This window comes from Coturnix japonica, unplaced genomic scaffold (assembly GCF_054131305.1).
Source record: "Coturnix japonica strain WE unplaced genomic scaffold, WE-NBRP24 Scf040, whole genome shotgun sequence".
Taxonomy (NCBI): domain Eukaryota; kingdom Metazoa; phylum Chordata; class Aves; order Galliformes; family Phasianidae; genus Coturnix; species Coturnix japonica.
The window spans coordinates 5,329,328-5,401,416 of record NW_028188943.1 but is presented as its reverse complement, the minus strand read 5'-3'; the positions used below and the strand labels follow the sequence as shown (position 1 = coordinate 5,401,416).

At 43.4% G+C, this 72,089-nt stretch overlaps 1 protein-coding gene and 1 pseudogene across 2 annotated transcripts; both read right to left on the bottom strand.

Moving 5' to 3' along the window:
• Positions 1–29,356: 29,356 nt before the first annotated feature.
• On the bottom strand, positions 29,357–32,926 carry LOC146753104 (kinesin-like protein KIF20B). Its single transcript, XM_085531092.1, has 5 exons — positions 32,681–32,926; positions 32,162–32,242; positions 31,307–31,433; positions 30,627–30,769; positions 29,357–29,616 (listed from the first exon to the last, which is right to left on the bottom strand). The coding sequence occupies exons 1-5, from the start codon at positions 32,924–32,926 to the stop codon at positions 29,536–29,538; spliced, it is 678 nt and encodes a 225-aa protein (XP_085387218.1). The 3' UTR covers positions 29,357–29,535.
• A 5,319-nt stretch (positions 32,927–38,245) lies between these two features.
• On the bottom strand, positions 38,246–56,881 carry LOC146753103 (kinesin-like protein KIF20B; annotated as a pseudogene). The gene is made up of 17 exons (XR_014940268.1): positions 56,632–56,881; positions 55,240–55,274; positions 53,569–53,655; positions 53,330–53,446; positions 52,999–53,137; positions 51,510–51,694; positions 50,074–50,122; positions 49,246–49,386; positions 48,482–48,593; positions 47,958–48,029; positions 47,355–47,501; positions 45,385–45,547; positions 43,961–44,228; positions 43,405–43,466; positions 43,107–43,178; positions 41,694–41,889; positions 38,246–39,453 (listed from the first exon to the last, which is right to left on the bottom strand). The product of XR_014940268.1 is annotated as a kinesin-like protein KIF20B (transcript).
• Between the last annotated feature and the right edge of the window lie 15,208 nt (positions 56,882–72,089).

Genomic DNA, 72,089 nt, shown 5'->3' with positions numbered 1-72,089 from the left:
CCGTGGCTTGGATGAGTACACTCTCGGCTGGGTAAGGAGCTGGCTGGAGGGCCGGGCCCAGAGAGTGGTGGTGAATGGAGTTAAATCCAGTTGGAGACCAGTCACGAGTGGTGTTCTCCAGGGGTCGGTGCTGGGACCTGTCCTCTTCAACATCTTTATTGATGACTTGGATGGGGGCATTGAGTGCACCCTCAGTAAGTTCACAGATGACACCAAATTAGCAGGGAGTGTCGATCTGCCTGAGGGTAGAGAGGCCCTGCAGAGGGATCTGGATAGGCTGGAGAGCTGGGCCAAAGCCAACGGGATGAGGTTCAACAAGACCAAATGCCGGGTTCTGCACTTTGGCCACAACAACCCCATTCAGTGCTACAGGCTTGGGGTGGAGTGACTGGAGGACTTTGTTGAGGAAACAGACCTGGGGTTACTGATGGATGCTCAGCTGAACGTGAGCCGACAGTGTGCCCGGGTGGCAAAGAAGGCCAACGGCATCCTGGCTTGCATCAAAAACAGTGTTACTAGCAGCAATAGGGAGGTAATTGTCCCCCTGTACTCGGCATTGGTGTGGCTGCACCTTGAGTACTCTGTTCAGTTTTGGGCCCCTCACTGCAAGAAAGACATTGCGGCCCTGGAACGTGTTCAGAGGAGGGCTACAAAGCTGGTGAGGGATCTGGAGCACAGGCCTTACTAGGAGCGGCTGAGGGAGCTAGTATTGTTCAGATTGGAGAAGAGGAGGCTCGGGGGAGACCTTATAGCTCTCTATAACTTCCTGAAGGGGGGTTGTAGTGAGCTGGGGGTTGGCCTCTTCTCTCGTGTAATCAGTGATAGAACTAGAGGGAATGGTTTTAAGCTGCGTCAGGGGAGATTCAGGCTGGACATTAGGAAGTATTACTTTTTGGAAAGAGTAGTCAGGCATTGGAATGCACTGCCCAGGGAGGTGGTGGGGTCACCGACCATGGGAGTGTTCAAGAAATGCTTCGATGTGGTGCTGAGGAATATGATTTAGCCAGGAAGTATTGGTAATGGTTGAACTAGATGATCTTCTAGGTCTTCTCCAACCTTGATAATTCTGTGATTCTGTGATTCTGTGATTCTGTGATTCTGTGATTCAGATCTCTCATTTCCAGTGCCCTCCTGTGCACACTCTCCCATAGTTTGATGTTTTCTATGTTCCGCTTTGCCCAGAAGTGCACCCAGTGCTCCATGTGAAGCTGCAGCAGCGCAGAGCAGAGAGGGACAATCCTTTCCCTTACCCAGCTTGCAAGAAATTGCTTTATGCACTCCAGGGGACCATTGGCTATCCTGGCTGACTGGGCACACTGCTGACTCACTTCCAATTTGACGTTGAGCAGGACCCCAATCCTTCTCATTTAGACTTCTTTCCAGTGTCCCATATCCAGTCAGTGTTTATGTCCAGTGTTACCATACCCAGGTGCACAATCAGGCACTTGCTCTTGTTATGCGTTATGCACTTGGTGCTTAGTACCAACTGGTACCCACTTCTCTGACTTGTCAACATCTCTTTGCAAGTTTTGTCCCCACTCAGTGGAGGTAACAGCACATCCTCATCTGGGCTCATCAGCAAACTTGCTGAGAACATCTTCTAGTCCTGCATGCAAGTCATCCACAAAAACATGGAAGAGAAGTGGCCCTATAATGGAGCCCTGGGGAACCCTGATAGTGACCATCTACCAGGCTGATGGAACCCATTGACTATAATCCTTTGAGCCTGACCTATTGGCCAACTGCTCACCCACCACGTTTTGTTTCTGTCTAGCCATATGAAGGACATTCTGCCCAGAAGGTTGTTGTGAGAAACAGTATCAAAAGCTCTACTGTAATCCTCAAGGATAACATCATCTGGCTTCCCTTGTAGAACTAAATGGACAACTGTGTCATAAAGGGACCTGAAGTTAAACAGGACCTTCCCCTCAGGAACTTGCGTTGGCTGCAACCAATGACAGAATTGTCCTTCAGCTGTTTGTCCATAACTCCCACCATCACTTTCTCCATAATTTTACCAGGTGCTGGAGTGAGACTGACAGGTCCATAATTGCCCCTGTCATCTTTCTTGCTCTTCCTTACAATGAGACAACATTTGCCAGATTCCCATCAGCTGGTATGACCCTAGACTTATTTAGATGCCATTGAAATGAGAGCCCAGAGAATACTAAGGTGTCATCATTGCAAGAACATAGATGTGCCATAGCTTTGCAGTGCCTTGAACTCTGGAGTATGCCACAGATGGAGCATAGAGAAAGACTGGCCTCTTCTGTTGGCAAGCAGAATAACACTGCATGATACATGGGGACTGTGTCTCTGCTCTGCTATGCTCTGCTCGCAGGGGAAAGGTGCAGGGGGTTGCTCTCATGTCAGTGCTCATATCTGAGGTGTGGAGTCAAAGGGGAGAGACCAGGCTCTTTTCAGCAGTGTGTGGAGACAAGACAAGGGGAAATGGTCAGAAAGTTGAGCATAGGAAGTTCTGCACAAATGTGTGCAAGAACATCTTTACAGTGAGGGTGACAGAGCCCTGGAACAGGCTGCCCAAGGGGTTGGGGAGTCTCCTTCTCTGGAGATATTCAAGACCCGCCTGGACGCCCACCTGTGTGCCTACCTGGTGTTCCCCAGGGGTCTGTGCTGGGGCCTGTCCTCTTCAGTATCTTTATTGATGACCTGGATGAGGGCACTGAGTGCATCCTATGTAGGTTTGCAAACTACGCCAAATTGGCTGGGAGTGTGGATGTGCCTGAAGTTAGCAAGGCCCCACTGAGGGATCTGGACAGGCTGGAGAGCTGGGCTGAAGCCAGTGGAATGAGGTTCACCAAGACCATCATCCTGAACTTTGGGACCTGGAATGGACTGCCCAGGGGGGGGTGGATTCACCGACCCTGGAGGCGTTCAAGGAATGATTGGATGTTGCGTTGAGGGACATGGATTAGTGGGACCTATTGGTGATAGGTGAACAGCTGGACTGGATGATCTTTTAGGTCTTTTCCAACCTTGGTGATTCTATGATTCTATGATATCCTGTCCTTGTATGACTGCCCTCTTTGAGCAAACACTCTCTGGGAGGACTCAGCACATGTCTGGAATTAGTCATTGACCACTAGAAATCTGGTGTTTAATTCAACAGATTTTAATGTACTGTCATGATGTTGTTGTCTTTCAGGAGCTGTTGGCCGTGAGGACCCCGGGACACCATAGGGGAGATGAGTGGGAAGGATAAAAAATGACATCATCTGTTACTGATCTGGGCTGGGCTTCTGGGACACAGGGAGCTCATAAAAGTGGAAAGTATTGTAGTTGTAGTGCTCAGCTGTGCCCAGGAGCAGCTCTTGTGCGCAGCACAGCAGGGCTGGGGCTTGAGGAACAGTTCACAAGAGGATAGAAGAGAAGGGAGAGAGAGCTCACTGTGTTTGTACAGTGTGAGCCTGCTGTGAGCTGACTGCAGGAGCATTGATAACAGATCAGCAGAATGGTAAGTGTCATGCAGTAGGCAATGCAACTGGTTTTCCTAGAGGGATCACCAAATTTGGGACATCCCATAGCAGATCTGGCTGCAAGCACCACATGTTTCTTTAATATGTTAAAAGCCTTCTGCTCCACCTGAGGGCTTCTATACTGCAAGGTCTGAGCACAGCCCTGAGGGCTGCGTGTCCCAGCACGGCTGCAGGCTGTGTTGCTGGGGTTGAAGGCAGGTGCCCAGCGCTGTCCTGCAGAGCAGGGTCCCTGCTGTGCCCCAGGGGCTGTGTGCCGGGTATGGGACTCTGCCGCCTGCCAGGCTCAGCACTCAGCCTGCCCGGGGAGCTGCCCAGGGCGCTGTGGGGAGACGGGTGGGGGGAAGGAGCCCCCTGGCAGGGCTTGTGCTGCTACATATATATATAATGTATATACATAATATATTATATATATTATACTCTGCTGACATGAACAGGAGGAAGAAAAAGACCTGTGCAGCACATCCTGTGTAGGAGATGGCCCTGGTGTCCCAGAGAGCGTTGGCCATGGCTTTGGGGAGAGTGGTGGAGATGCAGCTCAGGTCGAGGAGGGCCAGGTTGAGGAGGAAGAAGTACATGGGGGTGTGCAGGCGGCGGTCGCAGGCTACGGCTGTGCTGATGAGGCCGTTGCCCAGGAGGGCAGCCAGGTAGATGCCCAGGAAGAGCCAGAAGTGCAGGAGCTGCAGCTGCCGCGTGTCTGCCAACGGCAGCAGGAGGAACTCGCTGATGGAGCTGCTGTTGGGCATCTGCTGTTGTTGGGGTTGGAGTCCTGCTCAGAGTGCAGAAGATAATGACAAGTCCAGACCATTCTCAGAGACACTCTTCCTGATGTATTATGAAATGATGTATTATTAAATCATGAAATGAAATTCTACTATGACAATGTTTATTTAGCACCATTATTTGAATTTAATTTCATGAAGTTCAGCATTCCTTAAGTAAATAAAGCATATAGAGCCTTAACCTTCCTCTCATTTTCTGATCTTATTCCATATCCCTGGATATTTTTGTCTGTTTTATGTCTCATACCTTGGCCCGCACTTCTCTTATTGTCCCCAATCCCAACCTCTGTGCACTTTGTCTTAGAGAAATCTGCCTGTTGGCAGGATAAGTGCATTATACACATCAACAGAAAATGATGATAATTTTAACTAGAATCACCCTTCAAGAGAGGAGAAGCTGAAAGCACAGCCTGTGTGACTGTTCACAAAACAAGCGATTGATTGCAGAAAAATTCAGGAGTCTCAGAGCTGTGTTCAAAGTTGACAGCCCCTTTTAGATTTCTGCCTCCAATCCTTTTTGCCTTCCCTCAGAACAGGAAATGGAAAATCCCTGCCTTGGCTCTGCTCTTGCAAAACATACTGTTGTGCAGTGGAGCTGTGATCCCCCTGCCCCTGGCTGCAGCTGTGGCAGCACAAGCCCTGACGGGGGACTCTTTCCCCCCACACGTCTCCCCGCAGCGCCCTGGGCAGTTCCCCTGGCAGGCTGAGTGCTGAGCCTGGCAGGCGGCAGCGTCTCTGCCTCAGCACACAGCCGCTGGGGCACAGCAGGGACCCTGCTCTGCAGGACAGCCCTGAGCACCCACCTGCAGAGCCCTGGCTGCACAGCCTGCAGCCATCTTGGTCCACGCAGCCCTCAGGGCTGTGCTTTCATACTGCAGCATGGAAGCCTACTGTCAAAGCAGAAGTCTTTTTCCAAAGAAAAGTAACATGCAGTGCCTGCAACCAGATCTGCTATGGGATGTCTCAGTTTTAGTTAACACTCTATGAATAGCAGCTGCATTGTCTTCAATGAGACTTACCGTGTCATGGTCTGTGAGCAATGTTCCTGTTGCCAGCTCACAGCCTGCTCACACCTTACACATCCTGGAAACTCTCTCCCCTTTCTCTCCTCTCCTTCTGTCAGCTGCAGGCTGTGCTGTGCACAAGAGCTGCTCCTGGACACAGCTGTCTCTCTGCAGCACCATCCACTTGTATGAGCTCCCTGTGTCCCAGGAGCGTGGCACAGCTCAGCACACCAGAGGATTTGAATTTCTCTTCCTCACTGCTTCCCCTGGAGATTTCCCTGGGGCTCCAGGGCTGAAAGCTCCTGACAGACAGAAGGGTCATCTCTGCACAGGCATATGGGTGTCAGATCAAGTATTCACCAGTGGACTAACTCATTCCAGAAGCATGGTTTTGAGTTGTGGAATCAAACTCTATAATCCAGAGTTAGATTATAAAGTAGGAATACGTTTATTGGGCACTGGGTGCAAAGGGGATCACTCCTATCTTGCACAGCAGCAAGCAGAAGTGATACATATTTGAAAGCCAAGCTGATACATATCCAACAAATTTCCTGGAACTCATCTACATATTCATTGTTTCCAGTAACTCATTTACATTCTGCCCCTCCTGGGCAGATCCTGGGCTTGAAGTCCTGCTCAGAGTGCGGAAAGTAATGACAAGCCCAGACCATTCTCAGAGACACTCCTGCTATACTATAGATGTTCTCCTTTCTGCTTTCTGCTGTATTGTAAAAGATTTTCTTTCCCTTTGCAAAATGTTCATTTAACTCCAGAATTTGAAGTTATTTTCATGAGCTACACCATCCCTTAAGGAGCAGAAGATGAGGAAGCTCTTACTTGCTTCTCATTTCCTAATCATATCAAAGCCTCCTGGATATTTTCCTGTTTAGCACAACTGCTTTTCAAGACTCCAGCCCCTATCTCTGTGCACTACAACTTCTCATAGAGAAATCAGCCTTTTTGCAATATAAGCGAACTATTAATGTCTGCAGAAAAACACAAGAACTGAAAGTGACTGTATCCTTTCGGAAAGAAAGGCTGAAAGCACAACTTGTGTGACTGTTCACAAAACAAGTGATGGATTGAAGAAATACCGGGGAGTCTCAGAACTGTGTTTTAAATTTTACAGCCCTTATTAGATTCCTGCCTCCAATCCTTTTTCCTTTCCTAGGAGCAGGGCATGGAAAATCTCTGCCTTGACTCTGCTCTTGCAGAGAACCCTCAGAAACATTCAGTTGTGCAGTGGAGCTGTGATCCCCCTGCCCCAGGCAGCAGCTGTGGCAGCACAAGCCCTGCCGGGGGGCTCCTTCCCCCCACACGTCTCCCCACAGCACCTTGGGCAGCTCCCCGGGCAGGCTGAGTGCTGAGCCTGGCAGGCGGCAGAGTCCCATACCCGGCACACAGCCCCTGGGGCACAGCAGGGACCCTGCTCTGCAGGACAGCCCTGGGCATTCGCCTGCAGCCCCGGCTGCACAGCCTGCAGCCGTGCTGGGACACGCAGCCCTCAGGGCTGTGCTCTGACACTGCAGTATGGTAACCCTCAGCTGGAGCGAAAGGCTTTTTCCACAGTAAAAAACATGCAGTACCTGCAGACGGATGTACTATGGAATGACCAAGATTAAGTTAACCCTCTATGAAAAGCAGCTGCATGGTCTTCATTGAGACTTACCCTGTCATGGTCTGTGAGCAAAACTCCTGCAGTGAGCCCGAAGCCCTCTCACACCACACACATCCTGTAAGCTCTCTCCAGTTTCTCTCTTCTTTTTCTGTCACCTGCAGGCTGTGCTGTGCACGAGAGCTTCTCCTGGGCACAGCTGTCTCTCTGCAGCTCTGCCCTCATTTATGAGCTCCCTGTGTCCCAGGAGCCTGGCCCAGCTCAGCAACAGATGATATCATTTTTATCCTTTCCACTCATTTCCCCTGACATGTCCCTGGGTCCTCATGGCCAACAGCTCCTGAAAGACAACAGCATCATGACTGTGCTTTGAAATCTGCTCAATTAACCACCACATGTCCAGTGGTCAGTGACTGATTGGAGACATATAGCGAGTACTAATATAGTTTGTTTGATGAAGCACAAAGGGCAACCAGACGAGGACAAGGAGGTTTGGACTTTCCCTGTGCAGGACAGTGATCCAGCTGAGGCAGTGCAGGAGTCATCCCTTGACAGAAATCCTGGAGCTGAAATGAGATTCAGCTCCCCACAGAACCACAGGAGCTGGGATTCCTCTGATTCCGTTCAGAAGTGCACAAGGAGTTGCCTGCATGTGAGCTCCTGCTCTGAGTCCTCGGTCTTTCAGCAGGGAGGCAGCTGCTCACACACAGACACTGGGTGATGCCCAAGGTGCCTGGGCTGCTCCTGATGTGTGCCAGTGCTTGTAAACCGTGTGGTAAGTCCCTGAGACAGACACCTCCTTCCTGGGCATCAGCTGAGGGCCAGAGAGGGGATAGCACCGGCTGTCTGGTGAATTCACATGCAGCTGCAAGTGCAGCACAGGGCCTTCAGGAAAGCCATGCCCATGGTGTGTCCGTGCTGCTACGTCACCTCCAAGACCCACGATCGGTCTAATGTTTGTGTGCCACCTTCTGCACACTGATACCATAGATGAGCTATCCAGTCCGGCTATGTATAGTGATGCTTTTCAATTAGGATGTTTACTTCTGTGGTTTTGCACTAATGCAAACACCAACACACAAGAAGCTAGAAATCTTGGTAGAGCTGCTGGCCTGAGCTCCTGTTTGGACCATGGGGACACAGTTTAATGGCTTCCACAACTGCACTGTAGCACAAGGGGGATACTGAGTCTTTAGAATGGATGGGCGAGGAGACAAAGAAGAGCGACTGCCGTCTGTGAGAGTGCACTGAGCTCTGCCTGGGGATGGAAGAGCAGACAGGTCAGAACTAATGGAAATGGCCAACAGAGGAGACCATCAGTGTCTTTTCCTGTCTTCCTGATCAGGGACAGTCAATGGAAGGTGCCCTCTGCAGACAGATGGGAGTCTGATGTTGTCTGTCCCTTGTCCCATTTGGTGGCCTTTGTCACTCCATTATCTGCGGCAGGGACAGCACAGCAGGGCATGTGGCATCCAGCAGATCCATGGAGAGCACAGATGGCAGATTCTTGACCAAGCCATGGAGGAACCAATGAGGAGAGGTGCTCTGCTGGATCTCATACTCACCGGCATAATAGGACTTGTGGGAACTGTGAAGGTCAAAGGGGCATCAGGCCATGTGCAAGATGCAAATGTATCTCTTTTTATTTATTTATTTATTTTGAGGCTGTAAGCTTAATAGTTGATCATAAATGTCAATAAAACTGAAACAAATAATTGAAGACAAAGATGGAAATCAATGAAAATGTGTTAACCCTTCTCAACATGAGAAATTCTCATGAGTCTTGTTCCATTTTAAGTTGTATATATGAATCTTTGAGGTGATTTGATGTCTTTTTTTTTTTCTTTCTTTCTTTTTTTTTTCTTTTACTGAAACTACAATGTTTTCCAGAACTGTGTTTGCTGGACACAAATGTCTTCAGATTCAGAGACACAGACAGCGGTGCCAGTGCCAATGCCCTGTGACTATAGCCCGGTGCCCAGCACTACTCTTCCCTGCTGCCTATTTGATGTGTCTCATCCTCCAGGTGTGTTCAACTCTCCTAAAGAAATGGCCATGGTTAAGGGCATGTTTTCAGCAGGCCATTTGGGCACACACTACTCCCACTGCCCTCCAGATTTCTCCATCCCTTGCTCTTTGTTCAGTCAGATACCTCCCAATTATCTGTCTGATTTCTGACTTTCAGGGGGATTACTGGAATTTGTTCCATCTCCCCAAAGTCTGATGGAATGTGTTGTCAACTCCTTCACTGTGATTTGATCTATCCCTTCCTATCTCTTCTTTTTCTTTTTCTTCTTATACTTTTTCTCAATCACTGTATCTTTTTTATTAAGGCACGAAGTCTGAAAGATGTTCATTAATGTCAGTAAAAGTGAAAAACAGAGTTGGAGACAAAGATAGAAATCAATGAGAATGTGTTAACCCATCTCAATGTGTGAAATACTCACAAGTCCTGATCAGTTTTAAGTTGATACCTCTCAACTACCTGGCTGATCTATCCCAGGAAGATTACTGGAATTTGCTCCATCTCCCAGAGTCTGATGGCCTCTGTTGTCAACTACTTCACTGTGATTCAATCTCTCCTATCCTATCTCAGTCTAAATCATTTCTTTTAAAAGTATTCCATATGAAAGACAAACTTCAATAGATGCAGCTTGAACATGGCATGCAGTTGATCACTGTGTTTTACTGTTCATTCAATTGCATCACCTTTCCTTCCATTTGCTGGCCAGATAAAGAAGAGAAATCTTTCCTTTTCCATGTGCAGCTGGTTCTCTGAGGAAAGCCAGTGGGAGTTGGTGCAAAGCAGTTTTAACACTGAGTGGATGAATGCAGAGGAGAAGAGTGATGTGAAGAAAAGTGATGCAAGTCCCATAGGTCCAATGTGAGCAGAAATTGGGTGGGGAGGTTGAGAAGGACCTTTGTCAACATAGTAACAGTACAGAACTCATTGGGACATCCTGGATTGGTATCAGTTGCACAGTGCTGCTTTAAACCCAGATATAAATAAAGAGAAAATAAATTTATAATGGATTCTATCTCTTTAATCTCTCTCCAGATGAGATTAAATTCCTTTTTGAGCTAATTCCATTTTGCTGAACAAGTTCTGATAACCTGAAGAAGATAACAAGATGGCATAAGGCACAGGAGATTCTTTAGGTTATAATGGCTCCAGGGCGCATTTGATGCTGAGTTCATCAGCCTCCAGTGCAGAGAGAAGTTTGCACAAAGTGCTCAACAAGACAAAGTCAGAAGTAACAGTGAAGTTTCTTGGAGTATTAATGGGCCCACTGAGGAACATTAACAAGCAAGCTTCCCAAGGGACTTGTTAGAGAAGATAACTGGAAGCCATGACTACAGGCAGGCAAAGGCACTGGCATGCTAAGAAACCTCTCCTTTGCCTTACGAAGCAGACAGGTCAAGCCCTGATTACAAGACCAGTGGTAGAGAGGTCCTGTCTCTCATGTTGGCTCCTGGCATTTCCTGGGGCAATGGGTTGGAGGTCTGTATGATGTTAAATGAAAGACATGGGGACAGAAGATCCCAGGCTCTACATGTGGTGCAAGGACGCTGTGAGGTTCATGTCCCATATGAGACCTATGTTTCATTGCAGGATGTGAGAAGGGCCCAGTGTGAACAAGCAGTCAATCCCTGTGAAACTCTGAACTTCAAATCTCTGAGTTCCAATGCCCTCCTTTGCACATTCTCCCAGAGTTTGAAGTCCTTTATGTTCTGCGGTGCCCAGAAGTGCACCCAGTGCTGCTAGTGAGGCAGTAGCAATGCAGAGCAGAGAGGGATGATCCAGCTGGCAATAAGTTGCTTCATGCACTCCAGGGGACTGTTGGCTTTCCTGGCTGCCTTGGCACACTGCTGACTCACATTCAGTGTGAGTGAAAGTACACTTTCATATATCATTAACAATTACAGTTTCTTATACCATCAAAACAGTTTGTCAAACAGTACGGTTCTTCAGTTCACATAAACTCCCTTAATACAGTCTGTATTCTTCAGTTATAAACACTGTGCCACAGAACCAACACTGATTGAACCACCTCCCTCACACACTTCCTCGCAAGCAGTACATAGTATTACATAAATGGGTTGACACTCATTGGTGTGGAATGTACACCTCTCCTCAGGACAATCTTAGTAATCTACAGAGTACAAACTCCCATCTTCTTACATACAAGCAGAAAGTACATATGAGTGGACAGACAACACAGTCTTTCACTTTGTCCGTGTCCGGCCATTTCCCTCACAGGAGGAAGGAAACACGGGTCGGGACTCGGCACTCACCCTGCAGCTGTTCTGTGTCTCACTCACACCACACTCACTCTGACATTTAGATCAAAAACCATGGTTTATTCATACTACACAATGCTGACAACGTTTTCTAGCTGGAATCTTAATAACACTCATACTCTGGTCGACCAGTTGCAAACGTTAATGTTTTTCCCAGAGTCGGCTTGACACACGGTACCAAACACTTAAAGCAGATGATAATATTGAACATACAACCTATAAGCCCCGTGATTACAACTTGGAGAACCCAGGCTACCATTTGACAGGCTATCCACTATATCCCATACCCGTAGGAGACACCAACCTAGGTCCCTCCTATTGTCAACTACCTGGGAGAGAGTATTTGTTCTTGTTTCCATTCATATGACATACAGTTCCCTTTCATAGGAACTCACCCAAGGAGTCTTCCTACCCCAGCTGGCAACCAAAGCCATGAGCTCACCTCCCTGGGAGCAGCACGTATGGCTGTAAACTGTGTAGGATGTCTCCTCAAGACATATGGGCTCCACTTACCATACACATACCTGGTCCACCTATGGGTGGTCCTTGTCTGTCCCTGCAGTGATCAGGTGAGGAAGGGAGTCCTTCAGAGAAATCTCAGGGTGCGCCAAAAGTGTCTCCCTCTCAGCTGGTCCTGCAGCGAACAGAGCTGGTCCCACCTGGGCCGCCAAATTGACTACAGGAATTGAACTCTATAACCTCTATAAATGATACAGTCTCCCATGACATACTTATACCAAAGCTGAGGAAGTATGGGATAGGTGATTGGACAGTGAAGTGGGTCGAGAACTGGCTGACTGGCAGAGTGCAGAGGGTTGTCGTTGGCGGTGCAGTGTCTGGCTGCAGGGCTGTAACTAGCGGCGTCCCCCAGGGGTCTGTGCTGGGTACGGTCTTGTTCAACATCTTCATCAACGACCTTGATGAGGGGATAGTGACAACCCTCAGCAAGTTTGCTGATGACACGAAGTTGGGAGGATTGGCTGACACGCCTGAAGGCTGTGCTGCCATTCAGCGAGACCTGGACAGGCTGGAGAGCTGGGCAGTAAGAAACCAGATAAGGTTTAACAAAAGCAAGTGTAGAGTCTTGCACCTGGGTAGAAATAATTGCATGCACCAGTACAGGCTGGGGGAAGAGCTGCTGGAGAGGAGCTCTGCTGAGAGGGATCTGGGCGTCCTGGTGGACGACAGATTAACCATGAGCCAGCAGTGTGCCCTTGTAGCCAAAAAAGCCAATGGCATCCTGGGATGCATTAAAAAGAGCGTGTCCAGCAGGTCGAAGGAGGTGATCCTCCCCCTCTACTCTGCCCTGGTGAGGCCTCATCTGGAATATTGTCTCCAGTTCTGGGCTCCCCAGTACAAAAAAGACAGGGATCTCTTGGAAAGAGTCCAGTGGAGGACCACAAAGATGGTGAAGGGCCTGGAGCATCTCCCCTGTGAGGAGAGACTTAGGGAACTGGGTCTGTTTAGCCTTGAGAAAAGAAGGCTGAGAGGGGACTTGATCCAGGTCTATAAATATTTGAGGTGTGGGGGGCAAAGAGGTGAGGCCAGACTCTTTTCAGCAGTGTGTGGAGGAGGGACAAGGGGAAACAGACAGAAACTGCACCATAGGAAATTCTGCACTAATGTGTGCAATAACTTCTTTATGGTGAGAGTGACAGAGCACTGGAACAGGCTGCCCAGGGTGGTTGTGGAATCTCCTTCTCTGGAGATATTCAAGACCTGCCTGGATGCTGAGCTGTGCAACGTGGTGTAGGGAACCTGCTTTGGCAGGGGGCTGGACTCAGTGGTCTCTGGAGGTCCCTTCCAACCCCTACAATTCTGTGATTCTGTGAATATCATGGAGTTGTTTGGATGGGGAAAGACTACCCCTTTGAATGACCTTTTGTCAGGGCATGTCCTGGGATTCCTAGGATCCTCAAAATGCAGCACTGCTTCTGTCACTGAAAAATGGGGCCCTGTGTGGGACGGAGGGAGGGTCCATGAGTCCCTGGCCCACCTGACTGAGTATTTCCATGGTCTTAGCAAAGACATACTTACAACTTGAGAATGACAGTTAGCTGTGTTCATGGTGGCATGGCCACTTTTAATGGCCTTGAACTGTCTGAACATAACTGAAGAGGCTCAGGCTGATGCAAATCAGCTATTGAATGATAGTGTTGAAAAATTGGAAAGACAGGTGGCAGTTTTGATGGGAAAAAACCTAATTCAATCATTCTCCTATGGAAGATCAGTAACAACTGTCTGGAGGACCATGGGGGCCCTGTACAAGGGAATCTGTATAAAATGGACTCTGTAAATGAAGGCACTAAAAGGTCAGATTTTGAGGTTCCATTTGGACTAGATCTATTTGAGATCTGACTGATTGTAACCCAAAAATGAAAAAAAAAAAAAAAAAAAATGCAGGATAGGCTGGTGGGAGTGCCCTGACCAGTGTCCAACCCCCCAAACCCTGCTGCCCATAATACAGCAGCTGAACTGATGGATATAGTACAGTGGTTTAGACAGAAGAGAGCATGCCAGCATAGCTGCTCTGGTTATGGGACATGGAGGCAGAAAGTGCTATGGTGAATGGACTGGAAATTTCAAAACTGACATCCATTACTACTAACCCTGCCCTCAGGCAAAGACTTTATGCTCTTGTCTGGAGGGCTTATCGCAATAAAGACTGGCGGATTTGCTGCGTAGACCGGTCAGAACTCAGATCTGCGTTGTGCTTCCTGCGGCACCAAACGCCCAACAGTGGCAGTTCCGCTTATTGGCCAGCAGGTGGCAGCAGAGACCACGGAAAGAACGTCTGCGGGACAGACCCTGGGGATCCGTTCTGTTTTGATTATAGGGGAAGAACACAAAGATGGAAGAGGAGGGAAGGGGAAAAAAAAAAAGAAAAAAAAAAAATCAAACCACAGCAAACAAATAAAAACTTCTCCAAACATAGCAAACGTGAATGTCTGTCAATAAATTAATGAGTAATTAAATTGATATCCCTTTCCCGCCCCCCCCCCCCCCCCCCCCCCCCAACTACTGAGATGAAAAAAAAACACTTCTTTTAGAAGAAAACAGAGTAGTAACAACTTCTGTACCTACATTCACCACTCTGAGATCCTGTCTGGGTCTCCCAAGGCTTGTAAATAACCACTGGGTCGGTTCTGATGTCGCGTGATTTGTTGTCAGTTCTCTCATGGTTCTCCGGTCAGTTCTCCGGTGCCAGGATCTGCCACAGGGCATTCTGACCACGGGCATCATGTTTCTATGCTGCCGCCTGCATTTAACAGGCAATGGGACTGCCCAGCATGTGCAAGGCAGCACCTCTTTCACACCACCAGAATGTTTAAGGCTGTTGGGATTGTTGTGAGCGTCCCATTAACACTGAGGCTAGAGATACCCTTAGGATTGACATTACTATTAGCATTACTTTGATGGTGCCCTATCTGGGTCATTTCCAGGGGATGTCAGGAGTAAGGCACAGTGTCAGGAGAAAAAGAACAGACTCTGTTACTTTATAAACGTGATAATAGAGAGAGTTCATTGGAAAAAATGCAACTCTTAAATAATGCAAAGCATGCTTCTGATTGGACGCAGGCATCATCTGGGCTCTGATTAATATTACTCTTAAGGTAAAGATTATTGTTACCATAATGATTTTTTTTTTTGGATTATGATCAGGGTTAAGGTTCCTTTTGCTACAAACTTCTAGCATCATTTTTGTTGTTGCATTTGGAGTTAGGGACGATTTTAGAATCAGGGTAAGGGTTAGGATTAGAGTTACATTGCTGGTTAATGCTGTTATCTTTACAGCTCCTGTGAGGGTTGGGGTCTGGGTCAGGTGTTTAAAAATGAAATGAAAAAAGAATTAAAAAAATATATTGAAAGCTTCAGATTTCCTTAATCTTTGTGGGAATCATATAATGTGCAACTCAGATCTACCTCTTCGTGCAGTGACTGCCTGTAAATTTGCTGGAGCCTAATATAATATGGCCTTGTGCTTTCCACTAACTCACCTTCATTTCATTTTCATTACATTTGCTTGGTAGTCAGATTTTGGTGTGTGGATATTTTAAAACAATCTGACATTGGCAAAAAATTAAAAATAAAATTAAAAAAAATGCACAACAGCATCGTATCAATTTTTATAGATAAGATAAAGAAGAGCAGTTTCCCTTAGTTTTCTGTGCCTCTTTACTTTCTTACCCTCTCCCCTTGTGTGAGAAACTCTCAAAGTCAAAGATTTCTAGTTAGGCAAAGATGGCAGCGATAGCAGCAGTGCTTATTCATCATTGCAATACTGCGCGCACATCCCCTGTTGGCAAGGGAGAAACTGCACACCAGTCAGTGAAATCAATTCTGTTCTGTGCCCTAAACCCACTGCAGGTGACGCTCTCATGGCTCTCATTGGTTGAGCATCTCAGGCTCACAGACTCCTCGAGACTGTGGCTAGGATTCATTTCCATATAAGGTCAATTACCAACCTCTTGTTTTTAGGTCTGCCTTGTACTTTTCTGCAGAGAGAGAAGGGCAATGTTTCCAAAAGTCAGTACATTCATTCTGTCCTGTGCTGGGCTCTACCCACCCTGTGTATTTATCTTGTGCTTGTCTCAATTCTCCCCATGTCAGAATGCCCCCAGTCTGAACTCAACTCTGTTCAGCAACTTTCTTGGTGCAAAAACTACTTATACAGCTGTTTTACAAGAGGGTTATACATTCAGTTAGGGCCTACACTATGTACTGAAAATACTGGAAACCTCCACTGCAAAAACACGATCTACCTCTCCCATCTGTGCAGCCTTGCAGACCCAGAGCATGCCAGGTTATTTCTGCTTTCATAGCATTTGCATGCTGTAGGGTGAGCAAAAGGTTCTGCTGCTTGATTCTTCTGCAAGAGCTGCCTACCGGCAAATGGTTGCAGGGATGGAGGATGTGACAGAAAGCATTTATCTCCACAAGAGCAGAGTTACATTCAGTGCAGAGTGTGAGAGTCAGGTTGGTGTGGAAAAGCACTGACACGCTGGGGATGATGCAGTGCTCACATGTCTAACACTCACAGACATTACTGTCAGAAGGATGGTGCTGTGTTGTGCTTCTACCTTTGGCAGCCCCTGGAGAAATGCTGTGGCACACAGAACACCTTTGTATTGCACTGACTGCTGCCATGCAGCATGGATTTAACACACCAAATCCAGAGGAGCATGACTGCATCTAACTGCCCTGAGAAAAACTACTGTAGCTGAAGAGATGAGGAGGCAGCTGCTCATCTGCAGAACAAGCAGTACTGCCAGACACTGGGCCAGGTGAGCACCTCCTGCTGCAGCGTGATGATGACAGGGCTGGAGATGATCTGCAAAGCCAGCTTAAAAGTGGGAGACATGAGTCAACATGGCAGGAGGACAGAGGTGTTAGGGAGCAGCCAAGGCATCAAAGAGTATCAAAAGGCTTTGAAAGGTATCACAAAGCAACAGCCAGGAAGACTGGGATTATCATGAGCAGCAACCTGGATGCTAGAGATTATTTGCTCCCATACAAAATGGTAGAGATCTTGCTGCAGACATCCCAAAGCCAGGCAAAATGGGAACCCAGAGCTCTGCCTGCACGAACCCCACAGCCATAGCATTGCAAGCTGAGCTGCCTTGCTGTTTGTTGCATTCATCCCAATCCCTGTGAATGAAGGCTCAGAATGCAGTCAAGGCGATGACTGAGCATGAGAGTGACTTTATTCAATAAAAGACAGGAGGGCTTGAGAGGTCAAGGGTGAAGATGGGACTCCTCTTGTCAAGATGAGAGTGGCTCAGAGCTTGTGCTGCTGCCTGGTGCCTGGGACTGGCAGCCTGACTCTAAGTCCCCATCTAAGATGCTCAGCTTCACCTCACTGATGCTGACCTGCTCCTGCATGGTGGTGCTGCTGTTGGGGCACTCGGGCTGTGCTTGGGATGGGCAGCACTGCAAAGGCGCTGGGTCACAATCCAGGCAGGTGACTGCTGTGTCTGGCAGGCTCAGGTCAGCATCTTCAGCAGAGCCAGGAGATATGAGAGCATGAACGTGGATGAGCCCCTTGTGTCCATCACTGTTACCATGTGGAAGGCTGTCATCCGAATTGCAGCGATTCGTGCTTAATAAGAACTCTCCATTGATGGAAACACACTGCACATCACTACTTGGTTTGGATCTCTGGGGTTGACAAGGGCTCGAATCACCTAGGAAGGCATAGAAACACAAGGGTTAGTGTCAAACGTTTGCAAGTTGAATCATGAAAGAGGTTGTTGATATTTGGTAATAGAGTGGCGGCAGGAAGAAGCAAATAGGCTTCAAGCAACAGAGCCACTGTCTTGCAAGTGATCCTCGTGCAGGTCCAGCTCGTGTGTTGTTTCACTGTAATCTGCTTCTTTGGGTCTACCTAGTGGGCAGCAGCACTCGAGCTGTTACTGATATCATTGAAAAGAACTGGAGACAATTGTTCTCTTCCTAAGAGCTTCAAGGTGTCTAGAAGCACAAATAGAAACCAGCAGTATTTCATCACTTCACCAAAAGGAAGGTCAAACACCTGAGCTGTGAAGAGCAGTTACAGAACCTATGCATAAGATCACACCAGACATACTTTGTTCTAACAACAGTTATGGCACATAGTCCATTTCCTTCAATATTCCCAAAATGAAATGATGTGGAGCATTACAGGGAAAGAAACACTGCACACAGACACTATGACCCTGATTATACTCAAGCAGCAGACTTAAAAGAAGTCAGAGTTTTAGATTCCAGGATATTTCAGGACCTATCATGTGTGAAATTCAGTTACACAAAAGTGCCTAGGTGCCTGCGTTTCAAGCAACTTTCAGATCACAGCCATGTAAAATAAAAACAAATTCAGTGCAGAAATAGCAATCCTGTACCTTAATACTCATGAGATTATCCATTTTTTACAGCACTCTGACTAAGTTCTAAAACTTGCTCATCCCAGTTCACTTCAACAAGTTCCACCAGTTCAAGCAATGCAGTTCTGAGATCCTGTGTATGTTATGCAGATAGAACTGAACAGTGCAGAAATAATCTCTGACAGCTTTAAGAGCTCCGTTCTGCTTACAAACTCTCAGTCCAAAACTATTCTCAGTTTTAAGGCAATGAACACCTGAAGCAGTTGGATCATCTGCCATTTGCTGCATTCTGCTTCTTGGCATCATGATTAGCACAAAGGGATTTCTGCTGTCCTGCAGAGATGGACAAAGTCCTGCTTACAAATTGACCAAGTTCCAGTGTACAGCAGAGTTTGTACCAGACTAACAAGCCACGTCATTCAATTCATGTGCTCAGGTTGTTATGCACTCAGAAAGGAAACAGAACTAACTGTTGAATTCTGAAGGTAATCTGTGGGGTCCTGTAGAGAGTGTTTTTTACAGCTAGTTATCTGAGAAGGGTCGTAAACACGGTGCGGTTAATCAAGCAGCCATAACACCTGCAAGGACAGTGAGAACATCAGGATGCCCTGTGATGGTTAGAAACTAGCCATGGTTCTGGGAACTCAGCAAGGGAGTATCTTTCAGGATGATAACAACAAGCTGTTAAGATACTCAGGGATGGTATGTAATTGGGAACCAATGATGAGCTCCACTTTTGCAATATGTATGAGCTAATTATCCGTATTATAAAGGTACACGCAGCCAAGGAATAAACGAGATTCGCTGATCATGTCAATGACAGGTGTGGCCGTCTGCTTTTCTCCCGCCGTTCTGCAACATCGTTGTTGTTTAGTGTCACTGGGTTCGTTAAACTGCTGTTCATTCTCAGATCGTTGGTTTTTTTTCATTTTTTCCCTCCTAGACCCATTCACAATCTCCCTTCTCTTCCCCTCTCGGCCGCGCTGCACCGCGCTGTTAGAGAGGGGAGGTTCTTTGTTCCTTCTCTCCCTGGGTTTGTTCCCACTGTCACCGAGTGAGCTCTAGAGAGAACTCCGTGACACAAACTCATTGCAAAGTCTAAGCTAGAAGAAGCATCACCTCAGTGTATCCCAGAAAAAGAACAGCGTTGAGATTTTAATTGGTTTTGGTTTTTTGTTTTATTGGGGGTGGGTTGTTTTTTGTTGTTTTTTTAGGGTTTTTGGGGTTTTTTTTTGTCTTTTTTTTTGTTTTTTTTTTGGGGGGGGGGGGGAGAGGGGGGAGAGGTGCGAGGGGAAGGGAGAGGGAGGGGACAGTTGTTTGGTTGTTTTTAATATACAATAAAGCTATGCAGTTCCACTGTCAGTCGCCTCAGAGAGTTCCCGAAGGAGCTCAACCACATTCTGCTCAACATCGAGTTGTTCCATTGAGTGGAGCAATGGTAGTCTTGCAGATGGAGCAATGCAGGAATTCTGACAGGATCTCCAGGTGTATCCAGTTCATCATCTGAAAGCTCCGCAATCAAATTGGAAGGGACCAGTCCTCTTGTGCCATCTGTCAGCTCTCCCTGAAACCAGCCATTCTCACCCACATCTCCAAAGACATTACGTTTTGTCCGGCAGTCAGAGGAAGCTCGTTTTCTGGGTCCTCATTAGGACCCTCAACAGGAATGTAGCTGTGTCGAGCTAAGAATCTTCAAACTGCTGGTGATACCTGTCCTGGAGAATGCAGGATGAAGGACAAAAGCTCTGCTCTCACATTCAGGGCCATCCTCTGACAGAAGGCAGCACTCAGGACTGTTCCCAAGGATCTCTTTCATGGCTTTCAGTTCAAGCTCCTGGTCTTCCAGATGACCTTGAAGACTTCGGGCCTCTTCAATGGCAGAATGGAACGGACTGGAGCTATTACGGAGATTCTTGTTTGACTGGGTCAGAGTCTGTCTCGTTGCCTTCCCCAGCTCCATCTGCTGCTTCTGCTGCTCTCTTTTCCCTCTTGTGTGCTCTGTGAGAATGAGTTTCAGAAAGCACTACTCAGTGACAGGAAATAAGGGGAAACTTGAAAGACTTTGCAACCTAAGTCCTGGCAGTGTACTGCCAGCGGCTGATTTGGCCATCCAGGATCCTGGCACCACAAATGCTTCATTGCCAAATGCAGCAATAAGGTGTTCTGGGGAAAGGCCAACTCACAGGTAGTCTTTGAGCACCCATATCCCAAAACCAACGGCCAGCACCAGCGCAGGCAGCAGCATCGCTGAGACCGTCACCGGAATGTGGCGCTTCCGCACAGATGTGTGAGCAGCAGCCTCTGTGCTTTTGCCTGTGTTCATCCCTGGAAGAAATGAGACAATGTCCCACGTTACCTTCAGCTGCATTACAGATAATCTCTCAGTGTGCTTCATGGACCCAAGAGGTCATTTTGTCAGTGGGTGCCACCGTCTCTGGTGCCGAAGCACCGGAGGACAAGAAGGATTGCTTCCACCTCTCGTTGGGTATGGAGAGGCTGCACAGGCACTACCCGTGTCCTCCTCTGGGCCGAGAGCTGGGGCTGTACTCTGGGGTCTGGGCTTGGTCCGTGGGGAGAGCTACAGAGCAGAATCCCTCACACTTTTCCCGGCATGCGTGTCCTGAGCTCCCCCTGTGGGACGCCCCCCAGGCTGAAGGTCAGGCTTCAGCCAGCACAGGGCACAGCCAGAGACAGCCCAGGGGAGAAACACTCCTGCTTCTTTTACATGTGCTCTATGCTCACACGCTCAGGTCTGGCTGCTGACCTGGTGTGCAAGAGCTGGCAGCAAGAGCCTGCAGGCACGCAGTGACTCTGGTTTGTGACACCGTATGATCATGGGACAAAAATTACCTGGCATGCCAGTTGGTGCTGCCTGCATTCCTCTGTCCGGGACGGGCAGTGTGGGATATCCACCTTCCTGCAGCGCATCCGGGACGGGCAGTGTGGGATATCCACCTTCCTGGAGTGCATCCCGCTCACTTTGTTGGTCCGTTCCTTTAGAAAGAAAGCAGGGCAGTAGGATTGGGATGTCACGTGCCCTCATCAAAAACTGAGCTTCTCCAATCCTGAACTCAGGTAAAGTCCAGGGCCCCCCCCAAGTACACTGTGAGCCCCTCTGTTACCCAAGGGCATTTGGGCCCTCCCAGCTATTGGACAATGCTGACTCCCTCACACCTCTTGAGAAATCAGCTCCTGTGCAAGGCCCTCACATACTGTGCTGTCACCAGCCCGTCACAGCCAGGTAGCTGCAGGCTGAAATCCAAGCTCTAACACACAGTCCAAGCCTTCAGAATTAGCATCTCCACCTCATTTCCAGCATTAGCAAAGGCAGCCAACCCTGCTTAGGACGCTCCTCCTGCCTTGAACTTGCTCAGCTGCACGGAGGGCTTTGGATGAACAGAAGCACAGCGCTTGCCACTTTGCCACTTGCTGCCATCTGGGTGCCAATGACTGCACAAAGCAGCTCTGACAAGTAATGGTTGTGCTGGGGGAGCAGCTGCCTCTGGGTCTTGGCTGGATGCAGACCATCTGGCAGCAGACCAGCTCTGGTGCTTGACAGCACCTGCAAGGTGATACACGGAACACGGCTGCAGCACGGCTCTGACCCATCCCTTCCTGCTGTGCAGGCTACAGCCTGCCCACACCTGTATATCACACCTCAGCTTTCCAGGTCCCACAGTGAACAGACTGAAGTATACCCACCACGCTCTGCCTTCTCCATTTCCTTCAGCAGTCGCTTCAGGAGACGGGATGAGCCCTGAGAGTATTTTCCTCGATTGGATTCATCCTCTTCTCTTTCCGGACCTTAACAGAATGTATGAAGTTAAATATCATGTGCATGAAGATCTGAAGATCAGCGGCGAGTCAGCCAAGTCAGTGAAGACAGAGTACTCACTGCTGGGATTCCAGCTGGGCTCCAGCACAGGAGGAAACCGATGACCGGGCAAGGCCCACACTGGGGGCACTTCTGCAACCAAAGACCCATGAAAAGTTTTAGTCACACACTACAGCATCAACTGAGTAGCAGAGCATACAGGGGACAGGGCCTGCAGACACAAGTGTGATCAGACACAGGTGAGGAGAGCTTCCGGCACATGTGGGGGCCTCCTTTTCCCTGAGTGACCTGTAGGGTCTGGCGGTGGTTGGGGAATGCCACAGCCCAAATACAAAGGTCTGGGCTCCCTCAGCTGCAGAGGGGCAGCGGTAACCTTCCCACTGAAATGTTGCAGCTCTCCGAGAGAAAAAATACTCATGGCTCATCTGTGCAAACCCTTCCGGGCACAAACAGGCTTGGAAAACCTGGAGAGGATCTCCAGTAAAATTGCACCCAGGTAAACCATGAGAGCATGAACGTTTCAGCCTCCAAGGAAACAGACACTCACAACTTACCCCTGGGTCGTCCCCCAGGCACAGGCATGAAGTCCGGATCCAAAGGAGCATCCGGAAAGGGAGCACGAAGCTCATAATCTAGAATCAAGAACAGATGAGATAAGTTCCCACTTATATACACTATATGATGTGATCTTCTCCCTCAGTAACTGGATGTGGAGAATAACTCAGGTCATGATTTCCAAAGTTGCAGGGTGGACGGGATGACCCGTAGGCTGGCACCTGGCAGCGTATGCAGTGCTCTCTCTGGGCCACGTGCCACATCTCTCACAGATTACGTGGAAGAAGATGCCCATCACCCCCTACCCAGCAACACCCCCATGGAAGGCAGGCCCCAGGCAAGTGTACTACAGGGCCGTGGGGACACAGCCTGACTTCTTGCTCCCAGCGCTGCTCAGTTTGGGTCCCATCTCTACCCACTCACCTGCTCCCCGTGCTCGCCACGGAGCAGCACAGCTCTCCTGAAAACTCATGGCCACCAATAGGAGGAAGAGGACAAGGCGGGCAGGGTCCATGGCCACCCCCACACTTGCACCACGCTTCCAACACCACCGCTGCAGCCACAGTGAGTGTCGCACTGAGCCAAGACTGCGGCCAGGCCTTGTGAGCTCATGACGCAGCTCAGCACAGTCATAGGATGGGGCATTGTGACCTCACATCTCTGTGATTCCGGGTGGTGGCTCCCCGCAGGCTGCTGCTCTTGTGATGCACTGCACCAGGGCTGTGGGGCTGGTGCTTACATCATAGAAATGCAGAATCATAGAATGGCTTGGCTTGCAAGGGACAGTGAAGAACTCAGAACCCCAGCCCCACTGCCTCGGGCAGAGATGCCACCCACAGAGTCTTGCTGCCCAGAGCTCCATCCAGCCTGGCCTTGAACACCTCCAGGGATGGAGCATCCACAACTTTGCTTGGCAAACTTTTGCAGAGCTTCAACAACCCCAAGAAGGCATTATTTCCAGCCTGGTGCAACACCTCAGGCCAGAGAGGTAGTGACGCAATATGCACAGGTTATCCACGCGTGTGAAACGTACTGCAATTAAGCAAGCCAAGCGGATAAATCCTCTCCAGTGTGGAGGATGATGGCTGAAATACAAGCTGAACTGCTGAACCAGGCACCAATGGGGCTTATGTGTTTGCGTCAAAAGACAAAATACCAAGCAGAGAGCATGGGAATCAGATGTTGTTTCTGAAGCAGAATTAAGTTTAAAAAAATTGATTTCACAGTCTGACATCAACCCTCCTCCACCCCTCCCATTCCCCCCCCAGCGCACCCCTCCCTTCCTTCCCTCTTTGTTTAACAAAGACTTTGAATAAAATCATCATATCAATACTACAATTGCTGGCCTGGGATTATTATCACCTCTTTCGGGTTCCTGGACAGGAGAGGTGCACCCCACTGATTTCAGTGGTCCTGCCTGGGTGGTGAGGTGACTTCACAGAATCACAGAATCACAGAATCACAGAATTGTAGGGGTTGGAAGGGACCTCTAGAGATCATTGAGTCCAACCCCCCTGCCAAAGCAGGCTCCCTACACCACGTCGCACAGGCAGGCGTCCAGGCGGGTCTTAAATATCTCCAGAGAAGGAGACTCCACCACCTCCCTGGGCAGCCTGTTCCAGTGCTCCGTCACCATCACTGTAAAGAAGTTCTTCCGCACATTCGTTCGGAAATTCCTATGCTGTACTTTCATCCCATTACCCCTAGTCCTATCCCCACGCACTACTGAAAAGAGACCAGCCTCACCACTATGGCTCCCACAACTCAGGTATTTATAAACCTGGATCAAGTCCCTTCTCAGCCTTCTGTTTTCAAGGCTAAACAGACCTAGTTCCCTAAGTCTCTCCTCATAGGGGAGATGCTCCAGGCCCTTCACCATCTTTGTGGCCCTCCGCTGGACTCTTTCCAAGAGATCCCTGTCTTTTTTGTACTGGGGAGCCCAGAAATGGACACAATATTCCAGATGAGGCCTCACCAGGGCAGAGTAGATCACCTCATTCGACCTGCTGGACACGCTCTTTTTAATACACCCCATAATGCCATTGGCTTTTTTGGCTACAAGGGCACACTGCTGGCTCATGGTCAATCTGTCGTCCACCAGAACGCCCAGGTCCCTCTCAGCAGAGCTCCTCTCCAGCAGCTCTTCCCCCAGCCTGTACTGGTGCATGCAATTATTTCTACCCAGGTGCAAGACTCTACACTTGCTTTTGTTAAACCTTATCTGGTTTCTTACTGCCCAGCTCTCCAGCCTGTCCAGGTCTCGCTGAATGGCAGCACAGCCTTCAGGCGTGTCAGCCAATCCTCCCAACTTCGTGTCATCAGCAAACTTGCTGAGGGTGGTCACTATCCCCTCATCAAGGTCGTTGATGAAGATGTTGAACAAGACCGGACCCAGTACAGACCCCTGGGGGACGCCGCTAGTTACAGGCCTCAAGCCAGACACTGCACCGCCAACGACAACCCTCTGCACTCTGCCAGTCAGCCAATTCTCAACCCACTTCACCGTCCACTCATCTATCCCATACTTCCTCAGCTTTGTTATAAGCTGAGGAATTAGTATCGAGACTGACACAATTAGTATCGAGACCCTGTTGCTTTTGTTGTAGAAAATACCGCGGTTTAAATGTGGTAATGATCCAGATTAGAGAAACAATAGGGTTGTGTTACCTCCGCTTTAACATGTTAACTTTACAAAATTTGTTTTTGAACCATTGCTCCCCCTCCTCGTGTGTGTAGGAACATAAGGGAAAGAGATACCTAAGAAAATCCCTTAGGATGTATATTGGCATATCAGAGGGATATTGCTGGGGAACCGGGAGGGACTCTAAGCAAGAACACCCTCATCAAATAATGTAATCATTGGTGGTTAGTATATAAGTTGGAGGACGGGTTAAAATGATCCCAAAACCAGGAAAAAGGATAGGGAAAAGATGTTTAAATATTGTGTTAGATATGGCCTAGAGATCCACTACAGGGAAAATCAATATTTGGCCAAAATATGGATCTGATGAGGGTTGGGTTTGTCAGATCTCGAATTTATATGTAAAGAACAAAACCCCTTTTCAAAGGAGGAATCAGAATATGCTGCCTGTTGGATACAAGAAATCAGCCTGTTATTAGTAAAAAGGCCCGGACCAGGAAGGAGAGGAATTAGAAAAAGGAACTAATCAATGGGACCCTCCTGAGAATCTCCCCCCCATATAACCCCAATGTAGCACAAAGGGAGACAGGCGCTGCCCCAGTAAGAGGAAATGGTAAAGCACACAGGGACATTTCACAGAAAAGAGGGGCATGCTGGGCTCAGGAGAGAATTAAAACAATGTAAAAGGGACATAAAAATTTCTCCTTTCCCAGACACTAGCTGTACCAGCACCTCAGTGTACCCCTTATGGGAGGTCCCATTGGGACAAGGACAAATATGCAATGTAAACTCCCCACTCACTAGTGGAGAAATTAGAAATTTTAAGAAGGAAATGAAATCTTTAATTGAAGATTCTATAAGAGTAGCAGAACAATTAGATCAATTTCTGGGGCTTTCAAAACTTTGGTCCCATCAGGACCCCCTGGTAAATATAAAAGTGGGACCTGAGGGGGAAGAAGTTGTGGTTTTAGTTGATACTGGGACAGCTCGTTCATCACTGGCCCGTAAGGTGTCAGGACTCAAATTAACAAATGAGGCCTTAAAGATAACAGGGGTAGAGAGAACCGGGATGACAGTACCACTTTTTGAGAATACTGTATTAAAACTAGGGGATAAAGATGAAATTGGGAATCAAGAAAAACATGAAATAAGGCCATAAAGATAAGGGTGGGACAGCCCAAGGAACTGAATGATATGGATTGCTAAGGGAAAGTTATGTGGTATTAAGGGTGTTTGTGGAAACTGAAAAATTGTACTGTTTGATCTGTGGGTTTTGAAGGGAATGGGACAAACTGCTTTGATGGTATAAGAAAGTGTAATTGCTATTGGTATACAGAAGTATAATTGAGGGTGTGTCAAAGTGTAACTGAAGGTACAAATAATGAAATTGTGTACAAAGGAAAAAGGGTTAAAGAGAAAGTGAGTTTATGTGTGCTGGTATGAGAGCAACCCCCTGTATTGTTTCCCCCCCCCCTTGCAATAACTCTTGGAGTGAGAGAGAGCCGGGTACAGAGACTGTTGCTGTAAGCAGCAAAGGGGGGAGGTGGGGAGGAGGGGACAATGGAAGTGAGAATAGCCTTCATGTGCAGAGATGTAGGAAACCTGAAATCCCAGTGTTAGCACTGGACACCTGGAGAGAAGGAGGTGAAACTGAAATAGGATGTTAGTAGTTTTTGTAATGATGAGAGTTTGGAAAGTGAGAAAGTTTGGGACAGACACAGGCTGGAGGAGTAAGGACTGGCAAGGTATAACAGGGATGTCAGGACTGAAAAGAGGTGAACGATATGAAAACAAAACAAAACTGATTGACAAACAGATAGTAAGGGAATTGGTGATAATAACAGCTGTTACTGTTGTGGTGCCAGAATAGGGCCGTAGGACCCAGAGATCCCCTCAGGGAGAGGTGGGGGGAGTGGGGGCTTGAAGTGCCCAGGGAGGGCTCCGCCCCACTGAAAGGAAAGCAGTGTGCAAACTGCAACGGGAAATTGCATCTAGGGAAGCAGGATAAAGAGATTTATTTTCTGGTGGATATGGGTGCTTCTTACTACTCATAGATGGTTTTGTAACAGTAATAGAAGCTACTGCCCAACAAGAAAAGGTTTACGGTTTTTTTTGGATTAATTAAATATAAACTAAGTAGGAATACAGAAATTCTTGTACCTGCCAGGTTGCTCTGGCAAGAAATTTAATAAAACTGGAGCTAAGGGTCCAACAATATTGACTGTTTAAAAACTGTAAGTCTGGCATTAGCACAAATGGGGAAAAACAATGTTGTACCCCAGGAGTCACAGCAATATCAAACATGATGCACTTAGGGGTGTGGGCATCAGGGCCAAACATGAAGCCCTGAATAGAAGTTAAAAGCAAGAGATTGCCCAGTCAGGGTAAAGTGGTACCCTATAAGGACACATAACTGTAGAAGGATAGAAGACTTTCTGGAGTTTGGACTCCAATTTTGCAAAAATTTTTGATAGCAAGTGCTGTAGTTTGGTACAACACTTGAAGGCAAGTAATAGAATTGTTGAATGCATACACTCAGTGGTGGCAAATCCATGCACTTTATTAACCCAGTTAAGGAATGAATAGGTGGAGTTTACCTTCTGGATTTGAAGGATGTTTCTTCTGCCTGCTTTCTGTATCACGGCTTTACAAGTCGGTGTGCAGGTTTGGAGGAGCTATCCCCCTTGCACCCAGCGCTGCACAACGCTGGAATAAACATACCTGCTTTACAACCCATCTCTGGATTATAGAGTTTGATTCCGCAAGTCAGCTAAACATTTGTGGTTGGTTTTTCTTTTCCCTAAACAAAGCAACCTGTTTTCTGCACTTGCTGTGCCTTACGAAAATGCACAGAAATTAGGCAAGCCTGAGACTCACCAAACACCACATGTGACATTTTGTAAAAGGTCAGTTTTGCAGCAGAGAACCACATATAATTATACCAAGTGTGCAACTACTTTTCCCATGCAGCAGCAGGCAGCAATGAGGCTGTTCTCATAATAAAAATACCATTTGAAAAGTAGTGTAATTAAGTGTATATCATGATGTACCCAGTAGCAACGAGAGCTCTATTAACAGCTTCTGGAACAAGAAGATCACTCCCATCCCCTGCAATGACTTTGCCTCCAATATCACATGGCTGATAAATTGCAGTCTTCTGGATATGAAATATTTGCAAGTAATTTGCAAACTGCAGCTAATCAGAACCGTCTTCCATATTGTCACCAACCACTTCAGGCAGCATTGTTCCATTTTGACATCTGGCTATGAGGCATTCATGCACGGCATTCACATACATGGGTCAATAAATAGGAGGGAGGGTGATTTCAAGTACTTATGCTTCCATCAGTTTCTTCTGTGTACCTGTGCAGTAGCTGCCCATCTCACCTGGTAGGTACGAATGCTGTTTTCTACTCCAGGTCAATAAAAGCCTCCATGTTGACATCCACATGCAGATTTGTCCAGCTAACACCATGGAGAAAAGCTTCTAAAAGTCAGTTCAAGTTTTTAATGAGATTGCTGAGCATAAAACCACATGATTCCCATGATTTTTCACAGATTGTTTTCTGCAAACCTGGATCTCACAAGCCTACAAGCAAGGAGAAAGCTTATCGGCACAGCAACAAATAGTACGATTGTGGGTTTTTTTAAATACAGTCAGTATACTGTTCTATCACCAGCTGCTTTTAAGGCAATTCACTCCCATCAAACTCTCAAATATTCACCCAAGTCGGCTTTCATCCATGTTTTTACCTCCTGAGCAATTGAATCTATAGGAACTATTGGACTTGGAGACAACACAAGGACATACTGCCAGCTGAGAACCTTTCAGCTAATTCATCCAACAGCATCTAAAGGTTCGAAGCTCACTGAGGGGGAGAACAGTATTTGGGATATTAGAATTCCCCCCAAATGTATTGGGTTTATTTTTCTAAGTTTATTAATTTAAAGCTGAACTTGCACAAGTGAGGGAAAGCACCTTTTTCCACACTGAGGAATTGGCACCATCTTCTCTCCAAAGAAAATTCTTTAAAAAGGCCCAAAAATTAAGTATACATAAATATTAATGTGTATTCATGCTCTTCTCTCTGCCAGAGTTCTGCTAAGTACACCAGTCACGTGAAAAAAGCAAGCCAGGCCATCCTGAACAAGTACAGTTATTACTGCACAATGGGTAAATAGCAATCAGTCATAGAGATACTGTTCCTATACAGGGGAGGCAAGACAAAAATAAATAAACCCTTAACCACAATAAAATCCAAACCCAGTTTAAGAAAGCTTGTATTTATTTCAGCCTCAATGGAGTCAGTTTGAAACTGTCAGAGAGACACTGTACACCTATATACAAATTTAAGAACACAACGGAGTAACTGTTACTGTTTATTAACAACCAGTTTTAATAATACGATAAAAGTATGTCCTGAGAAAGGGGAACAAACATGCTTCTTCAAGGTTTTTTAGCTGTTCTGGATCTCAGCCGTCGCTTGATGATCAGATGATCACTTTCCTTCTTTTGTTCCTCAGATTCCTGAAGAAAACATTTCAAAAGTTACTCATCTTTTCGCACAAGACTGACAAGCTCTTCTTGACCCACGCAAACATATTTCTTCCCCTAAATGGATTTCAGAATGGCATTTGCTTATTATATTTTATTCAGAAAACTATGGGATACCGAGATCATTTTAATGCAGCTTAATCACAAGGAACAAATATGGAGAATGTACAAAATCCTGTTTATCTTAAAAAAGCACACACATCTGAGGAAAGCCTGAAGGCAGCTTTCATTTTGAAATACTTGTTTTCAAAAGAGTATTATAATACTTGTTTTGTGAAACATGAAGCTTTCAGAAAACATTTTTAGCCTCAATCCCTGTAGCTATGACTTGCCCAGAATTTCAGTTCTCGGTTCAGTTCCATGTTCTCAGAACTACAGTGAGAAAAGAAATTCTCATCTTCTTCATCCTCTAACAAAAAAAATAACATTTTGGTTTCTGCCCCTATCATTCGTCAAATCATCAAAAAATTCAGAGGGATATTACAGTATGGGCAAATGATCACTTTGCTGAACAGAAAAAGGACTCTAATATAATTAAAAGATGCAGTTCCAACAGAGCAAGAATGTTCTTAGCACAATAGCTGCCGACAGAGTCATGAAACTGGCACATCAGATCCTTTGCAAGTTGGCTTAGACAGGAGATCATAGTTTAAGCATACCTAAAAAGCTGTCTACGTTGTGCTCTAGAAAAGCGTGTAGTAGAATAATCCCACTCCGACACATTGAAATTATCTATGATTCCAAATTAGAAGACATCTCCGTGATTGCTACATCACCTACTTAGTAAACTGTAAGCCAGCCAAACACAGAGATCTTTGAGGACAAACTAAAACAGAACAGCAGGAAGACCAACAAGAATGACTTGGTAGAATAAAGAAATACCTCAGTACTTTCAACCTCCCCCTGCAAATAGATGAAACCTCCAGTCTGTTTGGACTCCTTAGTAGTTTATTTTAAGCCAAGACTACAGTATAATCGCTTACCGAAGAAGCAGGTATATCTAGAGGGCCAGAAACGACAGTGGAATACAGCTTCCTTTTGCATCGTTTTGGCTTGGTCTCTCCTTCTACGAGACTTTCAGGTTCGTTTGATTTAGGAGAACTTACTGCTGACATCAGCTTCTTGGCTAGAAGAAATTTGTTTTGATACATAAACCAATCAACTTACTGGTTTTGTGAGTCTTTAAATCACTGAATGCAAAAAAAGCTTCGTAACAAACTTGGTTTATTAATGACACGTAAAATTTAAGTGAAAATACTCAGAAATTGTATTTGTTCATCGAGGTTCTTTATTGCTTCTATAGCTGAAACAGTTTATAGGTTCAGGTACGGCAGCTTAAAGCATGCATTAAAATGGAGTATGAAAGACAATCATGGCTCAGAAGTCGCTGGAAGTCAGAAACTTCAGCAGGAGTTAAACAACAGGCCTAACTTTCGTGCTGACAGAAGCACAAGACAGAACCAACTTTCTCTGTATACTTGTAGGTTTTCACAAATGTAATAATGAATCTCTGAAGAGACGAATAAATGCATTTACTTCATAAATCAAAGGACAACTTAACATGGCAGACAAGTCTAAGAACACATACATTAATAGCCTACAGCAGAAACAAGCCATTCTACAGTGTCTAGAAAACATGGAATAAAACTTATTCTACACCAACCTTTAGAGTGTATAATAGAAGGAGAGCTTTGAATAAAATCTCCAACTTTTTGCAGTGTTTCATCCTTCTTTTTAGTCAGTCTTGAAGCATGTACTCGCTTTCTCAGGAAGTAGTCTTTTCCGGATTTCTGTTCAACAGAGATGTGAACATGTGAAACAAGAGCATTGTTTAAACTTCATTTTAGTTCAACGTTATTTTAAGTTGACATTTTGAGCTTTACTACTGACACCTCTGTTCATTATGCTGATGATACCACAACGGCAAGTAATGTAGACAATTTTACACCCTTTAGGGAGTTGTCAAAATCTCAGCTATTTCAAGGCATACGTTTCTTAAAGTTTCTTAATAAGGCAGTAGTTTCTTTAAAAGTAGCTCCCAAGCTGTGGAGTTGTTTCTTACATAAGCTGTTCTAATTACATAAAATAAACAAACATACAAAACAGAAGACAACAGACGGGAAAAATCTACTACTCATACTCTGACCATGCCAAGGATACTGCTATCACATGTGAACATCTGTTTTTAATAACTGCCATGCATATTAATGATATGAACCTTAGTTTAATACAAGGGCTTCACTTACAAAAGCACACGATAATACACTAAAGCTTCTCTTCCCAACTATTCAGTGTGCTATATCCTTCCCTCCAAATCATTACACAGTACAGCCATGACACGCTCTGGGGACAGACTGACTTGCCCTTTGGTTAGCTTATGGAATTTAATAGGAAGAGCTCATAAGCATGTAAGATTCCCATTCAGGTATACACATAAGGATAAGACACTGCTTCTTTCGTGTGACCACACAATTACAGGAAGTCCCAAGCTAGCTTCAAAACTAGAACAAAAACCAACCATTTTCTCGTCACTTGCAGAGGGTGAATTAAAAGCCATGACAGGTTTTGTATTTTTCGTGTTCTCACTTTTCACAAAATCCTGGGAAAATAAGACAAGTTTCAGCCATGATTCTTTTGGAAAGAACAATTGATGTCACAAAAGTGAACACTTTAAACACTTTTGCTAATAGTAGGGAAGTATTTGCTAGTGGTAACTATTCCACTGTAAATCAAATAATAAATAAGCATTCAATTATAAAAACAGGACATTAAGATATCAGTATTAGACATCTCATGATGTCTAAAAAGCTGATTTATGTCTACAGGTTTCAAAGAAAATACACAATGGAGTTAAGAGAAATTCCCTTCTCTTAAACCATTATCACTGAGCTTGGCTATTAGTTTTGTTCATTAAAGCAGTTCATTGATTAAATTCTTCAACTACTTTACTGAGGTAGAAATAGCATTTTTTTAATGCTTGAATGAGAATGGTAAAAAGGCATCAGATATTTTGTTTTCTGTTGGGTCTAGGTCATACCTCATCCATGTCATCACTTCTTTTCTTTTTTGCCTTAGGCATTTTCACTCCTAAAGGTATCATGCTGCCGTGCTGCTTTATCTCCATCTTATCAGGTTGCAGAGGTGTCAGTGGGATTTCCAGCTCCGGTTTTGGGAACCGACTAGTTTTGCCATTTTCTGCGGACACTCCAGAAGAGTCGAGGACAGTTTCCAAATGCTCCTGATAGCACAGAAGAATTTTAAGTGCAAGTGTTAATGTAGCCATGAGATTAAAAAGCTATAAAGCATCTGGAAAAGGATATGTAAGCATTCGATTTTCCTGCTGTAAGAACACTTGTAACAGAAGGAGTCTATTTCAGTTACAGCACAGTTTTACCCTTCTTTCCTAGAACTTGTTACATTTAAAATTATTTCCAATCTATGATCACAAAAAAAGTTCTCCATGTTAAACTGAGCCTGATACTTTACAAGTCATTTTTTCTCAAGGGCACAGACAACTACACTTTTTTTTAATAGAGAATGGTGGTAGAACTGACACGTTTTTCTTCATCTCAACTCTGCTGCGTCAGAACTGGGCAGGAACAGGAGCATTTGATTCAAGTGTTTGATTAACTTCCAGCTTAATCTTAGGGAATTTGCCCTTCCTCTTCTACACTAGAGATGTTATTTACATAAGTAAGGTCCAGCTGGCAAGGTGCAAGCCCAGTACAAGTCATTAAAGAACTCCATTGCTATCTTTTCCCTGGAGAGAATACAGACATTCAAGCAATGACACCGTACTTAAGCTGAAGGCTATCATGTACCTGCTCATGGTCAAATGGCAGCAAATGCACAGCTAAGTGACAGGGAAATGTCAGTATGCATTTCCCCAGCAGCACTTACTGTCCACAATCCACCCAATCCTGTTTTTCTCAACAGGAACAACAAAGTCAGAACTGAGATCACCTGGACTCCTCCTTCTCTATGGCAGGAATTCAGCTAGCATATCAAAAATGAGTTCAGATGCTGGTTGAACACATGGAAGACAGGCTGCTGGGGACATCAGAAAATGGGAGATGGCTGCTTCTACTGCTGCTAGTAACTAGCAAACTCCAGTGTCCCAAACACAGACTAGCAGCTTTTACTACTTACACTGTTCCAACCCCCTGAGGGGAGTCTTCTTCCTCTCAAAAAGTTACCAAAGATTGTAGAAAGACAAAAAGTAGTCAGAGCCACTTTATCAGGCTCTGCTAAGAATCTGAATGGAGTATCACCACCCACTGTATTTCCAAGAATTAAGTTGGTTAATAAATACTTTGTTTTTAAAATATATGTAACTGCTATTTTATGAAAGTTAGCAATTAAAAACTTATATAGGAATGATTAACATCATCTGCTAACAAAACAATGTCCAGAAATCCTGCAGAGGAAGAAAATAAGTTCAATTTGCTGTGCCCGTTTCAGTGGCTCCATGAATTTTTTCCAAGTAACTTATCTAATCATGAGCCACTTCATAAGCATTAACATGAGGAGAGTTTTCAACAGCACCTGACAAAAATTCATCACACAATTGTTTCAACAGCTTTTATTCCTATCAAAGGCTATAAAAACAGGTGATCTGATCACCTTGAAAGGGATAAATAAATTAAAACTTGGGAATTGTTTAGAGAACATGAGATCTTTTCCTACTCATTCCTTATCAAAAGCAATACAATCACAACATTTTCAGATCTGAAGTTTCATACTAACCTCAGATTCATTTAATGAAGTGAGGCTCCTAGTACATCGACGTGACAAATAATTGTCTTCAGCTTTGCATCTTAATGGAATACTTTCTCCAGTTTTAGTTTTGCTTTGTTGTTTCCTAGGCTGTAAATATTTAAAAGGAGTAAAGATTAGGCTATGCATTAGACCTCCAAAATATCTCGAGTTTTCTAAAGTTACAGTGTAAAACCTCAAGCTCAGACGCCACATGAACACGTAAGCTGAAACACAGCACAAGTGTGGGAAGGTAGTAACATCTATTCATTGTGTGATCTTCAGATACACCCTACTGGGTCTCACTAACAGTCTCAGGCAGTATTCTGCCTCCAAAAGAGAGAAAGCGAGACATTATTTAGGGACAAAATCTGTAACGCTGGTCGTTTTGTCATCCATTCCCCCCATACTCTGCACGCTCACAGCTGCTATGTTAGAACACCAAAGGCTAAACCTCTGCCTAATCTTCAGCATCCACATACGAATACATGGAAAACTGCATGGAAAAGTTCCATAATGTACACAGAGAGATGGTGTTCTAGTAAATAAAATATTTTTGAGAAGATGAGAGCTCATGTTTGAGTGGAAGACAAAAAGAACCAACAAGTACTCATCACTGAATATGTAGTTAAAGGACTATATGCTAAGAAAAATGATTCCAGCTCCAGTATCTCCTAGGAAAACAGAAGAACAAAAAGGGGTTAACAAGATGTTAAGTACTGACTTTCTATAAATATAATCATACCTTTTCATTTACAGAGTCATTCCTTCTACTTTGTCTTTCTTCAAGTAAAGGTATTTCTGGCAAACACTGAGGGCTACTGTGGTTAATGCGTTGTTTTAATTCCTTTATAAAGTCATCTTTGTCAGCCAGTTCTTTTCTTAACTCTTCTATCACAGTTGCATTATCCTAATAAACAGTAAAAACTGCTGAGTTGTGGGATTGGCAAAAGGAATTAACACACACAAGCAGTATTGCAATTACTTAGTAGCATCAGTTTTAGAATTGCAGGCTAGAACACTTAACTATTCAAGAACAGTAACATTTCACGGATTTGTACGGTCACTGTTACAAGTGCAGTAGTCACAGAATTGCCTGGGAAGTTGTAATACAATATATTTTGATTCTTCTATTTTACTTATGTGCTTCAGCCTTCATCTCCCTTAAGATATAATAACCCGAGCTTTTATTTGTTCCCAAATCCTCGGTACTGTGAGAAAGTCGGCAGTTGTAGGGGAAGTTTTGCTATGAGAACATCTTTCTTCTCAGAGAAAGTGAATCCAAACATTCTCAAAAGAGCACAACTCATTTAGTCTTCTGTTTAGCTTCTGAAATTCTATGCTACGGCTTAGATTGGCTATCCTGATTAAAAGCTGGATGTTGAAATAAGAAATGCAACTTCCAGAGATCATCCCCCCTCTGCTTTTTGATGCTTCCCTTAATCTCTCTCCACGTCCCCTTCTGTCTTTTCATGCCATTGTAGATACTACCTCAGAGAAAGCAAAGAAAGTAAGAAACCTGAGACAGAACTACTGTCTGAGTATTGAGCCTAGCTTGGGATCCGGAAATGCTGTGAATTATCAGAAAAAGCTACAGATGTCCAGTCTGATTGTAGGATCATAAGCATCAAACTGACATCTGCTTATCTGAACTACTGAAAAATTTGAAATTTTAGTAATTAACAGAAATTCTGTTTCTGAAGAACAAAAATAAAAGCTGGTGCTTTTTTTGGTTAGTTGCACATGATGTCAATACGACAGTGTTCAAGAACAGAAGCACACCCAGAATACAAAGAGCAGGTACAGGAGTTTTACAGAATTTATGGGTAGCTAATCAGGTAGGAGGAAAGGAGAGCTGACCTTGCTTGAATCCTTTAAGGCAGATTGTCTCAGTTCTGCTATTTCTGTCTCTTTTTGTATGACATTAGAAGCCAAAGTTTTGAGCTGTTCTTCCAAAGCTTCAACAAACTGATCTCTCTCCTCACGCCACTTTTGAAGATTATGGTCCTTTTCCTCCAGCTCCTATATTTCATGTTGAAAGAAAAGCATACACAGTAGAAACAAGCATAATCTTTAAGACAGCCTAGAATTAATAAGTTTTTCATATAGCATAAATAAGGACTCAAGCTGATAAAAAGAGTTTATGGTAAGACATTTCAATTAACATATCGTGATGTCACTCAACAAGATCAGGTTACATGCATGTATTACATATGTATTTACTATGCAGATTATTGTATTTAAAGCAATCTGCCAGTGCTCTGTAGTGACTAATTATTTGAATATCTTTCATGGTCTACCGCTAATTTCAGTTGGCCACTTTCATTTTGCTCCAATTCTTTTATTTTTTTTTGACCTTTTTCCTGTTGCTTGGAAAACCTGCATCATTCATTTAATAAAAATTAAGAGCAAGAAAAATACCTGCTTAAGTTGTTGGATAGTATAGTCTTTATAATCCAGCTCATCCTTAAACTGGTTATTAATCCTTTCAAGTTCTTCCATCTTGTTCCTGAGGGATTCCTCCACAGAACGCATCGTGGACACCTGTAATGTAAGCACAGCTCACGGTTCATTAAAAGACTTCTGTAATCCAACCTGGCCAAATACTTCTTTGTTAAATAAAGAGGAATTCACAAACAAGTGCTGAGTAGGAAAACGACAGCAAGTGCAAGGTTACCAAGGAAGACATGAATTCATTTTTAAGCTTCAATTTTCCACCCCAAGCACACCCAATAAACTTTCAGACTAAGTTCCTGCAAAATGGGTTTTAAGATATCTTCTTGTTTAATAATTAAATTTTAACTATTAGCATCACTGAAGCTGAAATTGAAGAAAAAAATATACATGCTTATATTAAAGAGCCTCTGGAAATTAGTCTATTTCTCTTCAAGTAAATAGCATTCTTCTTCCCAGTTATCAGCGTTTTTTCACAAGACTTAGGTTTTAGGCTTTGGAGTTACCACGGATACCAATGGCAAGTCACCAGTAACTTAGAGATAATAACAAGTCCCCTCCAGAGGCAGATTAGCTATTCTCTTCACAAACCTTATTCCAGACTACCAACCAACTTTACTTTCCTCTGTTCATTATCTATGCGAAACCATGTTTTAACTTGTGGTCCCCTCTAGAGCTTCAATGGCAACTTTACCTAAGATTTGCTGCTAGCCACACTAGTGTGAAATTTCCAGCTTCATAGTTAAAGTTTGAGAAGTTTTAACAGCAGAAAACCAAGCATAATCTTACAGAAAAAAATAGCTCAGTTGACTACAAACCTCGGTTTGTACTTGCTGAATTTGTTTCTCGGCATCAGAATGTTTGTCTTTTAGATCTGCATACTCTTCTTCTTTCCTCTGCAAATCTTTTTTCAAATTCAGTACAAGGGCAGAACTCTCAGAAAGAATATTTTCTAGCCTTATGTTAAAAATAAAGAGACAAAGAACATTACTGTTACACATCTCATGGAAACAGCAATTACAGCTTAATCCATGCCCTGCCTGTTGGTTTCTATTTGTAAATAGAATCTTAAATCTATCTAGACCAGTGACAAGATTTAAACAATTACTTTTGAATTTCAGCTTGCTTCTCATAATCAGATGCTGAAGCAATAAATTATTCAGATGCTATTCTGAGGGATGTACAACAAAACCACCAGAAATCCCCATATTATTCTTTATTTCCTTGCACGCTCCTGTTTTCCCTTGGAACTCAAGTAGCATACCAAAGCATCCTAAAGTAGTAGTTTGGCCATTGATAAGCATGCAGATGCATTAAGTCGAAGGGATGTTCCCATTAACTATTTTTAACTCTAGTTCATTCTCAAAGGGCTCTAAGTTAACTCAGTGGTTACTTACGATTCTATACGTTGCACTTTCTCCATTTCACTCTTTTCCTTTTCCCGAAGAGAGTGTTTCATCTGCTCCAAGCTGTTTTTCAGCTGCATAACTTCTTGAATCAGATTTGCTTCATTGATACTTAACTCTTCAACCTTTTTGTCTGCATTAGCAGACATCTCCTGCAGAGTTGCTGTAACTGTCTCTAGATTAACAATAATAGATTCTTTTTCTTTAAGTAATTCATTGAGTTTTGACACATTGTCTTCCATTGTCTTGGAAACCTCCAGGAGATATTCAAGCTCTCTTATTTTTACCTCACAGTTGGCAACTTCCTCCTGAAATTGTGCAATCACTCTCTGATCTTCTGCAGTCTTTTCTTCAAAGTCCTGAGTTTTCTTTTCTATTTGCTCATGTAACTGATTCACAAGATCATCTTCCTGACTAGTGTGAGTTGTAATCTCACATAGCTTCATTACAAGTTGACGATTATGATTTTCAGCATTATTCAGTCCCGCCTTTAGGTTTTCATTGTCTTGAAGCAGTGCTTTGATGTGCTGACTTTTTTGTGAGGAAACATCAACAATACTTCTGCATACTTCCCAAATCCTTTCAAGACTATAGTTAAAGGAGAGGTCCTGCACAAGATCTGAGATGGAAGAAGTCTGTGACTGAATGCATGCAGAACTAATTTGAGATGTCCCTGGCTCATCTTTTTCTGAGTCTGAGGAATCCTTTACACTGACAAAGTCAGTACCGATGGCGTGAAACTCTAAGTGACATTTGTATAATTCATCTAATTTGGTCCGCATTTTTTTTACTTGAGACACTTTATCAATTATATATTCTTTGGCAACTTCTATGTTGTTAGTTAGTTGGGCATTTTTGTTTTCAAGTGTCATATTTATAGATTTCTGTTCATCCAGTTTAGAAGCAATTTCCCGATAGTCAGCTTGACCCTGCAGAATTTGTTCACGGAGGGCATCAGCTGTTTCTTCAGAAAAAGAAAGCTCAATACGCAGGCTTGTTACCTGCTTACTGAAATCTTCTTTTTTATTTTTTTCTCTTCTGCATTGTTCTTCAAGCACAGCTAAATGACGTTCCAAGATTTCAGTTCTTTCCCTCAGTGCTAGTACTTCCTTTCGGTACGTGGAGCACTTTTGTTTCATGTGTTCAATTTTCTTTTGCTCTACAGTGTTCTTTTTCTTTCTCTCATTTACAACTACTGTAAAACAAACAAACAAACAAACAAAAAAGGGAAAAGGAATGTAGCTCAGATTGATTAAAATCATTATTACATAGCAGTTCACAACACCAAGTAGCAACTTCTAAGTGAAAAACTGTCGTAATATGCAAGCCATGCCCTCACATCACATAGTATTTGATACTAGTGAAGGAATTCAAGTCCTCTGAACACGTAATCAGGTGCCTCAGATTTCTATACAGAATTAACAGCAAAAGGTTTTCAGTCTGGAAGAACACTTTTACCATGGCACTACTCAAACCTTCCACTCCACACCAGTAGAAAATCTAATTAGATTTAAGAAACATGGGAACGAGATAGATAATTCACAGCTATATTCTTTCTATCTTCCGTGCTTCAGCAATCCCTATAAAGCAGCCAGGAATCACTCCATCTACATCTAAATGGTAGATAAACAGTTCTCTAAGAAATTTCATTCCAACTCACAGTCCTCTTACTTTCAAAAGAAAGATAAAACCCTGGACAAGTTGATCACTTAAGTGTTGATATCTGTCTCTCTTATTCAGTTGATCTCTAAACAAAATATGAGGATTCCTACTTCTGTCCACACTTACTCTTTTGCATATAAAGTTCACTCATAAAGTTGTACAAATTTGCAGATTCAAGTTTCCATAAATATTCCATTAGCTTGGGGCTGTTTTTTTCTTTAACTGGTGAGCAATTAGCTAAAATCACATGCATTTTCTTTCTATCAAAAGCGACTTCTGCTGTATTTCATCATTGCTTTAGAATCCAGTTACGTCCATTCCATAATATGCATACTTTAAGTATTAAAATAAATATAAGTCAAGACTTACTAGGGATTGGGTCACCACAACAATATATTCCATGGTGATTCTTGTACAGTGCTTTTATTACTACAACTACAGAAATGCAGAATTTTATAGCGCCCACGTGCAGCCTGCATTACATACAGATTCACATGTACTGCATGGAAACAGCCTCTTAACTCATCTAAGGAGTTTTATATACAGCCCTCAACTGATTTAAAAGTCATACTGAAGAAACAGCAGTGGCGTATTCCACCCCAAACCAGGTTTTGGTTTTGACTGCTGCTCCCAGCAACACTAGTGAGGGGAAAATGATTTATAAGTAATCTAAACACTTTATGCTGAAAACAACAAGCAAGCACTAAAGCAAGATAAATAAGACTAGGGAGAAGATGTGTAATGTTCAGTCTAGAAGCTCCTTACACAGGAAGTAGGGAAAAAGCATTATTACAGAGCATAGGAAACAAGACATAAAAGCTCAGAGAATGGTGTAAATACCCTGAACTTGAAGCTGAGATAACCTAGCATCTCCTAAAACACTTTTGCTCGTGCTACTTATATAACTAATTCTACAAAAGAACCAGCACAACATACCTGTGCTCATTGTTCTACTGTGTATATTTAACATAGCTAAAGAATATATATTAAGCGGTTTTTGAAATTGGACGCTATTAATACTCACAAATAGAAGAAAATTTTAACATGATTGAATACTCAGTACATCTTAACAGAAAACTTCATGCTGACATTGTGACTATCAGCTACCCATTTTAATTCCTATGTGGAGCATTGCTGTCATTAATTTTTAAATGAGAGCTTTGGTCATATGATTAGAACAAACCCACTACTATTTGGAGTATGGAGGAGTCCACATCCCTCCCTCAGTCTCTGGTAAGATGCTTATATGTGATGCCATTCAGTGGTCACATTAGGATTCAATATTTATGCCAAATAAAGGCAGCAGGGACAAATGTGTTCCCCGGTGGCGCAAGTGGTAGGAATGCCGCATTGCAACACTGGAGGCCCTGGGTTCGAATCCCCCCTGTGGCGCAAGTGGTAGAAGTGCCGCTCTGCTACACAGAGGCTCGAATCCCGGGGGCTGGACTCGATGATCTCTAAGGTCCATTCCAACCCGCACGAAACTATAAAACTATGAAATCTGCAAGTGCATCAACAGATGAGGAAAAAGCAGCAAAAAGGAAAAAAATAGTGCAAAAAACTTTTATTCCTAAGCATTCAAAAATGAACAGCATAGGACCTTCTGAAAAAGGGATATTTACATAACAGTTACTTCTATTTACAGTTTAACACAGTGGCTTTTCTCCTTATACCATAAGGTAACGTGCTTCACAGCCTTTTGCTTCCGATCCGGAATACGAAGCAATTTATTGTTTTGGAAGACACCCTGTTCAAGGATGGAAGAAACTGTACCTTTCTTTGGAGGTGGCTCTTCCACAGTAGGCTTATCTTCATCAGTACTGCGCTTTCTTCCCACTTCCAACTCAGTTTTCTCTTGTTTCAGTGCTTTAACTGAAAGCACTGAAAATTGGCTGCTTTCAGTTCCTTTATTAGTGTTCTCTTCTGCCGGTTCTGCTTTAATGGTAGTTAAATGGTAGGTAGTCTTTTCCTGTATTGATATAAGATCAGTTACATTGAAGCTTAACAAAAGGAGCACTTAAGTCTCAGTAATTCTGTAGGCAAATATTTACACAAAACCATACAGCTAAAATATTTACCCGGTGACTCTATAGACATCAGTTACAAATCTCAATAGCAGACAGAACAAGTACACCTTCAGATAATGACAAGTGCAATACTCGGTAGAGTATACAAGGGAAAGCAAGAGCCTAGCAGGTTACAAAGTAAAAGACTTGCACACAATCAAGAGTTTACCAGTTTATCAAAGAATTTCCTGTTTCCAAGAAGTCAACAAAATTACAAACATGGTCAAAGAGCAAACGGTCAGCTCTCATACAAGTTCATCACATCACACTTCTGCTAAGCTGCTAAAATCACTTTCATCGTGACAGATAGAATCCAACCTTAAAGCTTAGTCAGCTCTGTCACGCATATTTTAGATTGTGTCCTTGACCACAAGTGAAGCTTCCTTACTTACAACATGACGATTGTTAAGCCATGCTGGCACTGCCAAGGACTGATTATTCATCTTTAGTAGCTTATGAAAAGAAAAGCCTCAGAAGTGTTCAGGCCACACAATCTCACAGATAGAGTTGGAGCCTTGTTCTTGGAAGAAGTAATAGGTGAGGACATGACTACTCATCACAGTCAGCTTTAATACCATGGAAATACTAAGTTGCAGTGATGCAGACACTCAAAGATTTAGAAGGGTCAAGTTGCTAAGCTTACAAGGTTAGAGATCTGAGTGACAGAATTAACTATAAATGTTTTCAGAGCTACTTCAGGCTACCAAACATCAAAAAATGAACAAAAACCACCAGAAGTGGTATGCACACATACTTAATCAAGCTAGTCTTCACATATTCAGTAGCTCGCAGTACATTAGTCAGGATAAAGTTTTATGGACTGCATAGAACGTGGAGATATCCTGACCATTCATACTTGTACTTCCAACTCTACTCAACATACTTTTACTGTTGCTCTTCCTCTGATGTAGGAGTGTGAGGCAGGAGTTAGTGGAACACGCTGATATTTTTGTTGTTTGTGTTAACAACAACTACCTTCAGATAAATTTGAATTGTTTACAATTTCAAGCGAGTACCAGCTACATACAGAAAATCAGTTTTCCAAAAATGTGTTGATTACAAGCATAGAATTAGTGTTTTCCTTTTTTTGTATAAGGATACGGAGATGTGTAAAACTCACATAATCTTTTACTTTTTCTTCTAAATGAGATTTTAAGTCTTGTAGCTCTGTAATAATGTCATCTTTCTGCACCTTGATTGAGATTGGAAATAAAAAATAAAAAAAATTCAGTCATCAGATTCTAATGTAGTGTTAAGTAGCTGAATTAAACAATGCATTAAAGGCAAATTCAGTTAAGCTAAGCTCGGTAAGAAATCTATTAATTGAGCCTACTGGAATAGCATTTTAAGCTACCACAAGTTGCTATTAATTAATTAATTAATTAAAACAATTTTACACAACATCTTGATAAAGTTACCTCAGTTGCTTCTTTAAGTTGCTCAACAGACTCATCTAATTTAATCATCTGCATTTCAAAGTCTGTAACACACAGAAAAGGTTGTATTACATAAGTAGCCAATAGATAATTTATTAAGTAATCAATTTTTCCAGATATTCTAATGTTTAGGTAGCTTTTGAACAGATTAATTAATTTGCATGTGGTCTTCACTTATTGGGAGTGATTCAAAAGTTTTCTATATTTCTTGGAATGAAAACATTGCATCAACAAGACATAAAGAAGAGTAGAGATTACAATATAAAAGTAAAAATCAAGATATAGACATTTAACCCCATACTTACGAAAGCGTAAAGCTGCTAGTTGCAGTTTAAAGGAGAGGGGGAAAAAAGAAAAGAAATAACCAAAAACCGTGGAATTGCTGAACCTGAATATACACAAGGAACAAACTATCATTTATCTACAGGCTATGGTTCCAAAGGTAGAACATCTCCTCTAATTCCTACTCAAACTGGTTATTTCTCTTTTAGATTAATGAACTATTTCTGTCTTCTACCTTTCACATCGCATAACTCACCTTTGCTCTTCTGCATCAGCTCTTCTTCAGTTTTAAGTAGTTTGGTGTTTTTCTCTGTTAGCTCTTCTTTGGTCTCCATCAGTTCAAAGTTAGTTTTCTCCAGCTGCTTTTCAAACCAGCCAATATCTTCCTTTGGGTCCCCCAGGGATACAATGGAACTATGTGCTGCCTCAGCTTGCTCTTTAATATCCATGACATCATAATGCACAGAATCAAGAATGCCCTCAGGATCAACACAGGTGTCAGGCACTATGCTATGTTTTCCACCCTGAAACGTAATTTATAATCAGTTAAAACTGGTGAATAGCTGACTACATAATAGCTGTTATTTCTACAGATAGTCTGGATAGCCACTATGAAGACAGCCATACAAGAAGTTTTTAATTTCAGCTTCAAAACCCACCTCACAAATTCACATACAACATGACAGTGATTCATATGGGGGGAAGATAAGTGGCATTATAGTAACAGCTAATATATTTTATAGTATTTGATGTTTGGTCACTACTTAAACCAGTTTTCAAGAAATTACAAAAGAGTTATTGCAGACTCCAATCCTGCTTTTAACCTCAAGAGTTTCACTAGGCAAACAATGTACAAGAACTGCCACTTCATGCAGCCATAGATTTCTGCTTTTTTTATGTTTTGACTTTCCAGTTGCATTCAGTGCAACTGATCATCATCTTTTCAGTTCTTTGTCTTGCAGCGCCACATCACCCTCATAGGCTGCTCCCTCTACTTTCACACTTAACCTCTTTCAGATAAGGCCACAATCCAAGGGCACACATCCATCAATTGTGCTTCAAACACAAACTCTCAGCACTTCAAAGTTTTCCATCAAGACTGTAGCACTGATCTGACAGCTTAACTTCTTCAGTGTTATATCATAGCACTCACTCCTACCCATTCCGCTTAACCCCCACTTTCCCACTGAAGCATCTGATGGCCATAACACAGCTTTTCAAACTCTTTACTGCTCCACTTCTTTTGTCAACACTTGAACTGGACAATATTCAAAATTACAACAGCAGCAACATATGGGGTAGCTGGATTTGCTTTCCTACATGGGATCATATTTTGAGAAGAGAGAAAAATTAAGTAAATAGCATAAAATCTCCTCCAGATGTAACAAGTTGCTTCTTGTTAGGTTGAATACTTTTTAGGAATGAGATTTTCAGAAGATGCTTATGCCCTCACACCCCAAAGAAACACAAAGACCCCAGTAGAGATTTTTAGAAAACTCTGTAGGAAAATTAAGCTCAACTAAAACACTAAATTAAAAAACCTGACTGCTGTATGGAGACAAACACCCAGATTCACTACAGATACTACACAAATAGATTCATATTCTTAGAAGAACAGAATTTTTTCTTTAAATGCAAATCATAAGTACTGATCAACAAAATAGACTACAACATACTCACTTTTTGTGCAATAGCTGAGAATCTTAGCACATTGAGTGTTTCTTCATAGGTTGAAGCACACTGGCTGATGTTTGCTAACATGTGTATCTTCCCTTTTCCACTGAAGAATCCCTGAAGAAAGTGTGTTAACTTACTTTCACTAAACGGTATGTACTGCTGCACCCTTTGAAGACAAAAACCACAACAAATCCCATTAGCAGAAGTGAACAGCTTCATTTCAATGTGAGAGCTATCCAAGTGGAAGACAACACATTAATAACTGCACTAGTCTTTAAATCATTTTGAGTTGTGGGTTGTTTTGAATTTAATCTTTTTGCTAGTTTGCAGTCAGGTTGTATGACTGTTCCAGCTACTATGCAGCCATTATCTTCTTAGACAACCCATGAGAACATTTAAAACAAAAAGTACATTCAACATCCAGCCTAAGATAGGTCATACAGCCTCACGTTAGCTTAAATTCTCTCTCACCTTTCTCTTTCCCTTACCACATCTGGCAAACTGACCTATCTACTTCTAAGAAAACAGTACCCAACAAAATCAGAGATAACCACTCTCTCAGTATATTGTCTCTAGGAAAGGACAATAGTAAATACTTTGGAAATAAAGAAGCATATACTTATCACAACATCTCTGGTGTTTCCTAAACCAAGGTTAAGCCACTGAATCAAACAGCTGGTGATGTACAGAAAATTAGGAGAGAACTCCTAAAGCGTGACTAAACACACTGTTCTCTAGTGAGGTTACCTGCTGGACTCTTTACAGCTACTGAATTCTGCCAACAGAGCTAAAAGCTTCACATAGCTACGCTCCTGTCACAACACACGTGACCCATAAGTAGCTTTAGTGCAGGAGTGGTAAATGAGTTCTTATTTTAAAGAAAATTACTATCAAAGTCATCACTACATTTCCCCCATATTGTTAAAATTTCAAGTGATCAGGACCAACAAATAAAACAGTTCTGAATAAATCAAAGCACTTTAAGCAGCAGCTAATTTTAAGGAATCCTTCTTCCCTAGAAAGGACAGACAGATAAGAGACTAATCCAGTAGCAAGGCCTATTTTCATCTACTTTTAAGCATAACAGAATTTGAATAGGCTACCAGGCACAGTGTGGCATTTCATGAACACAGAGCTCACCTAATCTTTGGGACAGAAAGACACCTTCAAATGAGAATCAGCAGAGAATTCTGCAATTATATCCAGCTGTGACTGTAAATAAATACTACATTGTTTAAAATACAGAAAGCTCTGTCTGCACTCATTTAGAGCACAACCTCAGACAGAAGTAGCAAGCAGGCTTTCTTCTCTCTGAATTTGGTTAGCTAGATCAGAAAGAATGATGAAGTTGCATCAAGGTTTGGAAAAAAATATATATATATGTATATATGTAATTATATATATCTATATGTATATATGTAATTATATATATCTATATATAATTTTTCTTTTCCAAATTATATATATATAATATATATATTCTGACCATGTCTCTTGGCTAGGACAAAGCACAGCAATATCCCTGAGGAAAACTGTTACAGCAGAACTAAATGATAAATGCAACTAACTAACAAAGGAGAAAAAGGTCTAACACTTCACACATTTAAAGTGAAAATAGTGAAAACAAATTTTATAATCTCCCCCAGGACTTGTTTGAGAAGGCAAGGCCAGAAAAAAAAAAAAAAAAAAAACCACAACGCTAATTTGCTTAAGTCTATGATAACACATTCAGAAATTTAGAACTGGAATGGTTTTATTTGAAAAAACAAACAAACAAACAAAAAACAACAACAAAAAGAAGGCAAGTTTATAGATCACTTTCTTAGATCATTAAGTCTTCACACATCTGCAGAAGCCTACAGATAGTTTTCACTCATAACATAGTTTCGTACTCTGCATTTTAAACAATAGTTTAAACATTGTACATGATATCTGAAATCTACAACTAGTTTACAGTTTGTACAAGGACTTACTTTGACTGCTGACTGATCTTGAGTGCACTAATACACTTGCTTAGAGTTAGGAGAGATGCATTGATATTTCCACTCTCTTTCAGTCTGTCACCTTCATTGCACGTCTTGGTATTCCTTTCTGAACTAGCAAGATCACACAGTGATAATCTGAAGGCAGATAGGAAAATTAAGTTTTCTTGCCTTTGAATGTACATTGATTATTTATCATTTCCAACACAACCACTCCTCCTACAGGAACAATTTCTTGAACCCTTTCATGCTTTTTAATGTTGCTTTCCTAGTGAAGTTGCACACTACTTCCTGCCAAACTCTTTTCCAACACAGCTTCCATTTTTCTGCCATATTCTTCCTTCTGAGGATTTAGTTCAGAAGTTGAGTGAGAAGGATAAAGGAACACTGTGTGGAACAGTGGGCACAAGATATAGAACAGCATTACAACTTGATGGTTTAGTACTGCATAATGACAGGAAATGGGGAACCACCACTCATACAGGAGGCTGTATCAGGGAACCTAGTGTCCGTAGCCCAATATCAATACATCAATACTGAAAGTAACTGACAATTTCATCCTAAAAGAAGAAGGGAACTCTGCTCTGAACTTACTCATTGACTCGTGTCACTCATGGAATTTCAAGGTCTTCAATTCTTAGTACCTTAATTGTAAATATACTGTGGCTAAAAGGAGAAATGAAGCAAGGTCAATAGCCAGAAATACACACATTTTCTAAAATCTGTAACATCTGTTCAAAACACTGCTGGATTTATTCCAGATTCAATTAACAATAATTCTACTAGATGCATTAAACCTTTTAAAGAGACATTCCGTCTTGGTTTATTTTGCTTTTCTTCCCCCTCATGAACCACCATTACTTACATGGAAGAAGGCTTAGTTGTTTTGTTGAGAGTTTTTGATAAAACACTTAGCTTTTGTATGCACTTATCTGCTTGAAGGACTAATCCTTCTAGTTCAAAGCACTAGAATCACAAACTGTCACAAAATATCACATGGAACACTAGATATCAAGCCTTTTTAAAGCCTCTTCCCCGAAAAAAAGCCATAAACAATATTTTCATTCATCCCTCTTCCCCACACTATGTTACACCCAATGTTAGTGAAAGTTTCCCACCTTCAGCTGGAGCAAGTATTTAGCTTTGTGCTTGCAAAACTCTGGTGTTTCTGTCCCAGTTTAAAAAGTCTGAAAGCTTCTTTAGAATCAGAAATCTGAACCCACTGCAAACCTTTCAAAAGAAGGAAAAGTGATTTTTGCAAGCTTTGCTAGCAAAAGAGAAAGTGAACAAGAAATAAGGTATACAAACTAAGAACATTTAGTTAAGACAATAAAATACTTCATTAACTCTGCCTCAAACATACGACAAGCTGATGGCAGATAAGACTAAGATTCTTCCTCCCACAGAAAAGGGCAAGGTATAGTATAGCACAACAGTTTATCCTACCAGTATACTAAAGTATGTTCCATCCAAATTAAGCAAGCAGCCTTAGTACTGAAAGTACAAAAGCTAAGTTCTTAAACTACAGAAGCCCAAAGTTTGTATTCACTGGTGCAGAAGTCAATCTGAGAAGTTTTTTGTTTTAGCTTGTAGTTTTTATTGGGGATGGGTTATCTGGATTCTGTCTGCATTATAACGACTGTATGGCTCTCATTTTCAAGGATGATGAAGGCAGTGGAGTTCACACAGGCTTTATGGGCAAAGTACAGGAATAAGGAGAATACTGTTGAAGATGCAGATACGTACATGTAGCTTGTTGCCTTCACATTCAAGCAGACACTTCTAGAGCTACACTGAACACATTTAAGAGTTTTCTATCTCAGAAGAAACATGTTACACTATTCCATGACAAGCTTGGCAGTTTGCAAAGTATTCTAGTTACCTTTTACGTAAGAATATCCCTTGATGTCTTGAACAAGGCGAAGTGTCCTTTTTTTTCTGTCATTTGATAAAGGAGCCAGTAAATCATAAAAACATTCATTGTAAATCTCAAAAAATGAAACCCAGAGAACTTCACAAAATCATCTATAGATAATCTGCTAAGTTGGTCTGATCCTTCTGAGAGATTTTCTGCACCTGCAAAGTAGAAAATATTACAAGTCAATGTAGAGACAGTAAAACTAGCTGCATTTAAAAATAAGTAATAGTTAAGCTTACAGCTTAAAACTTTTCCCAGAACATAAACACAGAGAATCCCCACCTCTCATACAAACACCAAGTATCTGGAAGTCAAGACGCGTGCCCTACACATTTGCAAAGACACGCCTGCTATAAAGCTTGCTTTTTCACTTCCAAAACCCAATCTAACATCTATAGTTGTGTTAGAAATATTCAGAACTCTTCAGTCTTTACAATATAGAGAACTGAACTAGTAAGGGACACTTCGTTCTGACTTTTTAGGGAAAAAAAAGTATTTAGTGAGTTCTTAAGTGCCCTAAAGGCCTGTCGGAAAACCACTAGGGATCTTATCACAAATCATACTCTTTTTCTTTGTTTTACTTTCACCTCATAAAACCAGGTTATGATAGATGTCCCAGTAGTCTCCTAGCCATTTTATTCCTTCTGTTTTCTGCCCAGATGTCCTGCCCATTATTCCGTTCTGTTACAAATAAAAGCTAAATAATCCTTTTATTATCAGCATTAGCCAAAAAAGCCAGTCGTTGACCTTACAGAAGCTTTTCTAATTGCTACTGTTTAATATAAAACATACCCTTAGAATCAGCTGGGGATTTGTCATTAGTGCTGTTGTGATGGTCTACCTACGAAAGAAAACAGAGACTTTAGGATTTATTATTGATGTACAGCACCAATACACCACTGGTTGCTTTTATTTATTTATTTATTTATTTATTTATTTTAAAAGCAGCTGTATTGCTCTACCAGAAAACAATACAGTATAGTTCCAAGGTGCCAACACAAAAATCCTGGCTACACATTTTGACTGGTTTCACCTTACTACTCATTTCTGACAATTCCTTTACTATAAGATCTGATGCATTTCAGCTTCCTGATTCAGAAAGAAAAATAACAAATAGGGAGAGAATCCCCAACAGGAAAAGGAGTTATTTAATAAGATGATTTTCAATAGCCCATTTATAATCTGCATTTTACCCTTCATGAATCTTGGACTCCTGAAATATTTTTCTTATTGGGATTTTCTTAATTCAGGACTTCCATATCCTATGGCTTATTAGGTCAACTCTCAGAAAAGGAAGTTAAGGTAGAATACTTGATCACTTAATGTAGATAAGCAGCTTATTATTTCTTAACTCAGGCTATCAAAGTGTTACACAAATGAAGTTATGACTAAATTTTGTAAATATAATATTTTTAAGTAGTTTGGTCATAGAAAATACAGAATAGCTCCCAACATGTAGATCTCATGATGTTCATAGATGTATACTCAGTTCCCAGGCTTCAGGTTGTGTTGCTTTTTTATAGAGCACAAAAGTAGAAAGAAATTTTCATCTACTGAAGAGGAGTAATCTCACCTACCAGATACAGTATGCTTAGAAGTAAAACTTTTAACATAGAAGTTTTCATCTACATGACACTCACCCAGATCTGGCTTTGTATAGTCAGCAAAGCTTGTACCTACTTAGCTTATAAGGTCAAGTATTTTACCTAGGAACACGGGTCTTGAAACTAGAGGAGGCACCTATATAGCACGATCACATCTTAACTCTCTAATGGAGTAGGATGAGATCAGCATATAGCTGTTCACTGCATTTTCTTTCCACATACTCACTAAACCTAGAACAGTTTTACACATCTTTGGTTCATGTAGAAGACAGGTGTTGTTTTTCCCCGAAATACTTAAAGATCATTGGAGCCAGACTTCATACTCAGCTGTGCTCTTGAAATAATTCAGAAGGAATTTTACTGCCACCTGCCTTTCACACTGTGAAGTCCACACTTAACCACCTCATCAGTAAGATCAAGTTAACATACTCCACAACTAAAATACCCCAGTGTGGTGTAGCACACCACTAATAAGATGCTTCATTCTTTTTCAGCAAGAACAGAAAGACAAATAGAAAACTGTGTGTAAATACAGAACCCTCTTTCATTACAGAATGGAAAGGATAACACTGAACTATCACAAGATGCATGTACTCATCATTTCTTTATAAAGTAGTTTCCTACCTCTTTTGTCAGATGAAGCAACAAATTTTTAAGAGCAATTTCTTCTCTCACTTTGTCATTAGTCAGTTTTACGTAATCTCTCCACCTAATAGGTTTCAGATCCATTTTTGTGTATAGCCTTCCTCCAACAGTTTTAAACAACATATCCATCGTCCTTGGCAAAATACCAACATCATCTTCTGTCCCTGTAAGCAATACACAAAAGAAGGGCCAGGTTACTATTGTAAGCAACATATAAACATAAATGAAGACAAAGATAACTGATTCTAATCTCAAAGTATACACAAAGAATTTAGAGGCCAGTTACAGTCTGAAGCAATGTTTGCAGTGTTACTAGACTGTTCCCTGAAAAATACTGGCTTTAAGCAACAGCTCACATCCCATTCCTTAGACATTACAGGGCATCACTTTAAAACAGCCAGAATATTCTGCATAAGCTTAGCCTTAAGAAGAAAAAATAACCCACAGCAAACTCCCACATTTAACAGACGTGCAGATTTTCAACTGTTTACCAGGCTCCCTTCCCGCTCTGAAACAACCCTGAAATAACAACCAGAGTGATGTCTCTGCTACAACATCCCGTTCGTCCCACAAACCCTATTTAGAAATATCTACAAGTCTCATAAAAACTGTTAAAGTAACTCAGCTCCTTTCCCATTGCCTTTTCTTGGAGCACACAACTACCTCCACATCTTGCCTACTTCACGCCTTAGTTTTTCCACTGTCACTAAATACCAAGCAAGCTTCAGTGTTTTAAAGTCAGTCATGAACACAAGAGAGGACAATACGCAGAAGAATTTCTATAGTGCTGTATGGAAGGTGCATAGAAAGATAATTTTTGAACATACTACCCTGTTGATTCTTAATATTTAAGTCCTAAAAAGGTATTACTATGGGAAAGTCTTCAGCTCCACGCATATAAAACTATTGGAAATACATAGTAACAGAACACTAAATAACAGAAATAAGGGGAATTTGTTTCCTGTGAACCCAATCGTTTCATTTGTTATGACAATATTAAACATAAAAAACAACTGCTCCCAGCCAGAAAGGAGATTGATGTATTATTTCTGTACTACTAAAGCTCAGGGAACACAATCTTCTATGCTGCTGTTATTACTAAAATCAGAAATTTGAAAAAAGATTGAAATACCTTGATCAAATGTTTCAGAATGTTTAATTTCTGCCTACAATAAATCAAACAAACTCAGACATACTTTGCCTTCAAATAAAGAACAGCATTTAAGATGCACGCATTTATAGTAGGAACAAAAACCAAAGTTATTGTAGTGTATGCTGTCTTACACACTTGTAAATTTAGTAATATTTGTTATGGAAGAAGACGACTTTTCAAGGCTACTAGTATTCAAAAGAAGGCAACGTACAAGGCCTGTTGAGTAACTAGGTAAGAAGTCATAACATCTCTCTCTTCTAGAAGTAGTTCTCACTTTAAGAAATTAATTCAAGGAAAAAGCATTTCTGCTCATACCTTGGAATGTGTAAGTTTTCCCAGCATTTGTAACGCCATACGTAAAAACAAGGCGATTACATCCTTCTAAGAACTCTTTCACTGGTTGCTTCACAGTACCTTCAAAGAATTCTTCTTGAGTTGCTTCAGGTCCAAACACCTGAATGTTACCAAGAAGCTGGTTAATCTCTTTATTTTGTTTAAGCAATATTTAGGTACTTGTAAGGAGTCAGATACACGTTGATAATTCTAAAGACAGTTAAGAAAAACTTGTTTGCTTTATATGAAGTAACAGAAGACAAGCAACTTTTTCCACAAATAACTTAAAATCATTTAAAGACAATTAATTTACCCGTGAAAAGGTGAACTTCTGTGTTGTCTGTCCTAAAGTTTTATCGCTCATTCTTCCCAATGAGCTCTTAGGGGACTTCAGTATAATGCTTGTTGAGTCCTCAAGTGAAACACATCCCTATTACAAGGAAGCACAAGTAATGCAGGCATGAAAAAAGTTTTAAAAGGTCATCTTACAGGAAAGAAAACATATATACTTTAAGGGTTGTTTTTTTGTTTATGATTAAATAAATGCCTTACCTGCGATCCATTTGCTCTCTCCCGTGCCGTAAAGGGTTTAATACGCAGGCAAACTTGTATGCGTCCCCTAGGCTCCAAACTAGACCTCTAAAATTAAAGAGCTGGAAGTTAGAAATCTGACTAGATCCTCTGTTTGATGATTAGCACATTAAAGCAGCATTATTTTCATCATCCTATTGTAACAGACTCATTTGTTAACACAGGAAGTAATAATATTTTACTGTTTTCACAAGTGCTTTGGACCCTGCTAAACTTCTTAGTCAGAGCCTAGAATTTCAGAACAAGTACTACTGCAACACACTCCTGTACTGCATTCAGGCCAACTATAAACAAAAGTACTCCATTATTGTGCTTCTCAGACAATGTTAGCTTCATCCACTAATACCGGTGCTCCTCATAAGGTATCAAAGCAACACCACACATCTTGGTCTAGTCTATGCACAGTCTAAAAGCATAGTGAAGATGATTTTCATCTTCTCTGTAAGATTCTAATGCTTCTTATAAAGAAAAGAATTAAGTTTATTTTTTTTTGGAGAAACAAGCTGCCTTTGTGGTCCTGAGGGCCCCTTTTTGTCACCTGTTGGGCACAGCAAGAGAGCTTTTCTTGTACAAATCTATGCCCTGTGTACCTTTCTCGATCCCAAAACCTAGAGTTGTGGTGCAGACACTGGATGCTGACCAGAGCAGTAAAAGAACAGAAGAGGGGAAAAGCAGATACAGGTAAGACACCTAAAAGAAAGAAAAAGAGCAGAAGAGAAGGAAGGATACGGTTAAGAACAAAGGACAGAAGATGGAAAGTGCTATAGAGGATTGGACTGGACATGAGCAGATCAGAGCTACACCAAGGTGTGGCTTCTCCCTGTGTCCCTATCCACCACTGGCAACATCCCCCAATGACAGGGATGCTGCTGCCCCAGCAGCTGATGGGGTTGTGGTCTGGGGTTATGTTCTATACAGAGCCTCCACAACCTGCTACAGACCCCCAGTTCCCTGACACTTCTTTTTTTTCCAGGTGCCTGCACACAAGGAACAGGTGTTCCCCATGCCCTGCATGCTGGTAATTAGTGTGGGCAATTACTGTGTGGGAATTGGGGGAGGGAAATTCAGGGGTGGGATAGTGAGGATGAATTGGAGGGGGCTGGGAAATTGTTTGGGTGGGACTGTAGAGATCAGGCATGACTGCTAGGATGGGGGATATTTGGTTGGAAATACTGTCATTTCTATTACTCATTGCTTTTTATTATAAGTTATTAAATGCTTTATGTTCCCTCTGCTACATCTTGCTTGCAGTCATTTGTGCAGTGACAAAGGTCCTCAGCTCTACATGCCCCTCCAGGGCAGGATGGAGCACCACAGATGGCAGTGTTCCACAGCTGCCACCAGCAGCCCCAGCTCGTCCCTCCACACCTGAGGTGTGAGTGGCTGTGAGAGGAATGTCTCTGTGGAAGTGCAGCTCATTCCTCCCCTCTGATGGGGGCAGAAGGCATCTGCATTTCCCTCATGGCTCTTATTTCCTGTGTTACTGTGGGAAATGAGCTGAGCCACTGTGCCTCCCTACTATGGCAAGCTCTGCAGCTCTGCCACTGTCTTTATACTCAGCTGTTCCTGTGTGTAATGCTCCACACTTGGACCCTGCAGAGCCCAAAGGCCTCCTTGGCTGCTGTTACTCACCTGGACATTGAGGGTGCTGTGTCTCCAGTCTGTACCTGCTTCCAGGTGTCACTTGCAAGACACTGCGAGTCCACCTGGTTGGAATTGCAGTCAACAAACACAAATGTGAAAGAAATAAGAAAGGATTCTTTCATTTCACAGGCTTTCATCTCCATTGAAAGATGTTCTGCTGTGCAGCACAGCTGGGAGCATTTCATATGTGCAAAAAAGGGGGATAGGCCCTGGCTGTGCCGGGCCCCCTTCCGGCCCAGGCCCCAAAGCAGCCCCGACTGTGCTGGGTTCCCCTCTCACCTGGGCCCTGCAGTGGCCTCAGCTGTGCCTGGTCCCCCTCTGCTCTGGGCCCTGAGCTGGCCCCAGCTGTGCCTGGTCCTCCTCCATCCTGGGCCCCAAGGCCCTGCCTCTGCCTGCTCCCCCTCTGCTCTGGGCCCTGAGCTGGCCCTAACTGTGCCAGGCCCCCCTCTGGCACAGGCCCTGCCTCAAGCCCCGCCCCCTGTGGGCAGCACTGCTAGTGCCTGGTTTTTCGCTCTCTTCGCTCTACTTTCCCTGTTCTCTTCACAAATGCATTCAGATCCCCCAGGATGACGTGCACTGACACTGCTGCCTTCTTCCTGCACAAACTTTCTGGGCAGCTCAGCTTTTTCTACAGAGCAGCGTGCCTTTGGAAGTGCTTGGAGGATGTAAACTAACAGCAAGAGAACACTGAGCTCTTCTGGGTCTTTCTAGGAATGGCAAAGGGACAGGAGAGAGTGCTCAGCCTCGAGTGGTTGCTTGTATGCAGAAATCACAGTTGTCAACATCTGTGCTGTTTTGCTGTAGGCAGTAGTGTGTGACAAGAAGCCTACAATTACCAATTTAGTGAACGTAATTAATTGTAACAGTTCCCCTTTCTTCTTCCCTCGACACTTGGGTTATGGAGTTCTCCTATGCTATGTGCCGGTGTAATACCTCTGAGCCACAGCACTGTTGCGTTTAGCAAAGCTCATGGCAACAGGCTTTGGCCAACCTCAGAGCTACGTAGATGATGAGAAGATATCCGATGATAGGAGAGAAAATGAACAAGCTCCAAGGTAAGTGTTGTTTTTTCCTTCTAGTCAGCACGCCATCGCTAAATCTTCCATGCTGTGACTTTTATCTTGATAGTGATGATCCCTTAACCTCACACCTTTAGCACAGCACTTTCTGTGGAGATTCCCACCAGTGACAAAGTATTAGTGCCGCTTTTCTGCCTGTTTCTTTTTTGTCTGTATTTTCCAGAATGTGGGTATTTCTAAATAGGGCTGCATGAAGGTGTGCGTGTGTGATGGAAGAGTGAAGGAAGTCCACTGCAGATCTGTGCTTACTGCAGAAATGGCACCATGCTGTAGCAGCAAAAAGGCAAGTGGTAGGAACTACACTTGAAGAGTGGAAGTTGGTGGTTGGCTGCGCTCAAATCTTCCTCCCAGGAGATGCTCTTCAAGTATTGCTTGTTCCTTTCTGCCAGAAGCTGACACAAGCGGTCTTCCAGCCAAGCGCAGCCTTGCGGAAAGTCTGGGGAGGACTGCAGCCTGTGACGTGGCACCCAGGAGAGGTACAGATGCACAACAGGCATCAGGGTTTGATTCAATGTCTTTCTAGTTAGGCTTTCTGTCCATTCTTTCTTCATACTCCTTTTGCTGCGTGTTGCTTGAGGTCTTCATCCCTGGGATTTACAATTACCTTCCCTGTCCAGATTTGAAATGCAAACCCACCCTTCAGCTCAGATCCTAAGATCCGCTACTGTGAACACGCAAGATGAGATTTCCTAGTATTGTGGCCCATTTTGCTACAGAAATTAGCCTTGGTCACTCTTTAAATCTTACTGCTTCTCCTTTCTTGATTATAACAGATGTACGCCAGGAGCCAAATGGAAACATCTATGTGAAAGTGGTGCAGGAAGTGCTTTCGGAGAAAGCTCATCTTCAGGCTGGAGGGCTTCCTGTAACAGCAGGTCCCAGCTCTGTCTCCAAGACCCTGGCTGGGTGTAAACGCAAGGGTTTGGACAAAGAGAAACAGACTGCAGCGCAGTTGCCTGCTACCAAAAGAGCCAGAGGCCAGAACAGAGACAGTGTGCCGGCCCCAGCAGCACACCCTGGGCCTGCCCCAGCACTGAGCTCCAAGCAAAGAGGTAAGAAGGTGCTGCGGTACCGTCCTGGTGAAGTGCAACACATTGAGTTTGCTTAGGGCTTGCTTTTTCCTGCTCTGTAGAGGGGATAAGAGTTGAAGGCTACAAAGTCCAAAGGCAGTGAGGTGCCAGAATACCTAAATGCATCTCTTTCTGTTAATTTCACAGTGGTCTTCTGTATGTCCCCCTGGAAATGTCTGAGAGGCTTCCTAGTCCCATTTGCTTTGTCATTGGACTGCCATTTGTTTTCACAGCACCCATGTTTCTGCAGTTTTGCTGTTAACAAAATGAATTCATTGGTATTCTTGCTTTATAGAAAGAAGACAACGACAAAAAGAAAGGAGAAGGGAATTGAAAAAGGCTTCTCAGAGAGCTGCACATATAGAGGTGAGTCCTTGGTGAACACAGACACACATTCTCTTGTTGGTCTCAGTGCCTCCATCTGTCAGATATGAAAGAGATGGTAAAATCCTGAGGGAAGCAATGGAATAGAAAAGCAGCCAGCTGTGTGTTTGAGGAAATGACACTGTCAGTGAGAGCTGCCATGGGGAGCTTGGACGCCTTCCTCTGGCTTGAGAAGGATGTGGTTGGTAACAGCCAGAAGGTTTTGCTGTGATAAAGAAGCTTGCCATGTCGGGCACTGCAACCTTTGAAACAGCCTTTCCACGACAGAGCATAGGCAGTGTGTCCTGGGAAGTAGTGTCAGTGACCTGAATGAAAGGAACATGCTGTTCCACACGGGGCCATTCTGGATGTTTACTGGTCAGAGTTTCTTCATGAGATCTCCCTAGATTGTTTCTGTCCTACTTCTACGCTTGCTTTGTTTCTTTCCAGTTCTCTGCAGCGATGAACAGCCTTGCAGAGATGATGCAGAAGCTGCAGCTGAAAGACTGAGAGGAGAAACATCACAAGGCAGCGGCTGCAGTGCGTGGTGTTTCAGTTGCTGCCCAACTCAGTACTTGTAGTTTGATTGCAGTCAATCAATAAACCATCACAATTAGAGATTCACAAAGAGCTCACAGCCTGATTTGTCCAGTGACACTCCATGAGCTGCTGCATGACTTTTGGTCCAGAGTTGCATCTACCATCTTCGGTCCACTATGCATCTTTGGCCCACCACAGCCCATCCCAGCACTGTTCTTCCTTTGCACACCCATGTGCCCACACAACATTGCATGCCCTTGTACTGATAACTGCTGCTATTCCTTCCCAGATTCAAGACTCTGCACTTGCTTTTGTTAAACCACTTCTTGTTTATTAGTGCCCAGCTCTCCAGTCTGTCCAGGTCTTGCTGAATGGCAGCACAGACTTCAGGTGTGTCAGCCATTCCTCCCAGCTTTGTATCATAGGTGTACTTACTGAGCGTGGACACTATCCCCTCATCAAGGTCATCAGTGAAGATACTGAACAAGACCAGACACATCAACAAACCCCGGGGAACACAGGTCTATAACTGGACGCTGTGCTGGTGATCAAAACCCTCTGAGCTCGGCCAGTCAGACAGTTCTCAGCCCAGCTTACCATCCACTCATCTATCCCACACTTTCTCAGCTTTGTTACCAGGATGTCATGTGAGACAGTATCAAAAGCCTTGCTGAAGTCAAGGTAGATGACATCCACTGCTCTCCCCACATCTACCCAGCTGGTGATGCCATCACAGAAGGCTGCAGGGTTGGCTGAGCATGACATTTCCCCGGTGAATCCAAGCTGACTACTGCTGGTAAACTTCTTCCCTTCCAGTTGCCTGGAGATGGCATCCAGACCAAGCTGTTCCACCACCTTTCCAGGGAGAGGTGAGACTGACTGCCCTGCAGTTTACCGGATCCTCCTCCTTGCCCTTTCTGAAGACTGCAGTGTCACAGGCTCTCCTCCAGTTTTCAGGCACTTCTCCAAGACCTGTCAAAGATGATAAAGAGTTTGACAATCACCTCTGCCAGCTCCCTCCACACATGTGGATGCATCCCATCAGAGTCTATGGATTGTGCACGCTGATCCCAACCAGATGCTCTCAGATCACCCCCTCCTCACCCAGAGGGAAGCTCTCCATTTCTCAAGCTCTCTCTCTTCCCTCCAGGGCCCAGGAGTCCCAAGGGGCAGTCACTGAAATGAAAAACAAAGTAAAGAAGGTGTTCAACATCTTCACCATCTCAGCATCACCCATTTCCAGGACACCCCCCTTCCCTATTTCCTTCTCTGAGGGATGCACCAATCCTGAGCTCCGAAGAAGCGCTATTTAAATGCTGCCCAGCTCTCATGGCCCCCTTACCTTTGAGCACTCTAGCCTGTGAAGATACCTCCAAGTAGGCAACAGAAAAAAAATCAAAGTAGGCTCTCTGGAAGTCCAGGGCCAAATTAGTTCTAGGCACATTGTTACCTCCACAGGTTAGCTGGGTGCCTGGCACTGACCCCTTCCAATCCAGTACTTTCGACCCCCAGTTGCTGGCTCCAGGGGGTGTCTCTACTGCAGTTCTGGCTGAGGACTTTGCCCGAGGAGACAAATCACGCTGCTTTTGAAACTCCCAAGTTTCAGGATTTCCTGCTTGTTTCAACACGCCAGGGAAACACGTGGGTGGCATGAGTTGGGCAGCAGGGTGCTGGCTGCAAGCACACAGTGACAGCAACTGCAGCCATCAGCACAGTCTGAGCCTGCCTGCAAGACCTTGCACACAGACCTCAGTGCCACGACTCCCCTAACTGAACATAGCAACCTGGAAATCCAACCCAAATGGAAATGTCCTTAGAGTGCCATCACCCTGCACTCCACGCACTTCATCGTGTCCCAGAAACCAGAATCAAACCACACAGACCCTGACAATCACAGCTATGTCTGTTCTTCCCTAAAGAATCAAAGCTGCAGCAGGCCAGAAGTTTCAAGGAAGAAGAAGCGGCTCTTTTAACCATTTCCTGAGCAGTTTCTGAGGCTGTACGTGCAGTTTGATCACAGCCCGGCTGAGTCCTGGTCACACCCCGCTCCCTCTGACAACTAAGGGAATCAGCACAACGAATCTGAAGACAGAAGTGATAATGCAAACAAGACGAGAAGATATTTGCTGAGTCTGGATCCTCAAACGCATTTCAGCTGGGAAAAAGGACAGAGATGCCCACCTTGTAAATTTGGGTCACCTCCTCCCAGACGCACCAACACATCACCATTGTGAGAAACTCAAGTTTGGAGTTGTGCCAGATGTTCTCAGGTAAGTTTTGGACTGTTTTGTGTTTGCTTGAGACAGCTGCGTTCCCAACCAGTTCTGGAGAGTCCCTGCACAAGTCCATCCCTTGAACACATGGCAGGTGCTCAAAAACCAGCTCTGAAAGAAAGCAAAGTTGGTGTGTAATTTGTGGTGGAGCTTGCAGATCTTAACAGCCAAATTAGAGCGACAGCAAAGTTGGAGGACAACTGGCAGAGCAATTGCTTTACCAGCTTTTCTGAAGTGTATTTTGACCTTAACAAAGTGTATGGGAAACTACTGATCACAGCCTGAACTTCTGATTGACCACCTGAGGCAAGCAATGAGTCAGCTGCAGGAGCACAGGTGAAGGTAATTCAGCTGTGCTACTGGAAGGGGTGGAGCTTGGCTCCAACTCTCCCAGATCTCATGTAAGGGCTGACCAGCTCTAAGGAAGGATTTCTTTCTCTGGTGCTTTTTTATTTGGACTTTACTGTGGACCTTCAATGTTGGTGAGCATTTTCCCTTTATCCTTCTATCATATTAATCATTTGTATGAAGCATCTGTATACCCTGTGTTTACATTTACATTACATTACCTATTGGCTGTCTAAGTGTTCAGTTGTGTAACTATACACACAGGGTCAAAACTAAAACAACACGTGTTTTATGTCTGCTCTTAGCAGCTTGGAAGGAACCAGGCTAGACCTTGTGGTAGGGCATTCTGTGCTGGGAAGTCAGCAGCACTGTGCGCATACAGCTGTTTATGCCAGGTGAGGCTGTGTGCACACGGTGTGTGGGGGCAAATGCTGCATTGGGAACATATTAGCATGAAGCACAGAAATACATGCTCAGAGGTACTATGGGGCACGCTGGGTTTGATTGTTTCAAGACGTGAAATTAGAAGGCTGAACAGACATCATGTGCTTCTGGTTTGGAGAGGGGATTTTAATAAATGTATTTGAAGTTCTACAGAAACTTGGTTTTACAGCAGGCAGTGTCACATTACTCCAGTCTTTTTCCTATCACCCTGAGGATAATATCACCAGATTAAATTGCTGGTACACCTCGATCCTCTGAGTTTTAAGAGCTTATGCTGTAGTTAAAAGTTGCTTTCAGACTTCCAAAGTGGGTCACCAGCAAACGTACTGGCACTGTGAAAGCACACAAGACACAGCTGTTTGCTCTAAAACATTTATGATTACACAAGAAAGATAAAGCAATTGTAACTACTCACTGCCAAGGTAGGAATGAAGTGATGAAGCAAGCTTCCCAAATATGTGGGCACTGCAAGCTGGAATAATCCACTAATGGATTATTCCATTATACCACTAATGGTCTTCTAATGCAATTCCTTCTAGATTTGGTTTTCCATGTCCTGGGTGAAGGCAATAAACAATTAACAGTAACTGCTGGCAAATTCTTGTTTGAAGACTGCATTAGAAGAGTCTTCCTTATAAATACCAGACTGCTGCACATTGGTCCCTACTGCATGAACAGGCAGGAATGGGAATCAGCAGAGCACACAGTCCGGCACATGGGGAAAAACCAGTAAGAACCAAACAAGGTAACACTTGATTTGGATTTGTTGAGATAGCTTCTATTTCTTTTCTTCAACAGGGTGCTAGTCTGAAATTGTTCTGTGACCAGAAGGAATACATTGGGCAAAGAAACTTCTGATTAGCTTGGAAACCATCAGGGAGAACAAAAATGTTCCTGAACTGACTGATCCTCTCTACAAGCATTTCCATCATGTGGACGTTCAGGTGCAGATGGATTGATCTAAGAGTAGAGTAGAGGGTGTTATATGACAATATACAAGCTTTTGGCTGTGGTTAGACCCAGAAGATGGCTAAGCACCATGCCATACTGTACAGAACACCCCTTTGGCCAGCGTAAACCAGCTGTCCTAATTCTGTTCTTTCCCAACTCCTTGGATCCTTTCCTGAGAACAGCTTTGTCTGTGCACAACATGCTTAGCAGGAGCTATAAACATTGGTGTGTTATCAGCATTGCTTTTCTCCTAGACCCAACACATTGCATCATACCTGACAAGCTGAAGAAAGCAGGTCTGTCCCAGCTGGAAATGAGCCACATTTACATTGCTTGGGCTTTTTGTTGTTTTTGTTTATTTATTTTGTAGTTGTTGTTGTTGGGTTTCTTTTGGGTTGTGCTAACGATGAGATTTGGTAGTATCAGAATGTATCTGGTGAAGGGGGAAACAGTATTTGTTGAGAACTTCTCTTAGTTGTAGAACTGTATCTGCTTGGATGACACTGACCTCCCTGAGCACCGACTTTCTTCCAGAAGTATTTTCTTGTCTTAGAGGAAAATGAGCGATGTCGTTAACTTTCTCCTACCCAATTCCTTCCTGGCTGTTGGCATGCACCAGCTGTTCCAAGTATCAGTGTGTACGTTAGGTATAACTTGTTTTCGCTTTGCTTGTAGGTCTTTCAGGTTGCAGCCTATGAAGAAGAGGAACATATAGCACTTGCAGTGCTGGATGCAGTTGAAGGCAAAACTGATGATGCTTTCCTAGCATTTGAAGCTATGAAGAATGTGGTTCACACTGGAATCTTGCTGAGGTTGGTTCCTAGCTTGCATTACCCCAAATGCTTTTTTGTTATTTGCATTCCAGCTGATTCTCATTAATCTAAATACTGTTGCTTAGCTTTGGCAAAGAAAGGCAGATGAGTTTGTGAATGATGGTGTGTTGGCAGAAGCACAAGAAGTGCACAAACCCTGTCTTCAAAGAAAGCACTGCCTAATGAAGATCATTGCTGAATGCTCCTCAGATCTGTCAGTAGCTGACAAAGTCATTCTTGCTCTACAGCTTGTTTGGAGAGATGCCGTGGTGTTGCTTACAGCTACACTGTGGCACTGTTTCTTGCCAACGCCCAAATCCAGCTATGTGGGAAACACAGTAATGGCCCTCTCTTACTGAATGTGCTGCAAGTTTCAAAGCCAGCCATAATACTGCACAGGAGAAATGTGGATCTGTCTTTGCTAAAAAGGCAGGAAGGTCAATGGGACTGTATAATCTGTTTGGTGAGAAACAATCATGCTGCCTCCTAATGCACTGCCTGCTGGAATCCAAGCAAAACTAATACCAGAGCTTCTCTTCAGCGATTCTCCTTTAAACTTGAGCAAGTAGATGCTCCAAAGACCACTCAGAATTACTCAAAAATGACTTTTTCTTTAGCTGTTCTGTATGCCTAGTCCAAAATGTAGCAAGTGATGAATACTGTTGATCCTGTCAGAATCCTAACTCACAATGTCAACCTAGTGTGCTAGTATCTGTTGTTCAGGTGCGTAATTACATGCGTTTCAAATATCTAATACCTATAATATTTGTTATGCACCTGTCTGTTACATTTCAGAGACTGAGAGCAGTGTTCTGGTTGTCTCAGGAGCATGCAACTAAAGGATGACTTCTTGAACAGTAAAAGTTTCAGTAACAGCTACCATGGTAATAGACTGAGGTTAGTTGGTAAGAAGCACAGACTTCCCCCAAGTAATTTGAAACCAGTCCTCTTCAGTTGCTGGTTAATGTTTTCTGGGATGCCAAACCCTCGCAGTTACTCAGTGATTCAGTAGTACACATTGCTGCAGACAGCTCAGCTCAGAAATAAGGGCACTGTGGGGTTAGTGTTGCTGTTCTGAAGTAATTCAGTCTTCACATTTGGCTCAATTTCTGTCCAAAGCTGAGATGATGACTGTGCCATCAGACAATCCTCCATCTAATGGTGCTATAATTGCTGATGAACCAGCACCTATCCCAGAGCAGAGAGCTCTTGCTGGCTTTCTCAAGCCACCTTCGATGTTCTTCTGTTATAAGAATAAGCCTGGATACGTACCTGAAGAGGGTGATGGTAAGGAGAGACCAAGTTGATTTTTGTGTTGCCTTTTTTGTGGGGAAAGGACATTTGGAACCGACAGATGCTGATACAGTTTGGACTGATGGGCAGCAATACTGCTGCCTCCTTCCTTTTGGGCGAGGATCGTGCGTCTCCCTTCCCAAATCTGTCTTGTGGCTCTCTTAATAAAATTACCAACACGCTATTTTTTCTGGAAACACAAAACCTACGCCAGACCTCTAGGCTGAAAAGCTGTCAATAGTGTAATAAGGCACCTGTACACAAATAGGAATGGGAAGCTTGCTTGCTGACGCATAAAGCTCTTAACACTTATGCAGAAGTTTTTTGTATGCTTGCTGGGCTTGTAAGTCTGAAGGGCGTAACAGACTTAGACTTCTCTGTGTTTGGAACATCACTGAGTAAGAAAGAAGCCTTTACAAAAGCTTTGGTCACAAAATTCATAGGATTATTCTCACACCTCTGAGACGTGACTATTTTCACTCTGTGAGGAATAAAACATGCAGCAGAAGAAACACTCTCTGGCTCCTCTCACTGCACCTCAGGTCTTTTCAAACACTGGAAGGGAGACACAGATCTTACATTTCTCAGGGAGAGAAAGGAGTCACAGCTGTTTCCAAACCTGGAACCAGCTTCAGCTACTAAAACTCCAACCGTATTTGAATTAACTGATTTCAGAGAGAGATTTCAGAGGCAAACAGTACATCATTTTATGGAGTGATACTACTTCAAAGGTATAGCAGTCAACAACCTTTTTTTTTTTTTTTTTTTATAGTGCCAAATTGGCATTAAGTGAAAATTGAACAGGTTTTGGAGCTATTTCAACATTTTCCCCTTGATTTTTGCAGCTCCATGGAAGAGAAGAAGCTCTGATGGAGCAAGAAGCCTCTCTAGATAATCTAAAAGAGGTGCGGTAATGTAAGGACGCTTATTGCGTTACTTGCCCTTTCACTTGGTGGTCATTATCTGAAGCCATGCTGTGTTTACCAGCTTTAATGCTTTCTTTAATGTACTTGAAACACAGAAATGGAAGTTTATCGGATCCTTTTAACACTAAAATGCAACTTGGCTTGTAATTGTTTCTAAAATGATCTGGTTCATCCTGTTTGGAATGTGATATTTCTACAGCAGAAGGATGCAGAAGTGAAAAGGCTTGAAATGCTGCTGAAGGAAATTGCCGAATGTCAGGACGACCTTGAGGAAGCAAATGAATCCATATGAAATCCATCGAGAGGAATTATTTCCTATGATCAGTAACTCTCCAAGTCTGAGTTAACACTGCTGGTTGTCTGAACGGGATGTCTGCAAAGCTGATGACTTGGTTTTTCTGTGACAGGAAGGGTGTGAATGCAGTCAATTACTTTCTCTCTCTGTGTTTCTGAGTTCTTGAGGCATTTGTGCAGTGTGGTCTCTACTGTTCTGTCACTTGTTTACAAGAAGAGAAAGGGTAAAGCAGTTGTTGGTTTAATCACTCTGCTGCTCAGGAACTTCGTCAAAGGATTTCGGAGTATTGTTTACCAAAAAAATCGAGTTTTCTGTACACAGATATTTGAGTATTTTTCTTTTATTTCAGGTAAATGACGGGATTCTAGGGAAGAAGTACTCAAATCAATAGATAAGGACAGCAGAAGCTTGTTTCATCTATCTTGAAGGTCAGGTGTTTTCTTATCTGGACAAGATTCCTTTGTAGGTCAGAAGAAAAACAGAATTCCTTGTTCTGTTTTGTTGTAGTGTAAATATCAGTTTATAGTGGCAGAGATGCGTAAGGATACTGGTGAAGTGGCACAACAGATGACACCTTTCATGCAGGAGGAAGTGAGGGCAGCATCAGGAAGGGATCAAGTAAGAGTTGGGCAAGGTGGGAAATTCACTCAAAAGCCATTCAGCAATGGAACATTCTCTGCATACCTGTTGAAATAAGGAAACTTTTCTAATTTCATTTGTTTCATGAGTTAATTAGTTGGAGAAAGAATAGATTCTATGAGGGGGAAGTGGGCAGTAAATGGAGAAAATAAAGCTTGTTGCTAGGACCATCTTTTGAATTTTATGGGGTGTCTGTATCTACTTCTTATCTATTTGACATATCATGCATCATTCAGTGGATAATGAGCAGAACTGATGTGCTCTGGCGCATGCCCATCTGCTCACGTTTTGGCTTGGAAGATCATCAAGTTGAAAGCTGAAATAGCTGACTATATTAGTGACTATATTACAACTACCACCGAATTCTGAAGTTGATGGGCTCCTGACTGCTCTTAAGGATTGGATCTCAGATGAGCACCTGAGCAAACTCCAAAGAGAAGAAAGCAAGGATGGTCAGAAGCCTCAGTCTGCTGGAAGAACCCACATCCAGGAGAAGGTAGAGGGACTGGAATTTGCTCTGCTTCATGTGTTTTCAGATTCACGTATGTATTGATTGATTTTGAGAATGGGAAAAGTCAGCCTGTTTAGTGTAGACTTTGGATAGAGCAATGAAAGCCTAACAACAGTTACTAATGCAGTACTAATCCCAGCAGTCAAATGCAATGGCTGATTTGCCACTTGTAAAATAGAGCCATCATTTTGAAGGGAAAGTGTCATGTCCAGTCTCAGCTTGCAAGATTCAGCCTTTTATTACCTGTATGTGTAACACTGTATTTTATGTGTAACACTGTACATAACTGTTTTTTTTTTTTTTTCTACAGAGATGCTCACACCCAATTGAAAATACTTTAATGTCTCTGTTGGATCTTGAAGTTTCAGTGAATGACTTATGACAGATCATACTATGTGAGACTGAAAACCTTTCCTTCCATCTCTCCAGGGACACCAAGGCATGGAAATCAATGCGGTGTTCAGGAGTTCTACTTGTACTGCTTTCCTTCATTCTCTGAAGGGTTTGTAGGCACTGGTGTTGGTCGTGGTGGTTGAGCTCACACGATGCATCTCCGCTTTGCATGCAAACCTGTGTAAAGCTTAAAAATCTGCCTAGGTTGTGATAATTCTTTGACCTCTACAGGACCTGATGAGTGAGTGTTTGCAAATACAGTCTGACAAAGTTGTGTGTTTTGTATGTGAAGTACAAATACAAAGGGGATATTATCAGGGTGTACGTAGGATGGAAGCTCGGCTGTCTTTGCAAAATTCATAATGCAGAGATGGAAAAATACAGCAAGAAGAAACCACTTCTCATGAGCTGAACTTTCCCAAGATCATGTTTGATGTTTTTGCACTGTGTATCAAAACACACTTTTACACACACATGCGATCGCTGTTGCAGCAGTGTCTGAGCATCTCAGGAAATATGTTTTCATCAGCGTGTTTAGCAGACTATGAGGTAGGGAAGGAAACAGGTTTTTGTTCACTGTATGTGTGAGGTGAGCTGAGATTAATGGCAAAGTGTGACAAAGCAGCACGGGGATTTTGGCTTTGTGCTCTGCCAAATGTCTCACAGACTCAATTGCTGTTTCTCTTGCCAGTGAGGAGCTATTTGAAATGATCATGCTGTAAAGTTGGGTTCTGAAGTAATATTTCTGTACAGTTTATGATGAAAATGAGCATTGCTGGACCTCACCTGAGTGGAGATCTGAAGGTTCAAGTTGAGATCTGTAAATGCTTTTGCTGCATGTGACTTTGGGCATCTGCACAGGACAGCTTAGGTAGCACTGACTGAAACAGGGTTTCCTCTGGAACCAGAGGCAGCTCCATATACCGTCAGAGTATCATGGGCCCTCACTTCCCAGTCTCTTTGTGCAGTCAGTGTTGATAAGGCCTTGTGCTGATGGTGTTCAGTCTCTTTTGTAACACAAGTAGTATCCTCTGTACAGAGTCTGCTGTGATACGAGGTCAAACCATTTGCTGCTTCACATTTAATCCTTAGGGGAACAGAGTTGACTGGAGTTCCACGTGTTTTCATGTTTACAGATATTAGATGGGTCCCATGGCTCATTTCCCACTCGGTTAGGAATTTGGAAGCACCGTGGAGGAGTTACATGCAAATCACAATCAGTTGGACTAAAAGGGGTGACAGAAGGGGTCAGAGGGATGGTGTCACTGTGCAGGGAGCACCAGAAAGCCAGGATGACCAGAAAAAACTCTCAACCCAACTGTGAAGTCTAACAGGTCCAAGGACTGATATCAGTCACAACACACAACCACAACAAACCATTTAGATGTTCTGCTTCTGCCTTTGTAGCTCTATGGACAGACAGACCGCACAGATGTGTGGTGCTCATGGGTACGTCTCAGCAAACCAGTGGTGGAGGAGCACATTTGGCTGCAACATCCATCCTGCTTCCCTCGAGATGTTGGTCTCCAGCAGGTGACGCTGTGATTCAACTTTTGCCACCCGAGGAACTTTTTCCTGTGCGCTTTAATTTCCTCTGCTCCAGGTGATCAGTGCTATTGCAAGAGACTGAGAGAGATTTCTCATCAGGAAATTAAGGACGTTAGATTGGTTCCCTTGATCTACATTCTTTGCAGTGCAGAACTAATGAATGGCTGCATGAAATAGACGCAGTGAAAGCTAAATGACAGCTTTGGATGGAGAAGAACGGGAGTGGCTGCTGTCCTGAAAGTCATGGCTCTTATTCAGGTGCATGAGCCCTTTCCTCCTCTAATAACAGAGGCTTCCCAGATGCTGAAGCCTGCATGGTCTGAAACGACCCAGTTTGTAACTTCTTTACTTTCTGAAGGAAGATACCAGAAAGGTTTTGTATTTTCTTTGGTGTGGAAGACCTTCCTTTTGGAATGCCAGTGTGTGTCCCTCTTGTTTAGTCACCTAAATATATCCAGTAAGGGTCTGTTTTCTGGTGCACCTGATGGATTCTATCAGATGAGCACAGAATCTGGTACGCTGGGATACAGTTTTATTTTAAACAGAGATATCAAGTTGTGCTGAAAACAAGTGAGGCAAACAGAAATACCAAATATAAAGCAGTGTGATTCTTCTCTAGGAATGCCCTAATCTGTCACCAGCATTCATTTGTATTGTGTCAGCAACCTCAGCACTGAGTTATGAGAGGTGAATGGCAGAAACAGTTACTTGGAGTTCTTTTCTTCCTTCCAACTTCTTTTTCTGGCCATACGGTTAGCATGGTTTTACTCCTTGCAGAGTAGGCACAGTAATTAGGAAACAGACAACTCTGCACAGGAAACCTCAGCAGGACTGATGGTATCGGGCATGGCTTGGAAGAAGAATTCCATGCCCAGTGCATTGAGCAGTAGTCATTTTGAAATGCTAGATGACTTGGTTTGAAAGTGTTGTTAAGGCAGAAGTCTGGAAGTCCAAATGCACATTGTCTGTCACTCAACTGTAAATGTGTTTGGCTTGAATCGCCCTGTGGAGCCCTCACTGGCTTGCACAAAACCGAGTGTCACCAGCCAAGCAGGACAGTGAAAAGGCACATGCACAGCTCATCAGTTTCCCTTCCCAGCAGATGCTGGTTCAGTGCAGAGCTCACAGAGTGACCTCAGCCTGCAGCTCAGCAGTTCTCACCTACATCAATGCTCTCCGCTCACTGGGCTCACCTGAGCTGAGAACTGACCACTCACCTGACAGTGCAGCTGACTTGCGGAATCAAACTCCATAACCACCAAGTAGTTATAAAGCAGGTATGTTTCATGAGTGATGCGCACACACCCTGGTGCAAGGGGGAGAGCTCCACCTCACTTGCACACCGTCAGGAGAAAGCGTGCTACAGATGTAGGCTGAACTAATACATCATCAGTAGTTGGCAGGAATTGGGATACATATTCATGACATTCCTCAGACCCCATTAGCACGCAGTCCCTCCCCCGCTGTGTGTGCATAGTGAGTCGTGGGGGTGGTGGTGGGATGAAGGCTCATCATCTTCCTTGCTGTAAACTTTCAACCCTGCAAAAGGGGCACCCCCCAAACTGGTTCCAGTTTGCCCTGTGGACATCCAGTCACCTCACTGTACTCAGGCTGTTGCATCCTTATCTTTATGGCCTTCATCCCCCTTGTTATTCCACACCCAGTGTCTGTACTCCCCATTCTTCTTTTACCAGACTACTCTTCCCTCCCACCCCCCGTCCCAGTTTCTGTGACAGTTTCTTTCTCTCCCTCACTGTGGGGCCCTTCTCTCATCCTTCACATTAGGTAGATCAAGCAGCAAGATTTGAGGTGATTCAAATAGATTTGGACTGGCAGAACAAGGTTGAATTGTTTCTTTCCCAATGGGCCAGTGAGACCTCAGGCCATCAAGGAAGAGGCATGACATTATAAGTGTGGTGGAGACCGAGGGGTGGACTTAACTATGGATGCTATTGCACAGGTTATTCATGACTGACACATGTGTGCCATGTTTAAGCAAGAGGATGAAACCTCTCTGGGGGGAAGGGTGATGGCAGAAGGACAAATATGGGGAGGCGTGGCAGGTTGATTATATCACCTTGCCACAATCTCACAATGGTGTTATGCGCTTGCCATGGTGGCTTGAAACACACGCAGTACCCCATGCTACCGCCCAAAACACCATACTGGGTCTTGAGAAACAAGTCCTGTGTTGACATGGCACCCCAGAAAGAATTGAATATCATAATGGGTCTCCTTTTAAATATTCCCTTATAAATACTTGGGCCAAAGATCATGGCACTGAGTGGGTTTATCGTATCCCCTACCATGCACCAGCCTCTGGTAAGATTGAATGATACCATGGGTTGTTGAAAGCTATGTTGAAAGCAATGGGTGGTGGAACATTGAAGCACAGGGAGAAGCATTGGGCAGAAGCCACTTGGTTGGTCAATACTAGAGGATCTGTCAATTGTGATGGTCCTAGCCAATCCATCCCCCTGCATACTGCAGAGGGAGATGAGGTCCCTGTAGTGCATGTAAAGAACATGTTGGGAAAAGCAGTTTGGGTCCTTCCAGCCTCTGGAAAGGGCAAACCTCTCCGTGGAACTGCTTTTCCCCAGGGAGCTGGGTGCACTCGGTGGGTGCACAGGGAAGTCCAGTGTGTACCACAAGGGAATTTGATGCTGGGGGAGTGCCGTCAGTGATTTCATGTATATATACGTATATAGGAGTGTGTATATGTAACACATGTTAATTATTGTTTCTTCCTATACAGCTAACCAGTTGAGGTAAAAGAAGCTCAGCAACTCCTCTCTTTGGATCATGGAATCTCCTTTAAAATAAGGGGCTTTGGAAGCTGATCTGTGACCCCAAATCCCCCCAAATGACCTCAAAAGACCCCAAATGACCCCAAATGACCCATAAATGACCCTAAAGCCATGGCCATGGTAAAGCTGAGAAAACCAACACAGGAATGTTGTGACACGCCAATGGGTTCTGTTCCTTTTATTGCGGGGCTGGGTGCATGGGGATCGCTGCATCAACCCACACACCCAGACAAGTAGTGACTACCCACTGATAGGCATAGCCTATCCGTGGTCATTCATTCCATTGATAGGCATAGCCTATCCGTGGTCATTCATTCCATTGATAGGCATAGCCTATCCGTGGTCATTCATACCATTGCTAGGCATAGCCTATCCGTGGTCATTCATTCCATTGATAGGCATAGCCTATCCGTGGTCATTCATACCATTGCTAGGCATAGCCTTTCTGTGGTCATTCATTCCAAGAACATGGGCAGAAATTCCAAGCATTAATTAACATTTCTGATGGTGGTGGGATGAATGCTAATAGCCATTCTTGCTGTAAAT

Excerpts from the sequence above, each read along its gene's own strand:
- LOC146753104 (XM_085531092.1), bottom strand. The coding sequence starts at position 32,926 with ATGGCTACATTAACACTTGCACTTAAAATTCTTCTGTGCTATCAGGAG. Across the intron at positions 31,434-32,161 it reads CTGCAAGTGACGAGAAAATG|AAATCCGGAAAAGACTACTT; the intron begins GTTGGTTTTTGT and ends TCTGTTGAACAG. Across the intron at positions 30,770-31,306 it reads TTCTATTATACACTCTAAAG|CCAAGAAGCTGATGTCAGCA; the intron begins GTTGGTGTAGAA and ends AATTTCTTCTAG.